The sequence below is a fragment of the Oncorhynchus clarkii genome, chromosome 19, assembly GCF_045791955.1.
Source record: "Oncorhynchus clarkii lewisi isolate Uvic-CL-2024 chromosome 19, UVic_Ocla_1.0, whole genome shotgun sequence".
Lineage (NCBI taxonomy): Eukaryota > Metazoa > Chordata > Actinopteri > Salmoniformes > Salmonidae > Oncorhynchus > Oncorhynchus clarkii.
Genome location: NC_092165.1, coordinates 42,648,136 through 42,703,604, shown reverse-complemented (window position 1 = coordinate 42,703,604; position 55,469 = coordinate 42,648,136). Strand labels below are relative to the sequence as shown.

Genomic DNA, 55,469 nt, shown 5'->3' with positions numbered 1-55,469 from the left:
TATGCTCCCTTCTAGTTAATTAAAAGCCTACTTTATCTGTTTCATGCTTTCAATAAGGGGTCCTGGCACAGGCCCAAGCTGCTATATCTAGATAGCCATGGCAATAAGATGTGATTAATGAGGGCCCCATTTGTACCGCGCACCCTGCTGCTGTTTGAACACATTGTTTTGTCTTAATATCCTGTTTTGTTCCCAAACCGTACCTCCGAAAATTCATTCAAAGAGGCTGTTTGTGGAACATCTGTGTAATATCCGCATTGCAGGATCCTTATTCAGGAAACCGATAGTAGATTGATAAGACAAGGCTTTGTTTGCTGTGTAAAACATGGCAGGTGTTGGGTACTTGTGATCATCACCATCTGAACTTCTTGAGTGATTAGTGCTGCAGACAGGCAATATCAATTTAATAATGTCAACGTCCTGCATTCATTCCGTGCCAACTCTAATGGTTTTCCAGTCATCTGTAATCAAAGGAACCTTCCATAAACAATGTTTTCCCTCAATTAACAGCAAATCCATCAATGCTTTCCTTAGCTTTCAGCCTCAATTAATAGCAGCCAAGAAGCCAAGTTTCTAGGTAATTAATCATCACAAGCTAAATGCATTTAGCTTTTGGGTGTTTTGTTCTAACATGTCCCAACACAACTTCCCATTGGACTTTTCAGGAGAACAAAAATGTGTGATTAACACCATAAAAATGAGTTTTATTTCCACAATTAACTGATAATGAGGTTTCCTTTGAAGAAACATTTAGAATAATTCTGCCAGTGCTGCATACATGGTCTTCCTCGACGGCTGGAATGCATTGATGGGTGAAGTACCACTGCATGTAGTCATATCAAAGGAATTAGTTGGACATTATTGGGCTGTAACCCAGCAGAATATCACTGTACTCCGAGGACCCTATTACCAAGTGAAATGACTGCAATTAACATATTCAGAATGTACCATTACTCACGCAAATCAGGCCAGAAAGAGAGAAACACAGAATCACAATAAGCAGAGTATTGAACTGGTGTTTAATTTACATTTGTAACAAGTGTGAACAGCAATTTGAATAACAAAAAAATGTACTCAAATTAAGCCATGTACACAAGGTAAACTAGTCGCCATGATACAGAATTTTCAAAATATCTCTCATCCGATTTTAATTTGATGTGAATCTACTGTTGTTTTTCCATTTGAAATAGAAAACCATTTAACTGAAACATGACTGTTTCCCCCCAAACATTGATGCAATTTACATTTGCAAACAAAATGGACAATTTACTGCCATCTAGTGGTCTTTGTAGAATAAACAATTACACAAGTAATTTTCAACCAACCCTTCACAACCATAGGTGGTCCTCTTAAGTCTTTCTAAAGGAAATGAAGGAGATACTGAGAGGAGAGGTGAGACCTTGGGGTTTCTGGATGAAGAGGCCTCTCTCTGCCCCAGGGATGTTTTCAGGCATGGCAGTAGAAAGGGCAGCCTGCTGGGGCACAGCTCACTGTACTGGGCTGAGTCTTGGGCCTGGGTGGACAGGCACCTCTACCCTCCCCACTGGGGCCTGGGTCTTTAGAACCCTGGGGCTCTCCTTAGGGACCTGGGCCGCTGGTATCGGGAAAACCAGGCCTCTTCCCAGGAAGAGGAAGGCAGGGAGGGAAGGCAGGGAGGGTTGGTGGTGCTGCATCTTTCATCAGAGACCTCCCTCTGCCTGACATTGTGACCATCACTATCTCCATGAGTCCTGGTTCTCCTGATCCTGATGGAGCCACTGGGCTGACGACTCCAGATGGCTGTTTCCTGGAGCTCTGCTTGACCTCTGGGGTCAGGGCACTGGGCATAGCATGGAGGTCAGATGCCCACAGGGTATTACTGGGACAGGGGTCTCTGCTCTGCTGGGGCCTGCAGCCCTGGTACTGGTCCTGGGGCTACAGGCTCCTCTGCTGTGGGGACAGGGGGGTCAGGTTGTCTTTGGGTGGCTATGTTCTGGCCCTGCCCATCCTGTGATGGGGGTAGGGGTCTGGGGTTGGAGCGCTCCAGCAGGCCCTGCTCAGAGACAGGGTAACGGTCGATGGCCCACTCCTGCCGCATGTGCTTCAACTCCCGCAGCTCCCTAGGCAGCTCCAGAACACTGCTCTGTAGACAGATACACAAAGCAGCACATAAGCATCTATATCATCTCAACACACTGGGACATGTATATCTCAGATAATAACTGTCATTGAGATCTATTATTTTTATGTCACTAACTCTATTACAATGTTTTCCGTCAACATTGCCATTTGGCCTGTGTACAGTAATGAGTATGATGTTTGAGGATGTAAGTCCTTTATTTATCTGTCCGGTTGTGTGTTGGGTCATGTGTGTGTAGCTCATTGACTTGGTGTGGACAGGTTCCTCATGACTGCTGCTAAGGTAGGAGTCCACCAGGCCTGTGTAGTCAGCCAGCCTCAGAGGCTGCAGATGGATCACCGACAGGGCCATGACCTTCAGCAGGGACACAGGGCAGGGACGCATGTACCATACCTCTTTGTCCTCCTACAAGTATAGTACAGACTAGAGGTCGACCGACTATGATTTTTCAACGCCGATACCGATTATTGGAGGACCAAAAAAAGCCGATACCGATTAATCAGACGATTTTTTAAATATATTTGTAATAATGACAATTACAACAATAATGAATGAACACTTGTTTGAACTTAATACAAGACATCAATAAAATCAATTTAGTCTCAAGTAAATAATGAAACATGTTCAATTTGGTTTAAATACTGCAAAAACAAAGTGTTGGAGAAGAAAAAGTGCAATATGTGCCATGTAAAAAAGCTAACGTTTAAGTTGCTTGCTCAGAACATGAGAACATATGAAAACTGGTGGTTCCTTTTTTAACATGAGTCTTCAATATTCCCAGGTAAGAAGTTTTAGGTTGTAGTTATTATAGGACTATTTCTCTCTATACCATTTGTATTTCATATACCTTTGCCTATTGGATGTTCTAATACGTACTTTAGTATTGCCAGCCTAATCTCGGGAGTTGATAGGCTTGAAGTCATAAACAGCGCAATGTTTGAAGCACAGCGAAGAGCTGCTGGCAAATGCAGGAAAGTGCTGTTTGAATGAATGCTTATGAGCCTGCTGCTGCCTACCACCCCTCAGTCAGACTGCTCTATCAAATCATAGACTTAATTATAATATAATAACACAACACACAAAAAGGTCATTAATATGGTCCAATCCGGAAACTATTATTTCGAAAACTAAACGTTTATTATTTCAGTGAAATACGGAACCGTTCCGTATTTTATCGAACGGGTGGCGTCCCTAAGTCTAAGTATTGCCTTCAATGTTTTGTCATAATTATGTACAATTCTGGCAAATGAATTACGGTCTTTGTTAGGAAGAAATGGTCTTCACACAGTTCGCAACGAGTCAGGCGGCCCAAACTGCTGCATATACCCTGACTCTGCTTGTACAGAACACAAGAGAAGTGACAACATTTCCCTAGTTAAAAGAAATTCATGTTAGCGGGCAATATTAACTAACTATGCAGGTTTAAAAATATATACTTGTGTATTGATTTTAAGAAAGGCATTGATGTTTATGGTTAGGTACACATTGGTGCAACAACAGTGCTTTTTTCACGAATGCGCTTGTTAAATCACCCGTTTGGCGAAGTAGACTGTGATTCAATGATAAATGAACAGGCACCGCATCGAATATATGCAACGCAGGACAAGCTAGATAAACTAGTAATATCATCAACCATGTGTAGTTAACTAGTGATTATGTGAAGATTGATTGTTTTTTATAAGGTAAGTTTAATGCTAGCTAGCACCTTACCTTGGCTCCTTGCTGCACTCGCATAACAGGTAGTCAGCCTGCCACGCAGTCTCCTCGTGGAGTGCAATGTAATCGGCCATAATCGGTGTCCAAAAATGCCGATTACAGATTGTTATGAAAACTTGAAATTGGCCCTAATTAATCGGCCATTACGATTAATCGATCGACCTCTAGTACAGACACACAAAATCAAGTCTTACAATGCAGATACACACACACACAGACCACATCCATACTTTTGTGCTATGTTCCCTGCTTTATGTACCTTGGTGAGCAGAGACTTGATCTTGAGAGAGGAGAGTCGTGATGAGGGCATCTTCAGATGTAGGCTCACCACCTGCTAGCAGGAAGCCACCTGTCTCTGTATAGAAGCACAGGATATCTGCCACCTATGGAGAAATAACCCAAACACATCACAGTGATAAGGCTGGGAGGGTAACACTCGGTCTATGCCTACAGGGCAGTAAGAATACATTCATAGAACAACAACAAAGCTTCAGCTGCACACTCTAGGATCATACATTTTCTACAATACAGTACCTGCGTGTCAAAGACATTGGTGAGATTCACTCCAAACTGAGCCCTCAGACATTCGGCAATCCTCTGGCAGCTATAGGTGACCTGAATAAGATAAATACACAGACAGAGGTGAAATTACATAAGGTAGAAGTCAAATGGATTAATATAATAATATCCTGTCTATATTACTCACCTTTAAAATGTGGTTATTTTCCAGGATCATGGACAGGCTGTTCTTGAAGGCCCGGGCTTCAAGCATCAGGATGTCAAAGAGGTACACCTTGTTCTTAGTGGCAATCTACAAAGGAGATTGGATATAGTTCAGCAGTTCAAATGTCCATTCAAGACAAGTAATAGATAACGTGAAATAGAAAATGATGAACATATTCATATCCAAAAGCCTAGGTAGGATTACTTAAGAGCTCTGTCTCTCTTTCCTCACCTGCAGCCAACAGACTCTCTCGTGCTGGAACGTTCCAACCCCGTCTGCTCCTATCTCGATCACCTGCTGCTTCCGGATGTGCATCATCTAGGTGGAGAGAGCATGATCAAGCAAGGTACTAGAGATCACTCCTGACACCCACAGGACAAAGGGCACACACCTCCTTAGACTCATTACAGCTTCATTTTCTTCAGGGATGTTATCCATGTCTGTATGCTAATAGGCTATGTAAAGTGAAGCGTACACACAGGGGGCAAAGTGAAATGAAACAGTGATTGTGTGGGTTAGGTACTCACAGCAGGACCAAGCTTCTCATGGAGCTCATCAATGACCACAATGTTGACATGGCTCTCATCAATTTCATTATTATCTAAGGAAGGGAGACATCTATTTGTTGAGCTAGCTAAATTAGCTAAATGTGTACAATAGAGTATAAAACATGAGGTTACTAACTCAGTAGGAGATTCTTCCTGTATGGCTGAAACTCTGCCACAGTCAGGTGACCTTCAGGTCTGTGGTCACTAGAGTTATCTGTGCCACAAATTGAATACAGGGTCAGTTTCTTGCATTATTACATGCAATACTAATAAGACATTCATTTCAATGTGAGCAAAGTAAACAAAAACAAGTAAAGATATCTTAATAGAAAATTACTCAAGTAAAATTGAAAATCAACCAGTAAAACACTACTTGAGTAAGTAAGTAAGTCTAAAAGTATTTGGCTTTAAATATGCTTAAGTATCGAAAGTAAGAGTAATTGCTCAAATATATTTAAGTATTAAAAGTAAAAGTATAAATCATTTGTATGGGGTAAAAAGTGCATTACTTTCTTTAGGAATGTAGTGAAGTAAAAGTAAAAGTTGTAAAAATATTAATAGTAAAGTACAGATACCCAAAACAACTACTAAATTAGTACTTTAAAGTATTTTTACTTAAGTACTTTACACCACTGTCCATAGTTAACATTAGTTGATCTTTCACCCATAATGATATGTCAATATCGCTGCCGTGACCAAAGCACTAAAAGAAGGTGGGTGAAATTAAGGACTTCATAATGATTGATGGAAAGGGGTGGAGCGTGGGAGGTTGGAGGGGACAGACGTCATCATCATAACCTTGCATGATGTTTGAGAATAATCTTTATTGTCACTGCATGGTGTGCGCATAAAGAAGACTGTACATTTAGAATAAAGATTGCACTGTATGCAAAATTGGTGCAGGCAGACAGAAAGTTCCTCAACTGGAGAGTTATCTGGTAAGCAGCCTTAAAATATAATATAATGAGTGCCATACTCTTTCCAATTTTTCCAAATAGAATGAGTCTATTATGGTTGGGTCATATAATATTTTTTTTTCTGAGTAATGGTTTTGTGAAGTTTATAAAGTAGACAGCTGAAACAAAGTGCACTGGGCCATTGTGGCTTGCACAGAGTTGCTTTGGGTTATTTTTATAATGGTTTTATGTTTCCTAATGCCTTGTCCACAGCAGGAAGTTACTGTCTTGCAACAGTAGTACATATTTCCTTACAATATATCACACATTAAACCACAGTCCAATCGAATCTACTTCAAACATCACAAAGGCATTGTGGGGTGTGGGGTTACAGAATGCACAGAGGGAATTATTATAGCTGCAAGTTATTCACTTTCATAGCCTAACCAGTCTGTGTGAAGATTTTAACGTTTGGAAAGTTCATCAAATAGAACAGTTGACTTAGAAGGTAGGAAGGTATCACATTTGTATGACTGTTTTATGTGTTTTTTGAATATTGATTATCTGTAGAATGTGGAGAACATTCCTTTAGGTTTGAGCTATCTGCTGACATGTCACATATTTATTTTATAGATGGAACATGCTCAGTAGTGTTTAGAATGTATGACAAAGATTCTGGTAAATACTTGAATGTGTGCTGACTACAACCACATGGCGGCAGATTTGAGACATTTTGGGCCTTTTATTATATTACAGAATGTAGGTAGCCCTGTGAGAAAAGTGAACAGTGAATCTAACCCATTGTCAAAAGTCAGAGAGCAAATGGTTGAATGATGTTCTCAGTCATAAAAAATAACTGATTTCAAGGAAGTGCAAGCCCTACAGTGTTAGCAATTATACTAGATAACAATCCTTAGTCCATCTTGCCTAATGCAGAAAGACAAGGGAGTATAGTATTTCCATCCATATCAGCCTGGTAGAATCCATATCACACAGTTAAGGGTGGATGGGGGAAAGAAGTCTCTGAGTAATGGGAGTAGGCCAGGGGAATGCACACAGATAACATGAGTTTCTGAGTTTCAGGAGTTTCGTTTTTGTTTTTTGTATCACAGTCTATGACCACACGATGCTATGACTAGTGCTTGTGTCAACATGATGACTGGGTTGTGTCATGTTTGACTGCTTCTCCAGAACCTACTCAACCAATGTCTCCATGAAGATAAAAACAAATTAAAAAATATTGGATAACAAATAACACATGCATAGTTAGTTCTATATTAGATGCAGACCAAATACATGTGTATTTTATTATTTGTTATTTAAATACATACTTTCTGTGTATTTCCGTTTTTTCAAATAATATGTACAGAATCAACTACTTCTGTTGTAAGTATTTGAAAGTATTTTCAAATAATGTCCTATAAAAAGCCTACTGTTTAAAAAATATTCCAAATACAATATTGTAAACACCAAACAAACATGGGTTCAAATGCATGGGAGTGTTGGGTATTTTCATATACAGTGCATGCCAATACTTTCCAAGTGTATTTCCAAATACATTCCAACATTAAACTACTTGTGTTTAAAAAAAAAATATATATATATATATATGCAAATACTTAGGCTACTTCCCAATGTCTTTGAAAGCAATTACTGAAATCGAAAATGTGTTTATTTCTCTCCCTCGTGAGGTGGGAGGATAATACAAGTTCACAAAAGTAACAAATAATAATTAGTTATAGTGTTTTTACTGATTTTACTAATTGGTTTATGAAATATGAAGTGATTAAAACTCAAATTCTCTTACCAAATCTGTAAATTAAAATCAGTAATGGAATTATGCAAAGGAAGATATTGCGTATTTCATTAATTATAATCCACATAATAATTCACATTTCCTGTTGCTGCAGGATTATTGAACTGCTGTGGCAAACTGGCTCAAATTAAGATCCTGTTTTCTTCATGTTACTGTCCTCTGGTGGTCAAAGCAAGTGTGAAAACAGTCTAGACAACCCCTCCCTCTCTCTCTCCTTACCCACTGAGCACTGACCGACACCAGATATCCATGGAAGTCGAAAAGTAGTTGAAATTTGGTCAGTCCGCCCTGGCCTTGATTTCAACGTCCAGTCCAGTCTGGAACGGACCAAATCTGGACCAATCATGTTTCACAAGTTTGGACAGCACAGTAGAGCACAGTAAAGTAAAGTTTCTACCATTTTCCATCCTAAAAAAAAGAATAAGCAAAGGCTTTGATTTCTGTTCAAACAGATGGAAAAGACGCCTTAGAAAAACATCTAGCATAAAAAGTCTTAAAAGGTATTAGAAATACAAACAGAATAATGTTGAAATAAAGACCCCTGACAACTAATATCAACATGTATATTTTGATTAACAGTTTACTTATCCCCCTGTCTGGACATGTGTGATTAGTCGTAACATACACTACATGATCAAAAGTATGTGGACTCCTGTTCGTCGAACTTCTCATTCCAAAATCTTGGGCATTAATATGAAGTGGGTCCATCCTTTGGTGCTATAACAGCCTCCACTCTTTTGGGAAGGCTTTCCACTAGGTGTTGGAACATTGCTGCAGGGACTTGCTTCCATTCAGCCACACAAGCATTAGTGAGGTCAGGCACTGATTTTGTGCGATTAGGCCTGGCTCGCTGTGGGAGTTCCAATTCATCCCAAAGGTGTTTGACAGAGTTGAGGTCATGGCTCTGTGTAGGCCAGTCAAGTTCTTCCACACCGATCTTTGACAACTTCTGTATGTACCTCGCTTTGTGCACGGGGAAATTGTCATGCTGAAACCGGAAAGGGCCTTCCCCAAATTGTTGTTGGAAGTTGGAAGCACAGAATCGTCTAGAATGTCATTGTATGCTGTAGTGTTAAGATTTTCCCTTCACTGGAACTAAGAGGACTAACCTATGAAAACAGCCCCAGACCATTATTCCTCCTCAACCAAACTTTACTGTTGGCACTATGAATTTATGCAGGTAGTGTTCTCCTGGCATTCAACAAACCCAGATTTGTCCATTGGACTGCCAGATGGTGAAGCGTGATTCATCACTCTAGAGAACGCATTTCCACTGCTCCAGAGTCCAATGGTGGCGAGATTTACACTACACCAGCCGACGCTTGACATTGCGCATTGCGATCTTAGTCTTGTGTGTGGCTGCTCGGCTATGGAAATCCATTTCATTGAGCTCCCGACGAACAGTTGTTGTGCTGACATTGCTTCCTTTGCCCCCGTGGTGAGTGCTGCAACCGAGGACAGACGTGTTTTATGCACTACGCGCTTCAGCACTCAGCGGTCCTGTTCTGTTAGCTTGTGTGACCTACCACTTCGCGGCTGAGCCGTTGTTGCTCCTAGATGTTTCCACTTCACAATAACAACACTTATAGTTAACCGGTTGAATCCACTAATTTGAAGGTGTGTCCACAGACTTTTGTATATATAGTGTAGCTCTTAGGGGAATTCAACAGGCTCACAGAAACATCTTTATAGGGGTCTAAAGTCTACTGTATAGTAGAGAGCTCTGACGGAGAGGAAGGCCCCACCTTTCCTTTTCTGCAGGCACAGCAATACAGCAACACATGGAGCTGTGGTCATGGTGGCAGTGTAATTCCAGGGAACCTGAAGACACTCGTCATGGTTTGATTGGCATACAGCGTAGGGGCACTGTGAATTAACCTGCCACAAACCTATTGCTGCAATCCATTTAGTTATTGCACACTTAAATGTGATAAAATTGATTTAAAACTCTATCCATTTGTAGTCCTAATAATCTATGAAACAACACATTTTCTGATAGTTAATTGATAATATCAAAAAATGGCAATTTAATCGTGACTCATGCTTTAATGTCAAATCACTATACAATGGCAATAGACTAATAAAAAAACAGGTCAGGCGGCCTACTCATTCTACTCATTTGAGCTCGTATGTGCCCCTATGCATACATTACTGAGCAGTGACATTGGGCGCATCACCAAAATAACTTTTGTTCAAGTGCGTTAACGCCCACACAGCCACAGCACGATGCATAATTTGTGCCGTTCTCTTTGACAAGTCAGGACGATGGTGAGCTCCCCGCCGGCGCACGGCCGCACACTGAACCAAGCATGCAATGTTGCTCTCATCGAAACGGACACAGATGGATAGTCTCGTTCAACCACTTGTTGCCCAGTATCTCGCTATGGGCTGCCAATCCAAAGAAAATGGACAAAATGAAAATGTGGGCTCGAATGGAAAGGAAAAAGAACATTCGTAAGTTTTTATTTTATAACGAACTCCTTCCTGTGTTTGTAAAATAAACTAAATAGGTTTATGGAGTGCGTTACGTGCACAGTTTAAATACAGCGAATATGGTTTTGTCAATTTGCAACATACGCAGTTATAAAACCTTTATTGACACCGAATATATATTTGAATCTTGTACACTTTTCCAATGTAGTCCTAATTGAAATCAGACACGTTTGGTGGTTCTTGGTCGTAAAGTAACTTGAGTGCAACAATTCAGTGCGATTTATAAAAGCATCGGCCAGAGCGCACATAATGTGCACTCTCAAAACAGCTTCCCTTTAGCCTATGTGTTCTCTCCTTCGAATTGTATGGCATAGTTGAGTGTTTTTAATTACAAATGTAGCCTATAGTGTGGAAAGTGTATAGAACAAGTGCATGGCATCCTCTCTGTTTATCAGCCATCTAACTGTTCATCTAGTGCAGTTTCCCAACCCGGGTCCTCGTGTACCCCCAACAGTACACATTTTTATTGTAACCCCCTGGCAAACACACCTGACTCAACTTGTCAACTAATCATCAAGCCCTCAATGAGCTGAATGAGGTGTGTTTGTCCAGGGCTGGGGGACTGGAGGACCAGGGTTGGACAAACACTGATATAGTGGTTCCCATAATGGAAGTCGGTAATCAATGATTTCCCCAAAGGGAATTGAATGAGAACAATAAAAAATAGCACAGCTACTGTAACTGTAGGATACCTGGTATTAAACACGTTTATTATTGTGTAATGAACATGACAAGTGTTGTGTTAGTTGCAATATTTTTGGTACACTTTAACCTACATTATATTTGAGTGTGTGACTTCATTGTTTTGTATACTTCAATATTTTAATGTTCACTGCATGCTGTGAAGGTTCTGTATACTTCAATGGTTTAATGTTCACTGCATGCTCACACACACACACGCACGCACACACGCACACACACACACACACACACACACACACACACACACACACACACACACACACACACACACACACACACACACACACACACACACACACACACACATACACTCATACACATAAACACACAAAGCTGTGCTTTCTACACCTCCCTCTATCTCACTCCCTCTCTCCACCACTGCCCCTCCAGACGTCTCTCTCCGGGACCGGGTAGTGGCTCCAGATCTAAGGTCTGTCCACCGGTGCCTGCCCGGCCTCAGCGGTTCAACAGGCCCAACCAGGCCCAGATGACCCAGGGCAAGGTCACAATGTGTCTGCCAGGACACTTCACAAAAGGGGCCAGCTGGGAGGAGGTGATCCAGGCCTGTATCCAGTCCTTTGGTGAGTCTATGTGCTCTGGGTTGCTTTTGAGTTTCTGCCAGCAATGCTATTGGTAGCTAATGTGCTGCATATTTCTCTCTGTTATTTAAAAAATATTTTTGGCTCAGTCGGTAGAGCACGGCACTAGGATTGCATTTCTGCTGGGACCACGTTACATAAAATTGATGCATGCATGACTGTAAGTCACTTTGGATAAAAGCATCTGTTAAATCACAATAAAATATGTTTTTGTTTTTTGTTGCATGTAAAATTAGAAACACGTTTAATATTTTAGTTTGTTGAGCTGTACAAAATGGTTGTGCAGGTCAGGATCATTGTCATTAGTTCTGCTTGTTAGGTTAAAGCATCCGCTTCATTTGATCATTTTTAAATGTCGCTGAACCTCAATTTATTTTAAATCAGTACGGTGAGTGTTTCCTGGAAGCACCTGTTTTTCTCTGCGTCAAGCTGTTTGATGTTAAGAGACCCTGTCTCCGTTAAACTGTCACCATTTACAAGGTATCTCTAATTCACATATAGTGCTCGGTTGACACAAACAGACCATATTTGAAGACTTAAATGAATTAGCCTCTATTTGTTGTCTAACAACATGGTCTTCAATCTTTGCTTTTGAGATAAGTCAGGGATTGACATTAAGTTCTGAAAGGCACATCAGGAATATTTTTGGTTGCCCGAAGATTATGATCACTTGCCCAAACATTTAAAGTAGCTATTTTCACCTACAGATGGGAGGAACCAGAAATACCAGACTACTGCAATTTTGGTTGTAGGTTCAACGTTTGCGACTGCTCAGGTCACTTGCCCCGGGCAACAGTGCAAACCTTTATACCAATCGCTGTAAGGCTGTATAATTGTATGTGTATCCAACTATGCCTGCTCTGAATATGAGATAACACAATCATGCAACAACTGAAGTACTGATTCAGTAGATGTGGAATTTGATTTAGGCATATCACATTAGTAATACATTAACTTAACATGAAAATCTCGCCTAGGGGCCCCAAAAGGCTAAGGACGTCCCTGTTGGCTGCACTATCAATGCTGTCAAAAACCCTGTCAAATTAGAATCATGTTTTCTACGAAGTTGTCTGGAGTGCTCTCAAAGTTATGGTGATTATGTCTATGAAGAGGCAAGCATTCAGATTATCGTTGCTTGGAGACACAAATGGAGTGACGTGAGAGTGATGAGGTGGTACAATGGACTGAATACAGAAAGTGACATCCCCTACTTACAGTTTCACTATCTGTCAGGGGGAACAATAGCAGAATAATGGCTGGCGGTTCATTTAGGATTCAGATTTAAAAAAAATATCAGCCAAGTTAATCAATTGAGAGCAAGAAATTCAAATCCTCTCATCGGAATCTGGTCTGGCAATAAACAGGCAGGGTTTTTAAATCCAGGTTATTATAAGGGACAGAATGGAGGAACCTAGTACAGAGGGGTTTAAGAGGGCTGAACGTTTCCCAGCAGCTGCTGTCTCACATCAGAGGCTGACCCCACAGGTCCTGGGGCTCAGGCACCTTTTTCAAATGTGAGAGCATACGCACGAGCTATTTGAAGGATTAGCTGGCGGCTGCTAGCCCAAAGGTCAGCTCTCCAAACGGACCTCCTCAGATGCTGACCACTCTTTGAAATGCAGAGGACCAAGGGGCGTGGATCAATAATGTTTGACATCATCATTCACCCTCAAGTTCACACTCCACAGTTCCACTCACCCACATTGCCCGAAGTCTCTACGCAATCATAATGTTGCTGGACAGCAATAGGCAGTGTATATATTTGAATGCCTCAATCGTAGAAGACATTTTTAATTAAATGCATATTCCATGTAAATCATGTATGATGCAGGCACAGAACCTGTGAATGTCACAAAGAGATAAACCACGAGTCAGAGATAAACCACTGCAGACTCGGATGTACTGTAGACACTAATGTGAAAAACCTTTATGTGCCTATTGCAATCAATATATGTACACTTACGGAGCATCGTGGCTGTCTGGGGGTATTGAAGTAAGTTCCTGTACTGAGGAATGTAGTGTTTGACATGTAAACCTACAGCTTGCTGGTACATTCAGTAGAAAGATAACTATTGAAAGTGTGCAACTAATAATGAAATTGAAATCTCTGGGGTCTCTTAGATCGTTCCTTACCCGTTCTTTCGTGTGTACAGAAGAGATAAGCATAAGGCTGACGGAGGCAAAACAAAAGGATCATCCAGCCCAGTTTCTGTACCTCTCTGTCAAAACAAGGAAAGACTCCTTGCACCGGGGCTTTGCTGATGATGCCTATGATAATAAAAACACTCAAAGTAGGGCAACACTCCCAGCTCTTTGCTGTGTTTGTCATCATATCCCTCCTCCTATCCCAGTGCCGCCTGCTGCTGCTTTCCTAACTTTCCACAGTGAGTAAGACAGAGGGGATTTCCTTAGCAATTAGTCAAGTCTGGGTTGGCAGGGAGGTGTTGTCAATTGATGAAGCAATTGTTTACCTGGTAGTGATTCAAAACCGCTTCCTTGTTATTTTAGGTCATTTTAGAGCACCTGGTTGTCTAGGTCTTAATTGAAAGGGAGAAAATAAAAGACACTCTGCCCTCCTTGGAATGAGTTCGACACACCTGTTTTAGAGCATGACTTGCTTGCAATTGTTACAGCCATAAAAACAGCACTGTTCAGTTTATTATAGTAGAGGAAGGATAGTTTGCTTGTTTTGCATCACAGTCCTTTTACATACTGTACAGTGACAGTATAAAGCTTAAAACCTATTGATCTTCTAGATGTTTCTTTTTTACTCTTGCCAGTTTTTTATCCAGTAACATTGTCTGTGTGTCATATTGTAGCTGGGAAGGTAACTTTTCATTGACCATTGGGGTGTTGTAGCCATTGTTTGAACGAGTAAACAGAACACTCCCGTACCAGCGGTGCAGGATATATGAGGACAGGATTAGCTGCCTGCTGAAGTGGCCCAGTGAGATAGATAACAAAGATTAGAAATGAACATGTTGCCATGGTGTCTGTGGTATTTCAAGGAGATATGGGATAAGTGGGGACCCATGGAAACTGGAGTCCTTGTGTGGAATCAAGACAATGCCAGCTGTTTAGGTTCAAAGTTAAACACCATGCTTCTACACCTGCATTGCTTGCTGTTTGGGGTTTTAGGCTGGGTTTCTGTACAGCACTTTGAGATATCAGCTGATGTACGAAGGGCTATATAAATACATTTGATTTGATTTGATTTGATTTGATTTTAATGGTTTCGTCAAGGTTCTCTCTTAGCCACGATTCGATTTCCAGAAAGTTACTGGCAAATTGTTTAATAGTACCTGGAATGGAAAAGATTGGAAGTCTACACTCTTAGAAAAAGGGTTCAAACGAGATTCTTTGGCTGACCACATAGGATAACCCTTTTTGGTTCCAGGTAGAACCCTCTGTGGAAAGGCTTCTTCAAAGGGTTCTCCTATGGGGGCAGCCGAAGAACTCTTTTAGGTTCTAGATAGCACCTTTTTTTCCTAAGAGTGAAGCAAAGATGTTTCCTATTTCTATCCAATAGAAAGTAAGCTTGGGTTTTTCTTTTTAATGTGTTTGTTCTGTTCTTACAGATAATTTTTTTTTTTTTAAACTCTTTAGGCTTCGGCTTACATTTTTCCAAAGGGTTTTGTGATTCGTATAGCAAATAGCACTTTGCCAGTTTTGTTTTTGTCATGATAGTGAATCACCTGCTTATAATCAAATCAAATGTTATTGGTTATATACACGTGGTTAGCAGATGTTATTGGGAGTGTAGCGAAATGCTTGTGCTTCTAGTTCTGACAGTGCAGCAATATCTAACGTGTAATCTAACAATTCCACAACAACTACCTAATACACACAAATCTAAGTAAAAGAATGGAATAAGGATACATACAGTTGAAGTCGGAAGTTTACATACACCATAGCCAAATACATTTAAACTCAGTTTTTCACAATTCCTGACATTTAATCCTAGTAAAAATGTCCCTGTCTTAGGTCAGTTAGGATCACCACTTTATTTAAAAAATGTGAAATGTCACAATAATAGTAGAGAGAATGATTTATTTCAGCTTTTATTTCTTTCATCACATTCCCAGTGGGTGAGAATTTTACAAACACTCAATTAGTACTTGGTAGTATTGCCTTTAAATTGTTTAACTTGGGTCAAACGTTTCGGGTAGCCATCCACAAGCTTCCAACAATAAGTTGGGTGAATTTTGGCCCATTCCTCCTGACAGAGCTGGTGTAACTGAGTCAGGTTTGTAGGCCTCCTTGCTCGCACACGTTCTTTCAGTTCTGCCCACAAATTTTCTATAGGACTGAGGTCAGGGCTTTGGGATGACCACTCCAATACCTTGACTTTGTTGTCCTTAAGCCATTTTGCCACAACTTTGGAAGGATGCTTGGAGTTATTGTTCATTTGGAAGACCCATTTGCAACCACACTTTAACTTCCTGACTGATGTCTTGAGATGTTGCTTCAATATATCCACATCATTTTCCTGTCTCATGATGCCATCTATTTTGTGAAGTGCACCAGTCTCTCCTGCAGCAAAGCACCCTCACAACATTATGTTGCCACCCCCGTGCTTCAAGGTTGGGAAGGTGTTCTTCGGCTTGCAAGCCTCCCCCTTTTTCCTCCAAACGGTCATTGTGGTCATTATGGTCATTGTGTAACTCTGTGTTGTTGTATGTGTCGAACTGCTTTACTTTATCTTGGCCAGGTCGCAACTGTAAATGAGAACTTGTTCTCAACTTGCCTACCTGGTTAAATAAAGGTTTATGGCGGTTTTGGAGCGGTGGCTTCTGCCTTGCTGAGTGGCCTTTCATGTTATGTCGATATAGGACTCATTTTACTGTGGATATAGATACTTTTGTACCTTTTTCCTCCAGCATCTTCACAAGGTCCTTTGCTGTTGTTCTGGGATTGATTTGCACTTTTCACACCAAAGTACATTAATCTCTAGGAAACTGAACACGTCTCCTTCCTGAGTGATATAACGGCTGCGTGTTCCCATGGTGTTTATACTTGCATACTATTGTTTGTACAGAAGAACGTGGTACATTCAGGCGTTTGGAAACTGCTCCCAAGGATGAACCAGACTTGTGGAGGTCTACAATTTTTTTTCTGAGGTCTTGGCTGATTTCTTTTGATTTTCCCATGATGTCAAGCATAGAGGCACTGAGTTTGACGGTAGGCCTTGAAATACATCCACAGGTACACCTCCAATTGACTCAAATTATGTAAATTAGCCTATCAGAAGCTTCTAAAGCCATGACATCATTTTGGGAAATGTTCCAAGCTGTTTGAAGGCACAGTTAACTTAGTACAGTATATGCAAACCTCTGACCCACTGGAATTGTGATACAGTGAATTTTAAGTGAAATAATCTGTCTGTAAACAATTGTTGGAAAAATTACTTGTGTCATGCACAAAGTAGATGTCCTAACCGACTTGCCAAAACTATAGTTTGTTAACAAGACATTTGTGGAGTGTTTGAAAACGAGCTTTAATGACTCCATCCTAAGTGTATGTAAACTTCTGACTTCAACTGTACATGTAAATATATGGATAAGCAATGACAGAGCGGCGTAGGCAAGATGCAATAGGTAATATAAAATACAGTATATACATATGAGATGAGTAATGCAAGATATGTAAACATTATTAAAGTGACTAGTGTTCCATGTATTAATGTGGCCAATGATTTCAAGTCTGTATGTAGCAGCAGCCTCTCTGTGTTAGTGATGGCTGTTTAACAGTCTGATGGCCTTGAGATAGAAGCTGTTTTTCAGTCTCTCGGTCTCAACTTTGATGCACAACGTGTTACAGCGGACCAACAAAAGCTTTTCTCAGGTCAGATCGTTTGTAAAAGAAAGGCTAATGTCGTTAGGAATGGAGTCTGCAATTGCTACTTTGCAGTGGTGTAAAGTACTTAATTACAAATACTTTAAAGTACTACTTAAGTAGTTTTTGGGGTATCTGTTCTTTACTTTACTATTTATATTTTTGAGTTATACTTTTAATTCACTACATTCCTAAAGAAAATAATGTACTTTTGACTCAATACATTTTCCCTGACAACCAAAAGTACTCATTACATTTTAATGCTTAGCAGGACTGAAAATTGTCCAATTCACGCACTTATCAAGAGAACATCCCTGGTCATCCCTACTGCCTATGATCCGTCAAACTCACTAAACACACATGATTTGTTTGTAAATTATGTCTCGGTGTTGGAGTGTGCCCCTGGCTATCCGTAAATAAGTAAAAACAAGAAAGTTGTGCTGTCTGGTTTGCTTAATATAAAGAATTTGAAATGATTTATACTTTTACTTTTGATACTTAAGTATATTTTAGCAATTCCATTTACTTTTGATGCCCAAGTAGTATTTCACTGGGTGACTTTCACTTTTACTTGACAAATTTTCTATTAAGGTATCTTTACTTTTACTCAAGTATGACAATTGTGTACTTTTTCCACCATTGCTACTTTGTGGATACAGGTAACAATGTATTCCTTGAGATCTTTCCCACTGGGCACAGACGTAATTTCAACATCATCTGGTTTTGGTTGAGTTGTCTAACTAACTAGAATTCAACATGAAATAAAATAAAAAATGTCATCATGTCATTTGATTTAGGTTGAACGTTGGGTGGGGAAAAAGACAAAATTCCATTACGTTGATGATTTTTTTTCAAAATCCAATCAGTTTTCTACGTTCATTTAACGTCATCAAATAGATTTTTTGTTGTTAAAATGACGTGGAAACAACATTGATTCAATCAGTTTTTGCCCAGTGGGTTTCCACATTGTCATATCCTTTTTTATTATTTTTTTTATCTCCAGTGCCTCTAGGGACAAAGCTGTTAGAGTAGATGACAGTGTTAGTGGCTGCAGTTCTCTGTGATGTCTGTAGCGCTAGCAGAGGTAAGGGGAGGTGGTCACAAAGACAGGAAGTGAGACACGGCAGAGAAAAGTAGACCACAGGAAAGGCAGAGACGTCCAGGTATGGTGTATACCAGCATATCAAGCATGACCTCAGATAGTAGGGGAATTGGTAATGGTAGTTGTACTTAGATGACAATGCTATCATACATGCCATTTATTTTTATACATGTCCGTTACCCAGTGACTAGATACACTTAGAGATTTGTATTTGACACATAACTGGCACATTATTGTGTTTATGGTTGATTACTATCATTCTTTTTCTGTTATTGCATGCCTTTGCAGACTTGTGGCTGATAGAATCTACGTAGTTTTAATAGCTACATCCCCTTATTTTGTTGACATTGATTCTTTGCATGACATGACTGCTAGATTTTGTTATCCAAGAGCTACATTAGCATTGGACATTGATATTCAGAAATCATTTTCTTGTCCATATGAACTCTCAACCATCTGCAGTACAGTATTGGCATTGTGATGTGCAACAGAATGTCTGCTGACGTGCTCCATGTGTTGTGTGCTCTCTTTCAGACGTGGAGGGCTCTGTATGTGGGAGCAGCCACCTGATGAACATCACCCTGACCATGCACCGTCTCCTCATGTCCTCCAGTGACCTCCTGGAGAAACTCACCTCACTATATCCTTTACCAAGCAGACCCAATGCTCTGCGGCTGCTCCACTACAGCCAGAACTATTATTGAGTTGGCACAAGGACCTGACCAATCTGTTGTGCCAAACATAACACCGGATCTTTACCGGCTGTGCAGCACTGCTTTGTGATTTGGTTGTCGGTAGCAACGGCCAATTAAGATCCAACTTGGCTGACAAGGTGCCATGTCATCGACGCCTCACTCCTCCAATCAATGTGACTATCAGTGCCAATATGTGTGCACCCCAATTTCCTATTACTGTGGATTCTTTACATGTCTTTGTTAGCTCCAGTACACATCACCATGTTCTGTTTCAAATTCAGTGTCTTCCGGGTACCTTACACTTTTTTTTCTATGACCATCTTAGCTACACAGGACCATTCAAAAAACATGATTCTAAAGGTCACTCTAGAAGCCTATTTTCTGTTTAAAATGAGCTGTATACAACAAGAAGGCCCGCACACTGTTAAAGCTCCCAATTCACCGATTTATTGACAACGTTTCGATCCAAAACGGATCTTCATCAGGTCACACACAAAACATACACAGTTCACCTCACATGACCATTGCGGACATGACTCATGGTGGGTGCAAAAACATTTGTATATCTCTAATAATTAAATACTAATGAGATGGGTGCATGAAATGGTTCCAGAACATAATATATATTTACAAAATGCCCAAATGAGCGGTATGTAATCTAAGCCTCCATTCAACAAAGAGCTCTGACATCACAAAGTCTAGAGGAGCAGCAGTACTGGCCCAGTGAGGAGGGCAATAAGGCTAGGGGCTTCAGGTGTTAATGACATCTTCCCAGACTGAAGTCCTCTTCAGATATAAGCACTGCCTCTCAACTGACCAAGGAGGCTTGCTCACCAAAACCTACGTCACACCTCAAGATGCACAATGTGTCCTGCCCTCTATTTTGAACCCCTGGGCTCGTTCTGAGCCAAGGTCTCCGAAGCAGCCATCAAATATTGTTAAGAGCAGGTTAGGAACAAGGGAAAGCCCTGTAGCCATTAATGCCATTTATTGTAAACACATTCTGGCTTTGGGATGGTGTAGGCGGCTCTCGAGCTCCCATGATGGAATTAGCCTTTTTATGTGCATCACTTCAAGCTGATTTCTGCCAATAGAGTGCTGTGGCGAGGCTTACACTGCTGGCTATTTTTAGCCCTGTTTTATATACTAAGAAGAATGGAAATGTTTTTTATTTTGATTAACACAATCCCCTAGGGATTCTGGTCACTCTGTACCTACCGAGCATATGGCACAGCAGCTTAGGTAATAAACTGTTCTCACACTCAAAGCCATTGAGGGGTAAAAGTAACATTATGTAAGCTGTGTTTTTAGCTAGTTAAGAGAACATGTTTTTACTAACTAAAAGGGTCCTCTGCCAGCAAATGTAATACACAGTCTGTTTTGGAAGGAATAGTGAATGTGTGTTGGGCACGTTTAAGACACTTTTATCCAAAGCAACCAAGCAATCCAACCCATAGCACTATAAAAACCATGTTTCAACCAAATAGGCTATCGGAACCACACACCACCAGAATGATTCATTTGCTGATGCTCCTAACCAGTTTTAACCATTTGTGATCGCCTCCTCCCAAACCACCAAATATCACACCTGTTTCCTCCACTAAATATAATAAACACCTATTTGGAATTGTTTACTTAGATCAGGGGTGTCAGACTCATTCCATGGAGGGCCTAGTGTCTGCTGATGTTTGCTTTATCCTTTCAATTAAGGCCTAGACAACCAGGTGAGGTGAGTTCCTTACTAATCAGTGACCTTAATTCATCGATCAAGTACAAAGGTGGACACTCGGCCCTCCGTGGAATGAGTTTGACACGTGACTTAGATGAACAGAAATGAATAGACACTTTGTCCTGCATAGTGATCCAGGTCGTTTATTCACTAATAAATCCCACATACAGTTCCTGGACTCTTCCCTGACTCTAAACAATGTGCACACATTTTACTATACCAGTGAATCATAATGTATCCTTAACTGGAGTTGTTACATTTAAAAGCGCCGTGGAGAATGAGCAGTCCACAGAATGTGAGAGGATCTGCTACTTCATCAGGTAACTAACTGTGTGTACCCCGTGCAGGTGTCCTGATCCTGTCACTACCACAGGGCCTGCTGGGGTCCACTAAAGCTTTCACACAATACCTCACTGTCCAATCATTCTTATGAAAGAGCTTATGAAATCCACTTGTCACCTAATTATACAATATTCTGAAATTAGGTTAATGGTTTAGGTGAGTGTTTCCCAAACCTGGTCCTCGAGTATCCCAACAGTACACATTTTTATTGTAACCCTGGACAAGTACACCTGCTTCAACTTGTAATCTAATTATCAAGCCTCAAAGAGCTGAATGAGGTGTGTTTGTCCAGGGCTACAATGAAAATGTGTTCTGTTAGAGTTACTCGAGGACCAGGGTTGGGCAACACTGGTTTAGGTCATGCTATTATTACATTTGCATTAAACTACAGTGTTGATTTCTTATTAGATAACTAAACCACTGACGTTTAGAGTTAGAAGTATAGTATTTAATTGCAGTGAACAATCTATTTTCTATCTATTTCAGGTATTGGATCCAGGAGTTCTGGACAATGTTCCGGTTGCACAGCAGCCTGTCTGACTCCATGGAACAGTTCCAGGATCTGATCAGAGATCAGGGCCAGGAGAGGCTGTGCCCTCTGTTGCAGACTCAATGGATGTAAGTATCCCCAGTATATTACTGAACAGAATTAATATTTCTCTGGCTTAACATTCATGCTGATGTAATGGTTTCATGCCTGTGTATTACACTATATATACAAAAGTATAAGGATTCAAGTTAGTGGGTTTGGCTATTTCAGCCAAACCCTTTGCTGCCAGAGGTATAAAATCAAGCGCACAGCCATGCAATCTCCATAGACAAACATTGGTAGTAGAATGGCCTTATTGAAGAGCTCAATGACTTTCAACATGGCACTGTCATAGGATGCCACCTATCCGACAAGTTAGTTCATCAAATTTCTACCCTGTAAATGCTTTTATTTCTGAAGTGGAAACGTCTAGAAGCAACAATGGCTCAGCCGCGAAGTGGTAGGCCACACAAGCTCGCAGAACGGGAACGTCGAGTGCTGAAGCGCATAGTGCGTAAAAATCACCTGTTCTTGTTTGCAACACTCACTACCGAGTCCAAACTGCCTCTGGAAGCAACGTCAGCACAATAACTGTTTATCAGGAACATAATGAAATGGGTTTCCTTGGCCGAGCAGCCTCACACAAGCTTAAGATCACCATGCGCAATGCCAAGCGTCGGCTGGAGTGGTGTAAAGCTCGCCACCATTGGGTTCTGGAGCAGTGGAAACGCATTATTTGGATTGATGAATCACGCTTCACCATCTGTCAGTCTGACTGACTAATCTCGGTTTGAAAGATGCTAGGAGAACGCTACCTGCCCAAATGCATAGTGCCAACTGTAAAGTTTGGTGGAGGAAGAAAAATGGTCTGGGGCTGTTTTTCATGATACGGGCTAGGCCCCTTATATCCAGTGAAGGGAAATCTTAAGGCTACATCATACAATGACATTCTAGATGATTCTGTTGTTCCAACTTTGTGGCAACAGTTTGGTGAAGGCCCTTTCCTGTTTCAGCATGACAATGTCCCTGTGCACAAAGCGTGGTTGATACGAAAATGGTTTGTCGAGATTGGTGTGGAAGAACTTGACAGGCCTGCACAGAGCCCTTACCTTAACCCGATCAAACACCATTTGGGTGAATTGGAACACCGATTGCGAGTCAAGCCTAATCGGCCAATATCAGTGCCCGACGTCACTAATACTTTTGTGGCTGAATTTAAGCAAGTCCCCGCAGCAATGTTCCAACACCTACTGGAAAGCCTTCCCAGAAGAGTGGAGGCTGTTATAGCAGCAAAGGTGGGACCAACTACATATTAATGCCAATGATTTTGGAATGAGATGCTTGATGAGCAGGTGTCCACATACTTTTGTTAATGTAGTGTAGTTGTATATTTCCTGTATATGTTGTTCACCATGTTGTGTCACAGAAATGACAGGCACTGGTCTCAGAAGCCCAGTCAGAAAATCAAGGCTAACAGTAGTAAGAAGAGGAAAGTGTCTCTGCTGTTTGATCACCTGGAGCCCATTGAGCTGGCTGAGCACCTCACCTACCTGGAGTTCAAGTCCTTCTGTAGAATATCAGTGAGTAGAGTCCCAATTCGCCTGAATGTGATCGCTATTAACACTATGACATTGGGAAGAATCTCAAAGCACATGCGCTCTACTTTAGGTATCGCAATGCATTCCAAATGTGTTCCCCAACCTCTGTCCTTTTAGCAAAATGAGTCAGCATATGCTTTATTATTTCTGACAGTTTGCAGACTACCAGAACTACATCCGCAGTTGCTGCATGAAGGACAACCCCATGATGGAACGTTCCATTACATTGTGTAATGGTATCTCACAGTGGGTGCAGCTCATGGTTCTGAGTCGGCCTACAGCTCAGCTGAGAGCAGAGGTTTTCACCAAGTTCATCCATGTGGCTCAGGTATGGCCCTAACTATTCCTGCTCCTCCAGATCTATCATAGACTAACAATCTCTCTACAGTTTATGTGTAAAAAATAACAAAATGTCCACATACAAGGTATTTAGGTTCCATGTTTTGTACCCTCTCAAAGAGTGTTTGTTCATAGTGTATATCCAGTGCCTTTTCCTCGGCTTAAGCGAATACATGTCTACCATCTCATACAGCACAGTGAGACCTACCTACTGCTGAGCTGCAGAAGCACCATCATTTGTAGTTACATAATGCATATTAAAAGAGGGCTGCTAATGACTCTCAAGAGTTCCATGATGGGCTTTTAGTGCGTCAAAGAAGCTTGCTAACAGAGAATGTGTGCTCTGAATATTAACAAAGCACAGGCCATCCGCACTAATAGATTTATCAGGTGAAACACTGACACTCAAGTGCTAGCAAGTGTACCATGGAAAACATAACTAGTGGCTCTAGTTGATGAAAGCTGTGTCCTGAAAAGTGATGACGAGCTGAGAGAGTTGGATGGAGAGGCCGAGTTGGATGGAGAATCTCTCTAGGTTACTTTAAAGGGATACTTCAGGATTTTGGCAATGAGAGTCAAATGAACTCGTGGATATCATTTTTAGTTTTCTGTGTCCAGTATGAAATAAGTTACAGGTAGTTTCATAAGCCAATGCTACATAGCGTTAGCGGAATGACATGAAGTCTATGGTATCTGATAGTATGCTAGAAGATACCATAGACTTCCAGTCATTGTGCTAACGCAAGGTAGCATTTGTGCTAGCGCTTTCCTTCAAACTGCACGCAGAGACATAAAAATGGTATCCACGAGTTCATCTGACTCTGGGGAAGTAGATAGAGGTCCTCATTGCCAAAATCCTGAAGTATCCCTTTAATGCACTAGTCAGATGCTGCTCCTCTTCCTTCTCTTAATGTATTCCACATCAATGGGTTCCAGTGTCCCACAGCAGGGATATAGCATCAATTAGGAACTGAGAAAAGTGTGGCAGTATTATGAGTGCATTATGCAATCAATATTGGAGTGCTACTTGTGGGGTGTACTATTGGTTAACTCCGGGGTTCATTTAATTGTATGTGTATGTGTTAACCAGAGCCTTCATCTTATGCACAACTTCAACACACTAATGGCTGTGGTGGGGGGCCTATGCCACAGCTCCATCTCCAGACTTAAAGAGACCAGTTCACATGTATCCCACGAGGTCACCAAGGTACATTATTTATAACATTATCATAACTTGATCTATTGATCAGTATGTTGACAAATGTCTCCAATATATGCATACTGTACAAGGTGATCATCTACAATATCTTCTCTGCTGTCTCTTCTCTCCGCAGGTGCTGAATGAGATGACAGACCTCCTGTCCTCCTGTAGGAACTATGACAACTACCGTCAGGCGTACAGCAGGTGTGCAGGCTTTAAGATCCCCATCCTGGGGGTCCACCTCAAGGACCTGATCTCAGTCAACGAGGCCATGTCAGACTACGTAGAGGACAACAAGGTGAATGTTCAGAAGCTCCAGGCTTTGTACAACCACATCAACGAGCTGATCCAGCTACAGCAGATCACCCCACAGCTCGATGCCAACAAAGACCTGGTCCACCTTCTCACGGTTAGTACACACTTAAAATGCCACTGACACGTTTATACCTACAATGCAAAAATGACACAAACATGTAATCGTAATATCAGTGCAAAATATCAAATTCATAGCCTAGTACACACTACTGTGTTCGTTGGAATATATCAGCTGTTTGACCCTGGTGTCCTCTACTGCTCAGCTGTCCCTGGACCTCTACTACACAGAGGATGAGATTTATGAGCTGTCTTACACCAGGGAGCCCAAGAACAGCAAAGCACCCGTGAGTAAAAAAGGGACATGAAAAACTGAAAATACCCCTAGCCATATCACGTTCACTGTGTTATGGCTACGGGTATTTTTAATTTAAAACATATAATAATACTCATTAAGACCCAGTTAGCTTTACTGAATCATTTCTGAATGTCTGGAAATTGGATGTTGTATATCTCATGAACAAACCTATTGAAAGAGAATAAGCACTGACACTTTTTTTTAAATTGGCCCATTTAACATCAGTATGGTCTATTCTACATCTTCTGACAGTGTTCTGATCATCTGTTTTGTTTTACATCAGCCCGCCACCCCCTCTAGACCTCCAGTGGTTGTGAACTGGGCTTCAGGAGTGCCCCCAAAACCTGACCCAAAAACCATCAGCAAACATGTGCAAAGAATGGTGGATGTGAGTTATCCATGACCTATCACACTGTATTCTCACGCACATTGTATTCTGTTTCATAAAACAAGTAATTGTGTTATGATTATTGTTATGTCATGACTGTTATGTAATGACTATTATTGTTTACTATATACATTATTTCTCTAGAAGTTGTGGTTTTACGCCACCTCTCCTAGTTGATCTATTGTGCTTCATGTATCCCACTACAATTTCTTGTCTCTCGCCCTCAACAGTCCGTGTTTAAAAATTATGACCATGATGAGAATGGCTTCATCTCTCAAGGGGACTTTGAGAAAATTGCTGCTAGCTTTCCATTCTCTTTCTGTGTCATGGACAAAGAGAAGTAAGTGGAGTGTATGGTTTCTTTGTGGGTGAATGGGCTCTCCTTTGGCACATTTGACAGTTCATTGTAACTGCATGGGTTCATTTGTGACTGCAGAGAAAGGAAACTAAAGTGGAATCTGTTAGCAGGGTCTGTAGCAACAGGAAACAGAAATAGCATCAGAACTATGAGCTAGCCATTCTCACTGTGGTCAACTGACAGGTGAAACCACAAACCTTTTAACCAGTTAGCTACTGGAGTGAAACTGTTGAAGTGAAATAAAACTGCTAGTTTTGGTTGCTCCTATTTCAATGAAGACCTATGAAATGGTTCCCAATGCCTACACAGCACATTGCAAACATTTCTTATCAGACAGTTTGTTTACATGAGATATGCTTTGTGTTGTCCTGCTCCAGGGAAGGCCTCATCAGCAGAGAGGAGATCACAGCCTATTTCATGCGTGCTAGTGTCATCTGTTCCAAACTGGGTCTTGGCTTTGTCCACAACTTTCAGGAGACCACCTACATGAAGCCCACATTCTGTGACAACTGCTCCGGATTTGTAATTCACTACTCTATACTGGCCTGTCTTCAGCTAGACTGTAGTTCTCATTAATAGGGCCAGGAGGTTTTCCAGACCATGTAACTGGAACAGGAAAAACTTTGGGCCTTAGTTATAGACTACTCATCAACAATAGCAATGCAGTTATGCAGACTATAAATTACAATATTTAAACATGCTCATTTTTAAATATGCATCAGCTGTATTATCTATTAATAATCTTAGCAACTTCCTCTTCTCCATTACAGTTGTGGGGCGTCATAAAACAAGGCTACAGATGCAGAGGTGATTCTTCTTCCTTTTTTTTACTGTCACTGAGTTTAGACTGGAATATTCCATAGTGTTTCTATATATGTCATACTGCATGTAGCTTAGAGTTCAGTACGTTGTACTCAGTACTTTGTATTGTTGATAGAATACAATGTTAGCAGATGTTGTTGATAATGGGGTGGCCGATGTTCTTGATAATGGGGAGGCTGTGAGGAGCAAGTGAAGTGTAGCTATCTTAAGAAGAAGCTGCGTTGTGTGGTTTCTGTCATGCAGACTGCTTGCTGAACCTTGCAACAGATAAAAGACTTGAGTCTGCAGTCACAACCACAGCATTGCTTTTTACCCTCTTCCCCTTGAAACAGTCAGAAACACACTGTTTTCATGGCAACATGCACATAAAGGTCTGAGAACTGTTCTGTTCCACAGGCTGAGCAGCAGCATTAGGCTACTGAGGGGGAATGGATGCTACATTAGCTAGTCGGGTGCTGAAGTGTTCCGTTAGTAAATCACAACAAAACATAAATATGCATTCTCTGTGCAACCCAGCAAGACCATACAAGAATACATGTTTAACTACCTCCTTTCCACCTCTGCTTGCTCTAACACATTGTCTGTATTCTCTTGGCCTGGTCACAGACTGTGGTATGAACTGCCATAGGCTGTGTAAGGATCAGGTGGCGTTTGAGTGTAAGAAGAATGCCAAAGGCAGTAGCACCTCTGAAGGTCCACTAACGCCAGACTCCACACCCGGCACCACATGTGGCCCGGAAGGTGAGGAGGGACACACACACAAACACACAAACACACATACAGTGCATTCGGAAAGTATTCAGACCACTTGACTTTTTCCACATTTTGTTACGTTACAGCCTTATTCTAAAATGTATTAAATCGTTTTTTCCCTCATCAATCTACGCACAACTCCCCATGATGACAAAGCAAAAACTGTTTTTTTGAAATTTGGTGAATGTTTTTTAATTCTTTTATACAGAAATATTACATTTACATAAGTATTCAGACCGTTTACTCTGTACTTTGTTGAAGCACTTTTAGCAGTGATTACAGCCTCGAGTCTTCTTGGGTATGACGCTACAAGCTTGGCACACCTGTATTTGGGGAGTTTCTCCCATTCTTCTCTGCAGATCCTCTCAAGCTCTGTCAGGTTGGATGGGGAGCGTCGCTGCACAGCTATTTTCAGGTCTCTCTAGAGATGTTCGATCGGGTTCAAGTCTGGGCTCTGGCTGGGCCACTCAAGGACATTCCGAGCCTTCCCAAAGCCGCTCCTGCGTTGTCTTGGTTGTGTGCATTGTCCTGTTGGAAGGTGAACCTTCACCCCAGTCTGAGGTCCTGACTGCTCTGGAGCAGATTTTCATAAAGGATCTCTCTGTACCTTGCTCCGTTCATCTTTCCCTCGATCCTGACTAGTCTCTCAGTCCCTGCCGCTGAAAAACATCCCTACAGCATGATGCTGCCACCACCAACCTTCACCGTAGGGATGGTGCCAGGTTTCTTCCAGACATGATGCTTGCTATTCAGACCAAAGAGTTAAATCTTGGTTTCATCAAACCAGAGAATCTTGAAGAGCCTTGGTGGTTCCAAACTTCTTCCATTTTAGAATGATAGAGGCCACTGTGTTGTTAGGGACCTTCAATGTTGGACTAGTAATCGAAAGGTTGCAAGATTGAATCCCCGAGCTGACAAGGTAAAAATCTGTTGTTCTGCCCCTGAACAACAACCCACTCTTCCTAGGCCGTCTCAAGGTCGATCAATGGAAACAGGATGCACCTGAGCTCAATTTTGAGTCTCATAGCAAACGGTCTGAATATTTATGTAAATATGATATATATCTTTTTTTTTTAAATACATTTACAAAAAGTTCTAAAAACCTGTTTTCTCTTTGCTGTTATAGGTTATTGTGTGTAGATTGATTAGGATTTTTATTTATTTATTCAGTTTTAGAATAAGGCTGTAACGTAACAAAATGTGGAAAAGTGAAGGGGTCTGAATACTTTATGACTGCACTGTACACGCATACTAAATAGGTTCTTTATCTAAAATAGTGGTAACCACATGTAGTGTAGTAACCAGCCAGAGCAGCTTTGTGTTAGAAATCTAAGGCCACAGAAGGTCGCCATCTGTTGGCCTATAAGTAATATAACATCCTCATTGTGCTTACTACAGTTATATAAACTAAAACCTATTTTGTTTCAGATAGGCCTAAACTGTACCATTCAATGTTGCAACCATTGTTGACACTGGTCATATAGAGTGCAAATACACAGGAACTTTAAAATGCCAAATCATTACTTGAAAGATACAGTTTGTTTTTGCAGATGATAGTGCAGGTTTAAGCTACTTTATGGAAAAGTAGCACAGCATCCTGGGTAGTTTCCCTGTGTAGGTGGATTCAAACTGTCATACTGCTCGCTAAAGTCAAGGACCTGCCTCACTTACTGTAACACTGGATTTGCTTTCAGGAACTACTAAAAATAACATTCTGTGGTCAGACAATCACTCAGTTGACTTTTTCTTAACCTTATGGGATGCAGACTGTATGCAAACACATCACTTCAAAACCCCAAAACTGATTGAAATGGGTTGAACAGATCAGATTTGACTGACTATCTTCATGATGTTGTTTGTGTTAGGCTCAGAAGAGGGGCCTTTCCCGTACCCCTCAGAGGAATGTAGGGACTGGAGCCTTGACTCACCGGCCCCCTGCCATCTGAGGCTCCCCCCTGAGCTGGCCATTCCTGTGGGGGTCCACCGCAGCACCCAGACAGAGGGCCCCCACGCCCCTGCCCCCCCTCCAGAGCCTAGTCGGCTGCAGCCAGTACAGTCCTCTCTCCTGGCCCCTGTACCCTCCTCTCTCTTGGCCCCCATACCCCCCTCCCTCACCCCATGCCCCAGCCCGGTGCCCCAACGCAAACGACGGGCCTACGCCAAGTGGGAGAACAGAGCCTCTACAGTGCTACAGCCCAAGGAGCCGGACGAAGACAACAAACCCACCTATGATACTCTAGAAACGGTGAGATTCAGACACCACTGGGTTACTGATACGTGTTCAATTGTGTACATTGAATGTACTACATTCTCATTTCTAGAGTTTTGAACATAAGGTTGACAATTCAAACAAATAAACAATGATAGTGAATGATGTTGTTCTCAGGAGAACCAGAAGCTTCAGAAGAACAACGAGACGCTGCGTAAGAAGCTGAGGGAGACGCAGCGCGAGGTAGAGATCCTGCAGACACTCCTAAAGAGGCACGCCCTTCATTCCGTGGTAGAGGACTCCTCCTCCTCCTCCTAGCCAGGAACGCCCCTCAGCCGGTCAGACACACCCACTCTATGACATCACAGGTGATGCTCAGCCATCTGTCTCCAGAGCCACTGACAGTACTGTATGTCTTGGAGGACCCTAGTGCCACACAGTCGAGAAGATACACAGAGGGACCAAAAACTCCCTGTGAGGAGACGCCGTTACTCACAGTATGGTATATACAGCCAGTCTTAACACCAGTTGCAGCCAATCACAGCCAAAACGGGGTTATGAGGCAAAACCAATGAAAGTACCGTCCTGAATAGGACACAGACAATCAAAGTACAGTACCAGCCATCATGGAACATAGCCAAAACATATCCAATCAGTGTGCCATCGGCTTTGGGACTCTGACAATCAGAAAACCACACAGTATGGCAGAAAGGCCAGGAAACTGGAGAAGTTCATTCAGGTGGACTGTGTAGTTATTGTCCTGCCTTAGGTAATAACAAGAATGCATATTGTATACAACATGTAAATCCACATGATTTCAATGTTACTGTCCATATTTATTGTTAAAACACTACAAACTCTAGAAAAAGATAAGCTGTTCCATTTTTTTTATACAGGTAGATATAGACAAATAATAGTTTTGTATGTATGTGTAAGACGTTTTATCGAAAGAATACATTCAACCACAGTTTTCTCATGTATATTTCATCAGCTCAGGGTTGTCCATAGTAGCAATTAACATAATATTAGATGTTTCACCAATGACATACCGTGTAAATACCCTAAGCGCATGATATATTGTGGTGCCATCGTACCAGTATTTCTCTCAAGATGTCCTCTCTCAGTATTGCTGTCATAATGAATGTTATAATAAAGACATATTCTCTATTAGTCATGTTGGGTGAGTTTTCTGATTCAATGGGTTCTAATTTGTCTTTGTTGCTATGGAACTGACAGTAGCTGTGCGATAAGTTCCACTAGGTGTCACTGAATCCCTCTAGAATGTTGGCATAGCCAACCACCAATACATAACTGTTTTATTTCTATGCCTACCACTCTGCCTGCTTTCATAATTGCTTGACGGTTTTCATTTTGTTTTGTCCAACTTTGCTAAAATAATTGAAAATACAGCTCACAGTGACTACTATTTGCTGGATAAATGTATTCCACTTTCTCTATTCAACCTCATCACAATGGCTGTGAACCAGTGGAAACAGTGCCATTACCTCTCAGTTGGAGATGAATGGGGAGTCTAATAGGAAAATAAGAAAATCCTTCCATAATGTCAGGGAACGTGAGCAGGGTAGTTGATTGTAGAAATCAGCCTGGACCGGTTGGTTCTGCTCTTAAAGGGATAGACACCCTCGCCATCAGAGGTTAAGAACAATAAGGCTCCGCCTCCACAGTAAACAGGTGAGGTTGTGACTACCTATATGGCATGAATCTCTTATTTTAACCAGACTTAACAGACTGAAAAGCCAGTTAGAAACAAAGTATTGATGGAAATTGATAATCTATTTAGAGCTATTGTCAATCTCTGCTATGTAGCTTTTCTAAAACCTCCAACATCAAGCTAAAACAGGAAACACACCACAAAGCAAACACTGATGGTGGTGGCTCAATCAGTGAAAGAAATTGCATTTGCAAGGGAACAATAGAGCAGTGTGAATGTGGTTCCTATCTTTTGTGTCCCTTGTAGGTCAATAGCCTGCTTCTCATAATACGTGTTGTATTCCCATTAATATTGACCTGAGATCTCTGTAGATAATTAGAGGTGCAGACTGCTGTGGTGAAGAGCAGAGACACACACAATTGAAGTCGGAAGTTTATATACACCTTAGCCAAATACATTTAAACTTAGTTTTTCACAATTCCTGACATTTAATCCTAGTAAAATTCCCTCTTAGGTCAGTTAGGATCACCACTTTATTTTAAGAATGTGAAATGTCAGAATAATTTTAGAGAGAATTATTTATTTCAGCTTTTATTTCTTTCATCACATTCCCAGTGGGTCAGACGTTTACATACACTCAAATAGTATTTGGTAGCATTGCCTTTAAATTGTTTAGGTAGCCTTCCACAAGCTTCCCACAATAAGTTGGGATAATTTTGGTCCATTCCTAATGAGAGAGCTGGTGTAACTGAGTCAGGTATTCTTGGCCTCCTTGCTCGCACACACTTTTTCAGTTCTGCCCATTTTCTATGGGATTGAGGTCAGGGCTTTGGGATGACCACTCCAATACCTTGACTTTGTTGTCCTTAAGCCATTTTGCCACAACTTTGGAAGTATGCTTGGAGTCATTGTCCATTTGGAAGACCCATTTGCGACCAAGATTTAACTTCCTGACTGATGTCTTGAGATGTTGCTTCAATATATCCACATCATTTTCCTGTCTCATGATGCCATCTATTTTGTGAAGTGCACCAGTCCCTCCTGCAGCAAATCACCCTCACAACATTATGCTTCCACCCCCGTGCTTCACGGTTGGGATGGTGTTTTTCGGCTTGCAAGCCTCCCCCTTTTTCCTCCAAACATAACGATGGTCATTATGGCCAAACAGTTCTATTTTTGTTTCATCAGACCAGAGGACATTTCTCCAAAAAGTACATTCTTTGTCCCCATGTGCAGTTGCAAACCGTAGTCTGGCTTTTTTATTGGGTTTTGGAGCCATGGGATTGATTTGCACTTTTCACACCAAAGTACGTTCATCTCTAGGAGACGGAACGCGTCTTCTTCCTGAGCAGTATGACGGCTGCGTGGTCCCATGGTGATTATACTTGCATACTATTGTTTGTACAGATGAACGTTGTACCTTCAGGCGTTTGGTAATTGCTCCCAAGGCTGAACCAGACTTGTGGAGGTCTACAATTTATTTTCTGAGGTCTTGGCTGATTTCTTTAGATTTTCCCATGACGTCAAGCATAGAGGCACTGAGTTTGAAGGTCGGCCTTGAAATATATCCACAGGTACACCTCCAATTGACTCAAATGGTGTCAATAAGCCTATCAGAAGCTTTTTAAGCCATGACTTCATTTTCTGGAATTTTCCAAGCTGTTTAAATGCACAGTCAACTTTGTGTATGTAAACTTCTGACCCACTGGAATTGTGATACAGTGAATAATAAGTGAAATAATCTGTCTGTAAACAATTGTTGTAAAAATTTCTTTTGGCATGCATAATGTAGATGTCCTAAATGACTTGCCAAAACTTTAGTTTGTTAACAAGAAATTTGTGGGGTGGTTAAAAAACTAGTTTTAATGACTCTAACCTAAGTGTATGTAAACTTCCGACTTCGACTGTATATCTCAGACCAAATCATCTGGCTTCACCTTTACTGAGGACAGACTGTACAACACAGACTATTATGTCTCTTAAAAATAAGAAAATATCTTCCATCTGTTCATAGCAAATAGGATACATTCATTTCTCTCAAATGCCTTTGGAGTTCATAGAAAAAGGTATGTATCCCCAGTCTCAGTGTCACTGTGCCCCAGTGGAAGCCTAAGCTAGCTGTGGCGTCAGCTTCCGGGTTTGTTCTTAACTCCTTTGCACAAACACATGCAGAGGAGTTCCAATCCTGACTACAGCTGCTTTGTGTGGAGAAAGCAGTCTGAGACGGTGCAGCCTGCAGGCTTAGCATTGCTGACAGTTCATTTTCTTATATTTGACACCCAGCTCACGGAAAGTCACAGTCATTCTCCCACCCAGGTTCCTCACACGATCATTTCCAATAACATGGCTGAGTAAGGAAAAAGAGGGACAGTTAACAGACAGTTCATTAAACTCAGAGGACAGCGTGTCTGGAAATGGGATGTTTTTAATGTATTTAAGTCACTGATGACAAATCAAATAAAACATGTAGCCTACACTCTTAGAAAAAAGGGTTTCAAAAGGGTTCTGCGGCTGTGCCCATAGGAGAACCATTTTTGGTTTCAGGTAGAACTATTTTTGGTTCCAGGTAGAACTCTTTTGGGTTCCATGTGGAAAGGGTTCTACATGGAACCCAAAAGGGTTCGACCTGGAACCAAAGGGATTCTTTAAAGGGTTCTCCTATGGGGACAGCCGAAGAACACTTTTTGATTCTAGATAATACCTTTTTTCTAAGAGTGTTAAAGGCATTTTTAATTACATTGAAATGTTGAAGCCCAAAGACAGCCTTAACAACAGAATCTACAAAAAAAAAGGAAAGTGGGTCGTTCATTATTCTGGTGTCATCCACCTAATTCAGACTGAATATGAACTATAACACATATTCATACACAGTAAGATCCTTCCATCCATGAGATGGTATAGTCAAAAAGCAAAGAAGAATGAGAGTTGAACTACGGAGGAGGTAGGATTTATTATATGTTGAGGCATGGCAGGCGGGCAGGCAGGCGAGGAGACACTGATGATTTACGGCACTGGTATCATTGGACTACAGGGAATTGATCCATGCGAGATGGAACGAACAGGAGCTGAAACTAATTAGGACAAGATGTGAGAATATCCCATTATAGTCCCTATAGAAGAGTGGGAAACTGAGAACCAAATCAAAGCATAAGAATTAACACACCCAATCAAGGTACATTTTAAACGATGCCACAATATTCTTAGGATATAGAGTATCGTATTAAGTTCTAATGATGGTCAAAGGAGCCCTGTGTAGGAGCAGAGCGTTGAATGCATGTGGAAATTCATCTATATGGAGGCGTCTGAGAAGAAATGTGAAGCCCCGTAGGTCTTTCTAATTGAACATTGGGATTTGTGGATGTTAGTGAGCAGAAACCTCATCACTCCCATGAACTTTCTGGCCTTTCCCTCTCATTTCCTAATGTCTGCGCGAAAGCCCTCTTATACAGTCTTAGAGGACTCTTATTTTCCTCAGTTCTTGCAGTTAAACAGGCCAGAACAGGGTTGTCAAATGTCCATAATATCCATGATGTCCAGATCAAAAGTCCAGCTGTAAGTATGTTGAGAACATAAAAGAAGGACCTAAAGACCAACTGATTAACTAGATGTGGCTCTGTGCTTCTCAGCAGTTTTTACCCACAAGCCATAAGACTCCTGAACACCCCTCTTTTACGCTGCTAGTACTCTGTTTATCATATATGCATAGTCACTTTAACTATACATTTATGTACATACTACCTCAATTTGCCCGACCAACCAGTGCTCCTGCATATTGGCTAACCGGGCTATCTGCATTGTGTCTCGCCACCCCCTCTTTTACGCTACTGCTACTCTGTTCATCATATATGCATAGTCACTTTAATCATATCTACATGTACATACTACCTCAATCAGCCTGACGAACCGGTGTCTGTATGTAGCCTCGCTACTTTTATAGCCTCGCTACTGTATATAGCCTCGCTACTGTATATAGCCTCGCTGCTGTATATAGCCTTGAGGTCCGAACAACATGTATGTTCTGGAGAAGGTATAAAAGATCGGTGAAGAATCCAGTTACGAACCGGTCCGTTTGTTACATTTTGGTGAGGCTCATGGGAGACGGTGCGGCCACATTACCATAACGCTGTTTATATAATAGCCTCAGATATGAGGTTTACATCTAATTGTTGTATAAGATGAATGAGTGAGGATGATACTGTTCGTAAAATTGTATAATGTGATTTTGGACAGTTTACTGAAGGAAACTCCAATTCCCTTTGGAGTTGAACTAAATCAGAGGACCGCCCATGAGCCCAGTTAGGGTCGGGCATCCTGGGACAGGCCCTTTTCTGCAATTCCGAATAAAACCCCAACTTTGAGAAGTTCTCAACAGACCATGTTTTTCTCCATTACCAGAGGACAAAGGTTGCAGACCATTGCTGAATCTTTTAACCATACCACGTGGTTAAACTCTTACACTATCAATACCGACAGAATAAGAACAAGTCTTTGATATTAATTACTAGTCTGCAGCTAGGAATTCGGTATCATTGAACGCGAAGAACGACAACCGCCAAAACATTCATTCTACAATGAATTGAATGAATGTCACTCTGAACAACCCATCCTAACCACGACAGAGAGAGAGAGAACTCTCCAACAGAAACAAACTTTTCAACAGCGATCAAGACGACTCACTGAGAGTAAATATATATATTGATTGCAATTGTTCCCGAATGAGTGAGCGTTCATGTGCAAAGGATTAGCATTTCAGTTGTTATAGTTATCAACTGTCTGTTGTCTTCTCAGTCGACCCCCACTTCCCTTTTGTACAACAAGCCGCCATGCCGGTTTAGCCCACTAGGGCACATTCCCCTATCATTTCTTGTAAACATTTTTACTTTGTTTGTTTGTTTATGCATTTCTGTGAATTACTTAGTAAATAAATGATTTAAGACAATTGATGTATGGATGACTCATAGTGAAGACTGGGTTCGTGCAGATAACCAACAATTTACAACGTTTGGAATGAGACTAACGTGAGGTAAAGTAAATAATTCATGAATTCGAAGACTAATTGATCAGATATAAAATATCTGAAAAGTTATATTAGGAAATTATAACGTTGTAATCTGAATATTTTCCTTGGTGCCCCGACTTCCTAGTTAATTACAGTTACATGATTAATCAGTTTAATCGCGTAATACTAATTACAGAGAATCTTTGATAAAAACTAAAAGTCTTCAATTGAATGATAGTAAAGACACGACACCTGCATGAAGCTATGGAGATTGGATATATCCCCTCAGACCATGCTATAAACAGCCGTTTGACATTCTCCTCACAGTTACACCCATTCTTTGTGTCATTGTTCTATTTCACACTCTCATTCCTCCACTATACACTAGAATGCTCCCAAATGGAATGGGAGGTAAATCGTGTTTATGTTCGTGCTGCTATGAGATAGAATATCAACATTTCTGTGTCACTACGTTAACAACCAGAAACATTATATTGGAAATAGTGGAAATATGCGTTGTGTTTGAATTTATTTCTGAACCAAAGATCAGACGTCCTAGTAGGGTGTCAGAGCTGGATATATCTCCCTGTCTTTCACACATTTCCTCTCATATGACAGTCCCTCAGAGTGACTTCATACACAGGCTTTAGTCGTAGCTGGCGTTCTGACAGCAGAGCAACTCTACAAATAAGCTCAGCTCACATAAGAGATGTGGCTAATGGGAATAGGTGATAATCTGATCCTGAAGCCATCCCTTTTACAAATGGCTTGATTCCAGGTGTGATTAAAGTGTGTCCCTGGCTGAGGCATAAAAAATAAAAATATAAGAGACTAAAATTGATTGAAGGGGATTGAGTATCAATAAACTGATGTGAAATCACTGGATTGATGCACTGTGAGCTCTGGGCCCAGAGTGTCAGAGGTCGTAAAGCCACACAATCAGTGGAGCTGTCAGAAGTAAGTGGCTGAATATACTATCTTCCCAGCAATCGATGGACTGGTTCAGCCAGCAATCACCTCCCAGGACCATTGTTATTGGTCCTTGTTAGGCTTGGCCCTGCGGCTTGTGTGTCATATCTTATCATTTGACATTTATGTGGATCAGTTTATCAAAACAGAGGTATGCCATAGTCCCCTTTGGTAAACCAGATGTCCTCAAATAATTTTGTAACATTCCATACTTACTGGGCTTGCTGTTGTGTACTGTGCACTACAAGTATCCGACCTCCGGTTCTCTTATAAAAACCAAGCCTGAGGGCTTCAAATGGTTATTCTCCATGGATATTTAACATCAGCACATTTACATGGTATGTTCAGCTGATCAAGACAAATTGTGTTTGAGTAGCTGTACATACCTACCATACATTTCAAATATTAATATTTAATTTGACCAAATCTGCATGTTTCCAACAGCAAGAGAGCCGCCTCACACTGTAATTGCCTCTGGGTCCCTTAGAACTATAGAAAAAGGAGAACTCAAGACTCCTTAACTACCTGACTATGTGTTTATATGGATACATTATGCATAATGTGCTCCCACACAAAATGAATCATCTGTAATAACTGTAGCATGTGCACCAAAATGGATTCTGGAGTTAATTTAATACTTGAGTCTGAATTTAGTACAGTAGGTGAAATGTTGCACAGCAGCAAGTTGCATATTATCTTGAATTATATCTCCCTTGGAACTTTAGTTGCTACATAATAACCCTTTAGATGTTTAGATACATGTAGCTTAATACAATTCATGGTTTAAAATGTTCCAGGCCAACTTATTGACAGCAATAATGGATTTCCAAAGTCAAATAAGTAAAACAAATTAAACAAAGTGTGATTGATAATAATCTATTAATCAACCCCTTATCATTAGTTACAAAACAACAACTTTGATTAACAATGCAATGCTGACCAAGCCACTCCAATCTATGATATACAAGTAAATTGCTACTAAAATACCTACTGGACAATGCAGGTCAGAACATGACCGAGCTGGGCAGCAGCTGATGATGTCCCCATGCCCTCTTTATACCCACGAGCAGTGCTGGCCCCAGTGCCACCTTGGGCCAGTAGATAAGGCTCCACCTCCATGGTGTCTCAGTGGCATGGTAGTTCTCCAGGGGATGGTGAGAGAAGGCCATTCACTTCCCAGCACAGCACCTCTCCACAGAGGCTGATTACAATAGCCACAGGCCTTTAATGAAATACAGCAAGCAATTACTCTTCTTTACTGACACAAACTAGGACACGGCCTGTTTGTATGAGATGTAGTGTATGTAGTAGTCTATGTGGTATTTTGACTGTAGGGTTGTAGAATCCAGAATAGGATCTCTAGTCCTAGAAGGTCAGATGTCCTTCACTGAAAGGGGTTAAAAAGGAAACAGCAAGCAACTGAACGTGATCGGCATCATATCACATTAAACTACTGAAGAGTGAATGATGGGGAGAGTGACAGAAAGGTGATGATTACAGACAAGGATTAAATGAGCTTGTGTGTTGTACTGTACTTTGTACATTCACTTCCATCCCCTCAGCATGTGTAATCCAGTGCTCTGTGGAGGCTCATCATGCCCACAGTATCTCCCCTAACAAGCTGTATTTGAGTATTTTAATGTGGCCTTCTAGTCCCAGACAAACCCCAGCCAAATAAAGACCTCATTTTCGACTTCATTCCAACACAATAACTCATGGGTTTTTCAAAGGGCTGGATTTATAGGGAAGGTGATGCACATTGACAGCAGTAATAGAGCAGCCCACAGTGGAACATAACCAAGGCGTTACCTTGGGTTACTGTCACTAGGACTGTGCCATCACTGCTCAGGAGAGGACATTACCACACATTCACACCTGAACGGGAAAGAGATACCTAGGCCATTGAGGACTATGGGATCTAAATTGCGTGAGTGGGTGGACTCATCATGGCATATCTGTCTGTGATGGACATGTACCTATGTCGTTAAAAAAAACACTATCTTGAGAGAAAAAGGGAAAGAAAACACGACCAGACATGTTGACATAAAAAGATGCTTCCCACCTCTCTGTTATTTTCCTTCATCTTTGAGGAACGTCAAAAACATCCCTGGAGTCACCATCGTGATGGACCAAAGTTAATTTGAGGCAAGTAGTAAGGAGTTAAAACACCACCACACAACTCCCTGCCATCTGTGAGCCTCCAAGCCACAGGGAGATGCCAACTGTTCTCCTTAATTTGGCATGATGGCTCCCTCTGCATAGATCTCAAGGAAAATTATACCAGCAGTAACATCATAGAGACATGGGACAAAATACTGCATTTTCATGATAATAAACCGTTTCCATCATAGCCTTGATAGACAATTGTCACGCTTTTAAAACAGTTGCAGTGGATACATAGAACATTCTATCATCATTATTGGATGAGTCTGAGTCACAGTCCTAAATGTTGTTGATCAAGGTTGTCTGTAAAATGAATGCCTGAGCCAATCATGACCTTCACCCCCTGCCATCAGAAGTGCTAAGACCATTTGAGGAGAAAGAAATCTACAGGTAATGTGAGTTGACAGCTCTGGCTACAGCAGCCCCAGCTCTTTATTTATAGATAACACTGCCTGGAAACCTCTCACCTAGCATGTCACAAACTCTTAAACTCTCCAACGCTCCAAATACCCAGCATAAGGTGAGAATGACAATACACACAGAATGTTGCTCATCGGATATTTCGGAAATAGAAAATCGGAGGACATATTTGGCTTAGTTAGTTTACTTGGTTTGCTGATGAAGCTTGTGTGATTTTACAGCATGTATTAGTCACATCGGACACAGACATGGCCAACACAGCCAGTATAATTCTGTTTCCTATAATTGTGGATATACCGTAATAATTCAGATGGCCAACTTCTACTGGCGAGGTTGGTCTACTGAATGCTTTGGTTGCCTCTCCCACAGACTGGGTAACCATGGAAACCACATCTCCCACTTTGTCATACTATTTTAAGAAAACTATTTCATCCCATAGATTAGTGCACAGTGCACCACACAACTTCATCTGCAGGAGGATGTGTGTGGGTGCTGCTCTGTTACAGCCGTTATGTAACTAATATTAACACCAGGAAAGGGTGTTGCAAATAATTGTTCTGACCAATTTGTATGGTGGGTCTATAATCAAAATTCGGATTGACATTTTGTGAACATTGTGAATCAACTATTTTAACATAGAAACCTGAGTTACAAGAGTATGTCTCCTCTACTATAGTTAGATGAACAGAGTGTGTATAACTGGTGAGAGATCTTGCCATAAATAATACATAAATGTCCTTGGGTGTTACAGCAGTGGATTCAGAACTTGTATAAAACATCTGTTCCCCCTTTATTGCCAGTGATAGGGTGAAAACTGTGTGGTCAATAGGGACATTATGTACATTTTCCTTACTTTTCTATAACGGCATACTAGGATTTCAGAAGTCAATGTCAAGAAGGAAATATGGCATTATGCCGTGAGTGAGATATTTTTTAAAAAGAGCTGATTAAATCTCTAGCCGAGCCATCACTCAATTTGCTGACCACTAAAATGAACACTTCAATAAAATATGTATACTTTCACCAGGCCCTGTGCTACTGGACTGGACTTGACTGCAATGTCTTGTATCTTTATGGATTAGCTGGGAAGTTATTACAATTTTTAAACCCTGATCAGCCTCCGTAGACTCTGGTTACAGGTATTCATCTCACTTCTCACTACTGAAATGAAAAGCCAGTCCATTTGTGATTGGAGAGTGATGTATTGGCTCTACCATACCATTGGCTGCAGAGGACTTCACCAGGTGTTGAGTGTAACAGGGTCACATTATTTTCACAACAACACAAATCTGTCCCAAGTGGCTTCCTATATCAAGGCACAAGGCGAGACCCAAATGCAGACACAGGAGGCAGATGCTTGGAGTCTTACAATATTTGTTAATCCAAGGGGGTAGGCAAGAGAATGGTCGTGGACAAGGCAGGCAGAATGGTCAGGCAGACGGGTACAGAGTCCAGAACAGGAAAGGGTCAAAACCAGGAGGACTAGGAAAAGGAGAATGCAAAAAGCAGGCAAACGGGATAACCGCTGGTTGACTTGAAAACATACAAGACGAACTGACACAGAGAGACAGGAAACACAGGGTTGAATACACTGGAGAAAGCAAGCGACACCTGGAGAGGGTAGAGGCAATAACAAGGACAGGTGAAACTGATCAGGGTGTGACACCCTATACCTTTTGTAGTGCACTACTTCTGACCATGCTCTTGTCAAAAGTAGTACACTCCATAAGGAATAGGGTGTCATTTGGGATGCACTCAGTGAAATGAAGTGGTGAGCTTATTAAACACTCACAGAGGCAGACAATAGACAGTAGCTCTGCTCATGTTGAAGATAAACAATCAATAGTGATGCTTCGCCAACTCAACCGCTCAACTCCAGAAAACAGAATGACAAATGACTGAGCTATTTATACAGTATATATAGACATTCATTTATTTGCAAACCTTCCTTTGCTAATGAATTATGCATAGAATACATGTATTATTCAGTTTAACAAGAGGAAGATGTGTCAAAGCACAGCAATAACATGTTGTCAAGCATCATCTCTGCTCAGACCATGTAGACACTTCCAGTAATCAGTCTCTTGAGAACTGATACGTGCACCGATACCTTTCGTTTTGCCAAATTACATGAATTTTTTTCCCTATTATGTTGGTCTTAAAGAGTCTGTGAACCCCTCAGCTCCATTACAAATACTGTGGCTATAGGTATTTTGCCATAAGACTACAGTAGCCCTATATTTTATCACCCGTAGTGTGGCTGTCATCCTATTCTGAGATATAAAGTATACAATGGTATTGTACTTCTCACTGTGTCAGTAAACTGCAGTGTTTGCTGTCTGGAGACAGATGAACATGTGAACATGAAAGGGCAGAGTTATAATTTACAGAGTTTTGACCAGCCTGTTGAAATGGATGAGCAGTTAAGAATTATGTTCCTCTGCCTCCAGCTTCTTTGACCAGGGACCCCAGTGCTTACATCTCTTTCTGGGGGGTCAATTTGTGGGCATGTGAGTTTATAGATTTTTTTTTAAAGCCTGAGCAAATAAACAGAGATCATGTTGAGTGGCTGCGTGGGAGACTGAGCTAGTATTGACACAGTTGAAGGTCATGTGACAGAGAGCATGGATTTTTAGATGTGAACATTATGGAAAGAATGGAGCATCACCGTGGAAACTGGGCAAATCTTCTGTTGCCCATTATATGTTTCTGGGAATAATGGATTGTAGCATGGGGCATGGAGAATGCGCAATATTTATAAATAGAGTAACAAGTAGCTGCTCTGTACTAACACCATGGTGAACCTTGAATGGAGAGAGACGCTTCCCCTATTTGTTAGTCACAGCACAACCTACAGTGGCAGTCTGGATCGAAAACAGCTGGTCAAGTAATGGCACTCTCTACATCTCCTTCATTGACTTTGCGTAAGCTTCATAAATGGAAAATCCTTCAGGTCTCTGAAACTGCTTTCAAATCAAAGCTGCTGATAAGAGTAAAGGGACTCAGGGATAGGCATAGTGCCCAGAGCCTGCATTAAATATATTGCTGATTCAAAAATGCAGTGGTTTGATTCATCCTTACAGTTGCCATATTCAACTTTTTAATCCATAAAATGTTGGAAGGTAGAAAAAAAGTGTACAATAGGGGTTGAACAACAGTCCTATAAATCTACCCTAATTCTCACTAATCATGGAACTCTGATGATAGCGGTGTGCCCGGCTTCAGGTTTAAACTGCTACGTGTGGTCTGCGTTCCATCATGATTCAAATAGGCTACATGTCCCTAATTATTGCATAACTTGTAATACGTTAGCCTAATATGATCCAATAATGCTAGCGATCCTCAGGAACAACCAAACAAACGTGTGGTAAACTAACGATGCATCTGAATGATGCAAAATGTAAGGAAACTAACACAAGTCAGTGACAGTTATTAATGTATGTGATTATAACTGACGGTGGCTACCGATAGTGTCTAATACTTAACACGATACAAATTGTTTTAAAAAAAATACAGAAAATGTATGATTCTAGAAATCATAAATCAACTTGGTAGGTTTGGCGCTATATTGTCATTTCCGTATGACTCCAAATTTCCTCACAAATTATAAGGCCACCATTTCATAAACTTCACTGTGGAAAAGGTGATATTTTGATATGCTTCAGTTTGCTGCAATATGACTGGTTTCACGTTTGTCTCCAGCGATTAAAACTTAAAATAGACATAAAGCAATCCACTTATCTAAATGGCTTACTCCTTGACCTAACTCAATCAATTGGTAAATTACAGTGCATGGAGAAAGGTGTTCTTCCACTAGGAACCGACAGGTTGCTTGACCATATAGATCGTTTCATCACGCGTAAAGTTGACAGACATTATGTGTCTTGGACTCGGTTCCCAGGAGAGGACTGAGTGGGTGGGTGAGAGGGTGTCTGAAAAATATTCTCTAGACCCAACACTAAGGTGGACAGGGGAAGATGCAGACCCCCACAGTCAGAGAGCGAGAGGTGGTGAGCATCCAAGGGAACACAAAGACCCAGGCAGCTGACATGATTCAAATAGACAGGGTGATGAGTCACCCCTGCAGGGAGTGTCTCAGTGTGCCTGACCCAGAGCAGCCCCCCAAACGCTCACTTATTTATGACCCATCCCAGCTATTCCACCGCCTCTAGTAATAGTTTCCCATGACATGCCATCCTTCTCAATGTACCTGGGCTCTTGTGCTCCAATCTCCTTTAAGGATAGCCAAAACACATAGGACCTCTATAAATAACTCTACACTAAATTCAGATTTCCCTAATCTTAAACAAATCTTATACAAGCTGACTGTGACCCTCTTTCAAACGTAATCTTTTCATGCCAAAATATGTTCCACTGTAATATGTTTAGTCCATTGTCCAGTGTGTGGAAAATATACACTGAACAAAAATATAATCACAACATGTAAAGTGTTGGTCCCATGTTTCATGAGTTCAAATAAAAGATCCCAGAAATGTTCCATATGCACAAAACAATTATTTCTCCCAAATTTTGAGCACTAATTTGTTTACATCCCTGTTAGTGAGTATTTCTCCTTTGCCAAGATAATCCATCCATCTGACAGGTGTGGCATGTCAAGAAGAGGATAAAACAGCATGATCATTGCACAGGTGCACCAAGTGCTGTGGCCAATAAAAGGCATTTTAAAATGTGCAGTTTTGTCACCCAACACAATGCCACAGTTGTATCAAGTTTTGAATGAGCATGCAACTGGCATGCTGACTGCAGGAATGTCCACCAGAGAATTGAACATCGTTTTAGAGAACTTGGCAGTACGTCCAACCGGCCTCACAACCCCAGACCACGTGTATGGCGTCATGTGGGTGAGCGATTTGCTGATGTCAACGTTGTGAACAGAGTGCCCCATGGTGGCAGTGGGGTTATGGTATCGGCAGGAATAAGCTACGGAAAACAAACACAATTGCATTTTAGCGATGGCAATTTGAATGCACAGAGATTATGTGATGGCCTTTTATCGTGCCATTCATCCACCACCATCACCTCATGTTTCATCAACGATCTGTACACAATTCCTAGAAGCTGAAAATGTCCCAGTTTTTTCATGACCTGCATACTCACCAGACATGTCATCCATTGAGCATGTTTGGGATGCTCTGGATCGACTGTACGACAGCGTGTTCCAGTTCCCGCCAACATCAAGCAACTTCGCACAGCCATTGAAGAGGAGTGAGGGAATAGTCCACAGGCCACAATCAACATCCTGATCAATTCTATTTGAAGGAGACGTGTCCCACTGCGTGAGGCAAATGGTAGTCACACCAGATACTGACTGGTTTTCTGATCCACGCCCCTACCTTTTCTTTAAGGTGTCTGTGACCAACAGATGCATATCTTTATTCCCAGTCATAGATTAGTGCCTAATCAATGAATTACAATTGACTGATTTCCTTATGTGGAACGTAACTCACTGAAATCTTTGAAATTGTTGCATTTAGCGTTTATAATTTTGTTCAGAGTATTCTGAGAGCTATCTTACACAGTATTACACATGACAATACGTTCTATTAATGTCTACAATCTTTTATATATGCAGCCTGCCCCCATGACACATCAGGAAGAGCAGCTCTGACAAGGCTGAACACCTTTATTTCCGTTTTTATTGAGGCTGATTAGTTCGGGCTGTGAATAAAACCAAGGCCCAGGTGGAAGCGGGGGGACAGGGGTGGCCCCGTCTGTCGGTCTGACGCACTAGACCTAGTCAGGAGAATACACACTGTGGAGACACTGCATCAGGATTTGGCCTGGGTCACCCACATGTTACATCTGGACTGAAAGAGGGCACAGCCCTGTCAAACACCTGGCTTCAATTGCTTTCATTAAAATATTCACACATCACCCATAACATTCTACTTTTGGCTGTAGGCCTAGGTATTTTATCAGATGTGATAAAATGTTATAGTGTTTCGAGTGCGTCGCTGACACGACATTAGCTACTGTATTTAGAGGAATTTATCATACTGATGATCCAGGGGGCACCACATTATTCATGCCGAAAAGCTCTGCTGTCCAAATAAATTCTCACTGGCGCACCTTTAATGAAACGATCAACTCTCACTACAGAGAATATAATGAATCTGTGGTCATCCCATTCTCCAGGGCAGGACTCCTACTGCACCACAGCCAGAGATTTGATTACATTCACTGGACTAATAACTCTACAAACTGCATATGAACCTATATTAAGATCAAGCAATCATTGAAATGTATTTTATAAAGCCCTTTTTACATCAGCAGTTATATCAAAGTCCTTATACAGATACCCAGCCTAAAACCCCAAAGAGCAAATGTTCATAGATGACCAGCAGGGTCAAATAATAATCACAGTGGTTGTCAGTTGGCTTTTCATAGCCGAGCATTCAGAGGTCGAGAGAGAGAGTTGAAACAGCAGGTCCGGGACAAGGTAGCACATCCGGTGAACAGGTCAGGGTTCCATAGTGGCAGGCAGAACACCAGAAACTGGATCAGCAGCACGACCAGGTGGACTGGGGATCGGGACAGCCAGGAGTTGTCAGGCCAGGTAGTCCTGAGGCATGTTCCTTGGGCTCAGGTCCTCTGGGAGGGGAGATAGAGAGAGAGAGGAGAGAGATGTGAGAATTATAGGAAGCATACCTAAAATCACACAGGACACCAGATAGGACAGACTGACCATAGACCCCCAGCACATAGACTCTTGCAGAATAGATACTGGGGACTAAGGCTATAACCCCACCCACTTTGCTAAAGCATAGCCCCCACACCACTAAAGGGATATTTAAAAAAATAATAATAATAATTTCACCTTTATTTAACCAGGTAGGCTAGTTGAGAACAAGTTCTCATTTACAACTGCGACCTGGCCAAGATAAAGCAAAGCAGTGCGACACAAACAACAACACAGAGTTACACATGGAATAAACAAACATACAGTCAATAACACAATAGAGAAAAAGTCTATATACCAGTGTGTGCAAATGAGGTAAGATAAGGGAGGTAGGCAATAAATAGGCCATAGTGGTGAAATAATTATAATTTAGCAATTAATCACCGGAGTGATAGATGTGCAGAAGATGAATGTGCAAATAGAGATACTGGGGTGCAAAGGAGCAAAAATAAATAGATAACAGTATGGGGATGAGGTAGTTGGATGTGCTATTTACAGGTGGGCTATGTACAGGTGCAGTGATCTGTGAGCTGCTCTGACAGCTGGTGCTTAAAGTTAGTGAGGGAGTTATGGGTCGCCAGCTTCAGGGATTTTTGCAATTCGTTCCAGTCATTGGCAGCAGAGAACTGGAAGGAAAGACGGCCAAAGGAGGAATTGGCTTTGGGGGTGACCAGTGAGATACACCTGCTGGAGCGCATGCTACAGCTGGGTGCTGCTATGGTGACTAGTGAGCTGAGATAAGGCGGAGCTTTACCTAGCAAAGACTTATAGATGACCTGGAGCCAGTGGGTTTGGCGACGAATATGAAGCATACAGGTCGCAGTGGTGGGTAGTATACTGTATGGGGCTTTGGTGACAAAACGGATGGCACTGTGGTAGACTGCATCCAATTTGCTGAGTAGAGTGTTGGAGGCTATTTGTAAATGACATCGCTGAAGTCAAGGATCGGTAGGATAGTCAGTTTTACGAGGGTATTTTTGGCAGCATGAGTGAAGGATGCTTTATTGCGAAATAGGAAGCCGATTCTAGATTTAATTTTGGATTGGAGATGCTTAATGTGAGTCTGGAAGGAGAGTTTACAGTCTAACCAGACACCTAGGTATTTGTAGTTGTCCACATATTCTAAGTCAGAACTGTCCAGAGTAGTGATGCTGGACAGGCGGGCAGGTGTGGGCAGCGATCGGTTGAAGAGCACACATTTAGTTTTACTTGCATTGAAGAGCATTTAAGACCAACCACTAACTTACCACAGCCAAGTATACCCCACAAAGGCCAAGTATACCCCACAAAGATCTCCCCACCGCACGAGATCCAGGGGACTCAAATACATACAGGAAGATCATGTCAGTGACTCAACCCAATATTGTCCTTGATGGACTGATTTGTTTCAGGCAGGGGGTTATCTCTTAGTCTGGACTCATCTCTCCATATGGATGTGCCTCAGGTACTGTATGAGAGGAGCTAGTGAGCAGTCCTCCTCTCTGAAATCCGGGATAACAAACCTCAACCTTTCCCCTCGATTCGGGGTGCTTTCTCCTTGCAGGACCACTTAATACATTTGTGCGAGAGATAATTATATTGCCGAAGGCCTCTGCCGCTCCTTCTCTGCTCCCCACACATTTTCTAAATCACATACTTCTCAAGTGCCTGCATGGGCCCCCATCCAGCGCAACCATAAATGCTTTGATTTAATTTTCGGAGAAGACCTTGAAGAGTCAGTACAACTTTCAGATGCTAAATGAAATTGCTTCTCATAAACTTGGGCATTCTCTGACTGGACACAGAGAGACACACTCATTTCCCTGCCATGTTTATAAGGCCCATAAATCCATCCATCTAAATGCTCCATATAGCAGCTTCATTCATTACAGGCAGGTTGGCTTTACTATCACAACCATAAGTTACTAAATGTTTATCCTTCATTCAGAAATCCTTCCAAATGGTTTGGGTTTTTTGTTTGTTTGTCAGCTCCAATGCCCAAACAAGATTTCTTGCTTAGTTAAGAGAAAAGTGCCACTTTGGCCATAAAACAGCTGGATATGTTATTTATTGGACAACCCATGATCCTTATTGACTTATCACCTCCTCCAATCACCATCTGCTCACTCTACCTCCACTGCTTATGCCTAGACAGAAAACAAATTAACTTCCTGGTCCTCTCATTGTACCTCAATCAATAGACAGATGCAGCATCTGAGGATACGCTTGACCATGACATAGTCTTCACCAGAAAGTCTTTTTTAGGGGGCGTGGCTGTGTTTTGTGACTCCGGTTCTGGAAGGAGAGATTAACTTTGTTCCTGCCAAAACGTCTTCTCATTTGCCAAATGTCCGTAATCTTGCAGCAGTGGCCGGCTGAGGCCTGAGTCTGATCACAACCTTCTCTCAGGGCTGACACTTCTTTACTTCAATGGATCAGATTGTCAGACAGTGTCTAATGTTCACAGTGATCACCAGGAGAGAAATAGATCAGAGATACTTGTACCAAGGTAGGAAGTTGATATCGTGAAGATAAGTTGAGGGTGTTTCTAGAATAGAAGATGCAGTAACAGATTTATTATACCACTAATACGCTATTAGACTTCTGCTAATATTACCCAACATTGATTCTGGCCATTTAAACAGGTCCTGACAGAAGCTTTTCAATACTGTAGATTGTTTTATCCATTCCTGAGGTGGGTTCAGTGGTCAGAGGTGGTATTGGTGTGCTTTGTCAAAGTGCTCAATCAGAGGAAATAATACCCAGAATGATCCTTGAGGAAAGCGGCTTAAATCCCTCCTTTCTTGACAAAAGCTGGCGAGAACAGATCAAATTAAGTGGTTTAATACTTCCTCTGCAAAGAGGATTAAGCCGATTAATTCCCAACAGTGTTTAAATGATTAAAGCCTGTTAATGGGTGTTAGGGAGATCTTCCAGCCCAGGGTCTCAGTGTTGGCTGGGAAATCAAAGAGAGGTGGGCAAATGCCTCACTATCAAACAAACACTGTATATGGTAGGTCCTAAGCCTCACAGCTTCAATTAAATATTCTTGAATTTTCTTGTTTATTTCTAGGAAAACTGTTTATAAAGCATGTTCCAATCAAACTCCATTTTCCTACTTTGAAGACTATGAAATAAGGTAAGACCATAAACATTGGTTTGACAAATTGCATTCGGTGACACAGGACATAAATGTAGACCAGAAAATGGAACAGAGAAGGGGGCCAAGGTTGAACACCATACATTTTCACAAACAAGTGTCCAGCTATATCCAGATGGCAAAGATTGAACTACTACTATACATTATGGATAAATTGACAAATATTGCCATGTAGTTTTCAAAGTGTTACTGCAATGGGTCTTTTATTGTCAACTTTTGAAATCTACAATTTAGCTGAGGATTGTCAAAAAAACATATTATTTTTGCCAAACCAGTGTTTTTCCCTGGTTTACATTCACCCTTTTGCAGGTTTTACTATATCATTTTTTCCATCCTAGCCACATTTCCTCATCTGCTTGCATGTGCCTTCCCTAGATCAAGGTGTTTGGTACTTCCCTTATGCACTATACATTCTGCTGGCTAACTATTACTATACAACAAGTCAATATAGTCTACCAGTCTACCTGCCTATCCTGCCCTCTATCCACCATTCATAGGCTGCAGTGAAAATGTAATTTGAAGAGCCCTGTGATTTGAATGTTTCATTCCATTTGGATCAGATGTGGGTCTACTCTCGACAGTTTCTAAGGTCTATAAAGGCTCAATAGCAGGCGAGTCTGGCTGTATTTCTACTTCTGATACGGAGATGGGCTGTCTGTTGCAGATCATCATTCTCCCAGGTCGTCATACAAGCCACAAATGCTCCCGGCAGGTCCAATTATTCAGGAAAGCTTACCGCGCTGCCTCCTCTACAATCGTAGCGGCTATTCCTCGCGGCTCGCACACCTAGAACGCTTCAATATCGCCCAAATATTTGTCATTTAACTTTTTAAATGCACTACCTTTTATATGTGGCATAAACACAACCAGTCAAAGTGTTTTCATCTGATTAGGCTACTTCAAAAGTATCCTGTAGACTACATGCGCACGTTCGTCCAAAATATAATTCCAGCATCTGAACTGTCTGAACATTGAACATTTGATGAAAGGAAAGAGACATCTGTTGCAAACAGTTTAATGACATTCGGAGATTGTCAAGACAAGCTTTTGAAACTGGGTAAACCTACAGGGAGGGATGTGTTTTCTGTTTGTCGAGATTGACATAGTCTATTTGATTGTAGTGTTGAAAACGCAAACCATGATATTAAAGCGCCCGAACTCGGTATGCCTTGCCTATTGGTTGTGTGGTGCATTGGCACAGAAACCTGTTGGTGGAAAATACGTTGGATATATTTAATATAATTATAAATATAAACACATATTTAAAATCTGATTTACATCTGATTTACACATAGCTGATCATTGTGTGCAGCCGCCTCTGATCATAATGTAGTAAAACAGGCAGGGAGAGTGAACTGTCCATGGTAGTCTGCGAACCCAACCTTCTGGCCAGTAGCGCTACGTGACATCGACAGTGCCATAAAAAGCATGCTGAAGTGACAAAGTCGGTGTCCACATTTATGAACGATTACGGTTATTGTTATTTGTGGTCCTAAACATTATTTTCTGTTAACTCTATTATGGGGCAGAGTATGCATTTTTCTACAGTGCAAAGGGTCGGTAATTTGAAAATATTTTTTACATGGGGGGGGTTGATACCTCAAGTTGGCCTCAAGTTGGACCAGCCCCCCCATCATAGAGACTTGTTTGGTTTTGCCCCATCGCCTCGTCCATCTAAACACAAGGTGACTCTGTGACAGACACAGCTGAGACCACAGGCTTGTAAATGCAGCCTCATGTTTCCCTCATAAAGTCCCCATCAGAATGTTATTGCTTCACCCAGCGCATCTGACAGAGGAGAGGCAGACATAGAGACACACATTGTAAAGAATGTGGTTGTTTTTTTATGGAAAATAAGCTACTAAAGAGTCATGAGCTGGAAACAACCCCTAGCTTATATCATGCAAGGCACTGCATGAAGGTCTGAAAGAAAACAAGCAATATGTTGATAGCTTGGCTTCTGAATTAGGAAAATGATTCCATTTTTGTGTCTAGTAACTTGTGTATTTAGTTTGATGACGTTCAGAAATATGCACCATATATACAAAAGTATGTGTACACCCCTTCAAATGAGTGGATTCAGCTATTTCAGCCATTGCTGAATGGTGTATAAAATTGAGCACGCACCCATGCATGCAATCTCCATAGACAAACACTGGCAGTAGAATGGCCTTACAGAAGAGCTCAATGACTTTCAACGTGGCACCGTCATAGGATGCCACATTTCCAACAAATCAGTTCATTATATTTGCTCTGCTAGAGCTGCCCCGGTCAACTGTAAGTGCTGTTATTGTGAAGTGGAAATGTCTAGGAGCAACAACAGCTCAGCCGCGAAGTGGTAGGCCACACAAGCTCACAGAACGGGACCGTTGAGCGCTGAAGCACGTAAAAATGGTCTGTCCTCAGTTGCAACCCTCACTACAGAGTTCCAAACAGCCTCTGGAAGCAACGTCAGCAGAAGAACTGTTCATCTGGAGCTTCATGAAATGGGTTTCCATAGCCAAACAGCCACACACAAGCTTAATATCACCATGTGCAATGCCAAGCGTCAGCTGGAGTGGTGTAAAGCTCACCGCCATTGGACTCTGCAGCAGTGGAAACGCATTCTCTGGAGTGATGAATCACGCTTCACCATCTGGCAGTTCGATGGACGAATATGGGTTTGGCTGATGCCAGGAGAACGCTACCTGCCCCAATGCATAGTGCCAACTGTAAAGTTTGGTGGAGAGAAATAATAGTCTGGGGCTGTTTTTCATGGTTTGGGCTAGGCCCCTTAGCTCCAGTGAAGGGAAATCTTAACACAAAAGCATACAATTACATTCTAGACGATTCTGTGCTACCAACAATGTGGGGAAGGCCCGTTCCTGTTTCAGCATGACAATGCCCACGTGCACAAAGCGAGGTCCATACCGAAACGCTTTGTCAAGATTGGTGTGGAAGAACTTGACTGGCCTGCACAGAGCCCTGACCTCAACCCCATCGACACCTTTGGGATGAATTGGAACGCCGACTGTGAGCCAGGCCTAATTACCCAACATCAGTGCCCAAACTCACTGATGCTCTTGTGGCTGAATGGAAGCAAGTCCCTGCAGAAATGTTCCAACATCTATTGGACAGCCTTCCACGTGTCCACATACTTTTGGTCATGTAGTGTATTTACTGGCACTAAACAACTTCTGATTCGGATGTGGTTGGATTTAGCTATTTGCATCCTGTAAATGGTTAAGTCATTGCCTAATAGATTCTCCTGGTGACATGTCAAAAGTATTAAAGCTTAATTCCAGTGTGCAGAATGTATCACGTCACTGTTTTGCTATACTTGCATTCAAATCCCATCTATATTAATGTTATGTAAACACTATTTACAATGATAAATTATAGGCATGAAATCTTAAGACGCTTATGAGGGCATAAAGGACAACCAAATTGGCAGGCTTATGATAAATGCATGAGTTTTATCTAAAAAATGTATCAAATGTAAATGCAGTGATTTTAAAAGTATTATTGTGTTTCTCATACACAGCACCTGAATGTTAGGGTTTGATTTATTTTAAGTTTGACCATGTCCTTGAGCTCAGACTCAGACATAGACCATTTGCATGGTAGATTATGTAAGGCTCTGTTACAGAAACAGAGGAAATTAAAAATACACTTTCACTGGGTATGGGGGTCATGTCCCCCCCAGACACATTCTTAAATTGAATTTTTCTCCCCCCCAGTTTTATTATTTTAATTTGATACAAAAAGCAGAAACAGTGTGTGTAGGACCATGCAGACGCCTCCGAGCAGTCGGGTAGGCTGTTTGGAGTGTTCTGCTAGCTGGATTTAGGACCGGGCTGACAGGCTATGTGAAGGCAAAGCTTCTGGAACGCTGGCTGGATGGGAGACATGAGCATACATTCAGTGTGTATGTGTTGCGCTCTTTCACCAAGTTGTAAAGGCAAGCAGAGCAGAAACTGGCTACTCTTTAGATGACTGATGTACCTGACAAGGTAACTACTGTTTAACTTAACAGAAAAAACTTAACTAGTGTTTATTTGCAGTGCTGAGCTAGTATTGTAACTGACATGTAATGTTAGCTAATGTTTCATCCCCTCTAGACTGAACACATACAAGTAGTGATGAAGTCAATCTCTCCTCCACTTGAGCCAGGAGAAATTGACATGCATATTATCAATGTTAGCTCTCTTTGTACATCCAAGGGCCAGCCGTGCTGCCCTGTTCCGAGCCAATTGCAATTTTCCTAAGTCTCCATTTGTGGGACCTGACCACACGACTGAACAGTAGTTAATGTGCAACAAAACTAGGGCCTGTAGGACCTGCGTTGTTGATAGTGCTGTTAAGAATGCAGAGCAACACTTTATTATAGACTTCTCCCCATCCTAGCCAGTGTTGTATCAATATGTTAGCAGGTATGGCTACTGAACTTGAAGCAGTAAGAATGATGACAGCGACACTTGCTATATTTTGCATAGGCCTATAGAATATAGCATACCTTGTTTTAGGTATAGACAACAAAAAAATCAATACTTTTTGAAAATGAAAGGACGCAACGCTCGCTCACCATAGTAGCCTAACCTATGTGCGCGTTGTGCCTTTTCCTTTTCATTGCTGATTAAACATTTTGATTACACTATGAATCATGATTGAGCACCCTCCACTTTTTTCCATTATCAATAGCCTATTTATTTAGACAATGGAGTAAACTACAGTCAAATCATATTTAAGTTAATTTCCTATTTAAGTTAACTGCTCGTGATTCTCCGCCCTGGTTTGCAGCCTCCTCTATTTCAATGAGACCACACATAGTGTACTTGAACTCTAACTCCCAACTAGGAGAGGTAGGCTACTATTGAAGTAGTGAATAATGCGAAAAATATGTGTTTTTAATAAAATAGGTAGGCTAACGCATACAAAGCAGAAAGAGGACCATTTCCAAATAATCTGGGGGACAACAAAAATATTTCCATCCCGAAGTCGTATGTCTGACTGCCAGCAGCATACAAAATGACGACCACGTCGAAATTATCTCTGTAGGGTGCACAGTCAGCCCTCTAGTGCACAGTCAGCCCTCTAGTGCACAGTCAGCCCTCTAGTGCACAGTCAGCCCTCTAGTGCACAGTCAGCCCTCTAGTGCACAGTCAGCCCTCTAGTGTACAGTCAGCCCTCTAGTTCACAGTCAGCCCTCTAGTGCACAGTCAGCCCTCTAGTGCACAGTCAGCCC

General features: G+C 41.5%; 1 protein-coding gene and 1 pseudogene across 1 annotated transcript; one reads left to right on the top strand and one right to left on the bottom strand.

The window, feature by feature from the left end:
- Nucleotides 1-1,349: 1,349 nt before the first annotated feature.
- LOC139374495 (piRNA biogenesis protein EXD1-like) lies at nt 1,350-9,616 on the bottom strand (annotated as a pseudogene).
- A 432-nt stretch (nt 9,617-10,048) lies between these two features.
- On the top strand, nt 10,049-31,353 carry LOC139375232 (RAS guanyl-releasing protein 1-like). Its single transcript, XM_071116829.1, has 17 exons — nt 10,049-10,273; nt 11,405-11,595; nt 19,085-19,190; nt 21,232-21,294; nt 21,803-21,934; nt 23,272-23,425; nt 23,598-23,771; nt 24,873-24,989; nt 25,117-25,392; nt 25,562-25,642; nt 25,937-26,041; nt 26,272-26,381; nt 26,777-26,921; nt 27,170-27,206; nt 27,828-27,962; nt 29,840-30,219; nt 30,361-31,353. The coding sequence occupies exons 1-17, from the start codon at nt 10,134-10,136 to the stop codon at nt 30,499-30,501; spliced, it is 2,487 nt and encodes an 828-aa protein (XP_070972930.1). The 5' UTR covers nt 10,049-10,133; the 3' UTR covers nt 30,502-31,353.
- Nucleotides 31,354-55,469: the final 24,116 nt, after the last annotated feature.

What these genes read in the sequence shown, in the direction of transcription:
- LOC139375232 (XM_071116829.1), top strand. Translation starts at nt 10,134, where the DNA reads ATGTTGCTCTCATCGAAACGGACACAGATGGATAGTCTCGTTCAACCA. An exon ending in AGGATCTGCTACTTCATCAG is followed by an intron (nt 21,295 to 21,802) that starts GTAACTAACTGT and finishes TATCTATTTCAG; the next exon opens with GTATTGGATCCAGGAGTTCT. An exon ending in ACCTGGTCCACCTTCTCACG is followed by an intron (nt 25,393 to 25,561) that starts GTTAGTACACAC and finishes TCTACTGCTCAG; the next exon opens with CTGTCCCTGGACCTCTACTA.